The sequence below is a fragment of the Apodemus sylvaticus genome, chromosome X (assembly GCF_947179515.1).
Source record: "Apodemus sylvaticus chromosome X, mApoSyl1.1, whole genome shotgun sequence".
Classification (NCBI taxonomy): domain Eukaryota; kingdom Metazoa; phylum Chordata; class Mammalia; order Rodentia; family Muridae; genus Apodemus; species Apodemus sylvaticus.
Window position 1 is genome coordinate 100,899,313 of NC_067495.1, and position 72,089 is coordinate 100,971,401.

Sequence of the window (72,089 nt, forward strand, 5' to 3'; positions counted from 1 at the left end):
AATCGTTGCTTTAAAAAGGTTTATATATCTAAATTTATATAAAAATTTGTCAAGATGGGTGTTTCATGTCAGAGCAAAACCCAGTATGCAATCAATTTTATTCTCCTTTTGAGGCAGATGAATGTATTTAATCAATATATTAAAAAATTGTGAAAATATATTCTGCGAATTAACACAGAATATACAAAAAATATATTCTGCCAAATAGCACGGACTATCCCCAGGGAGATGGGCAATGATTGGGAATAGTATACATATGGTAATGTACCAGTATCTGGTGTGATAGTTGGTTTTATTAGAACTAGAAACCACAGTCATCTGAAAGGAGAGAACCTCAATTGAGAAAATGCCTTCAGAAGAGGCATTGTAGGCACACAAGCCTTAATTAGTGATTGACAACTCCTTGTGGGTGAGGCCATCCTGAGCAGGTGGTTCTGGGTTCTATAAGAAAGTAGGCTGAGCAAACCATGAGGAGCAAAACTGTGAGCTGCACCCCACCATGGCCTCTGCATCAGCTTCTGCCTCCAGGTTATTGCCCTGTTTGAGTTTTTGTGCTGAATTCCTTTGATGATCAACATTGCTGTGGAAGTGTAAGCCAAATAAACCCTTTCCTCCCTAAGTTGCTTTGGTGGTGGTGTTTCATCACAGCAATAGAAACCCAAACTAGAACAGTATTAACACTTTAAGACCAATTTTCTTATATATGTAATGGAGTTTTCAGAAAAACACACACAAATGCAAACAGACCACAGACAGACAGACAGACAGACACACCAACAGAGGCAAACACACAGATCAGCTCATGTAATTATGCAAAGTGGCAAGTTTCAAAATTTGCAAGGTAGAGAAAGACTCAAGTAAGAGCCTATGTTGCAATTCATGGCCAATCTCCTCTCCTTAGATCAGGCTTTTTTTTTTTTTTTTCATTTTATTTCTTCTGCTGCTTTCAATTTCCTAGGCAAAACCTACAACAATACTTTATTCAAAGTCTCCTGGTAGAAAATCTTAAGCTTACCTTCACAGGAACACGTAGAAGAATGTTTGGCCAAACATCTATAATATTGTGGTCTAGCCAAGCTGACAGCAAAGTCAGCCTCATGGGTTCTAGAACTTCTGCTTAATGCAAGTCTTTAATGGTAAAGCTTCGAAGAGCTTCTTTGAGAAAGTATAGCGAGCAAAGTACCTCTATTTGAAATTTCTAAATTGAGATATAAATACAGGAGACATCTTGGAAAGGGAGTAATGTAATTCTTTTGAAACTTGTAGGAGTTCCCAACTAGACTGAATTGAGTCTCAGAGTAAGCTCAGACAGACTTTAGAATTCTGTACATAATTAGGACTGGAAAAAAACTAAGAGGAGTTAAAGATGGACTAACTACATTTTAGTCCATTTATGACATGAAGATGGGCCTTTGGGAGTCAGAAATGAATGGCAACAATGTCAAACTTCAGCTGTCCATTTGAAAAGTGGTTGACTTAGGACGTTTACTCCTGATTATTCACTTGGGGAGATCTTAAATGACCGTGAAACTCACCTGTGTTTCCAGTTTACCTGAAGAGAGAAGGCTTTCTACCTTGAATGGAGATGTTACTATAGGCTTGGGTCCCAGACTGAATAAAAAAAGAAGAAAGTGAGCACCAACAGTCATAATTTTTAGTTTCCTGGGAACACAATGTCATCAGTTCCTTCCCATTAGTGCCAGGATGGCTTCCCTGCCAGAATTAGCTGTGTCCTCTAGAATTAGAAGCTAAAAATAAACCTGTCTGTCTAAAAGTTGCTTCATACCAGGTTTTTTTTTTTTTTTGTATCAGTAGTTGAGAAAAGTAATTAATACCAAGGACTGTAAAGAACGGAGGATGAGTACCTGCTCCCTGGAAGAGTTTCAAGCTAAGGAGCTGAGACATTGTAAAGAGCTCCAATACTAGTCTCTATAAGGCAGTGGTTCTCAACTAGCTGTGGGTTGCAACCCCCTTGGGGGTGCAGTGATCATTTCACCGAGGTTGTATATCAGATACCCTGCATATCAAATATTTGTATTACAATTCATAACAGGAGCAAAATTACAGTCGTGAAGTAGCAATGAAAGTAATGTGATGGTTGGGGGATCACCACAACATGAACTGTATTAAAGGGTTGCAGCATTAGGAAGGTCGAGAGCCCCTGCCATCATGGGTGAAGTTTCCAGTATCTCAGACCCATTCGGGAACTCGAGGCATAGCTAGCACTGCTTGCTGCTTACTGCTTGTTGCTTGCTGCTGCTGCTGCTGCTTGTTTGCTGCTGTTAGAACCTGAGGATTAAAACTGTGGCCAAATGTTAGAGTTCCTGTGGTTAAAGCCCAGAGCAATAAACCTCCAACCTTCTTGCCTAGAGCCATAAATCTCTTCCTGCTAAAATCTAGGACAACAGGCCCCTGGATGCCCTTGCTTGGAGCTGTAAGTAATTAGGCCTTGTGTTCTCAAAGGCCTGGAACTGCCAACACTAGAAGAGCTTGTCCTCGCCTACTCACGATTTCTATGGGAGTTGAGCAGAAGGACTCCAGCCAGCTGACTTCTAATTCCATTGTTTCTGGTTCTCTCCATTTTTCTCACAGTCTTCTCTATTCTAAGCAACGAAGACTGTCTTGCTCAGAGCCCTTTGCCAGCTCTGTTAGATCATTTCAATGGGAGACTTAATCATTATGAGACTGGGAGTTGGCAGAAGGAGGGAAGCTATTATTTCTGATTTACTTCAATCCATCTTGTCCTGTCTGTCTGTCTATCTGTCTGTGTGCCCCCTCCGTTCCTCTCTCCTTTCAGTGACTTTCAGAACTGTGTCAGCAGGGTCCAGGAAGAGTTGGCTGCTTTGACGGAGTGTGATTTCCTCAGTAGGAACATGATTTCCTGTGTTCCTACTCCTGAGAAAGGCACGAGCTGGGGTGGGAAGTCATAAATGCTCTGGCAGCCTAGGCATCTGCATACTCCTGACTCAGAAGGCAATGGAAGGTCATGTTCGCATTCTTACAACTTTAGGGTACTTCTTTGCTTTGGCACTGTGGATAGTAATATCTGTATTTCTTCATACATGAGTGTAAATACATGTATCTTCAAATAGATTAACAATAAGGGGAATGCATTAGTTTTAGGGTATTAGGGTATAACCTTTACAGCTCCCTTTTTTTGTTTTTTTGTTTTTTTTTATTCGATATATTTTTTATTTATATTTCTAATTATTTCCCCTTTTCTGGCCCCCCCACTCCCCGAAAGTCCTATAAGCCCTCTTCCCTTCTTCTTTTCTCCCATCAGCTCCCTTTTAAGCACAGTCTAAGTTTGGGGTCTACTCTGTTTAATCCCATTCTTTTCTATTTACTGTTATTTGTACTGCATTCTCATTGGTCAGTCCCTTCTTTGCTATACAGCATTGCTTTGTGGGTTCTTCCTTTGTGTCCTTGTCCTTACTTTAAGATCTCCAAGAGGAACCCATTCAAATGTCAATGTTTCAGCAGGAAAAGATGAGATAATTTAACGATGAGATCATTAAGTAGTGAATACTTACAAAAAAAATAAAAAACAAACAAACAAAAACACCACTTCAGGAGAGAAGAAAGAATTAAAGACAAGCCAAAGATGTAAGGATTTCACCAAATTGTAGGGTGAATGAAAAAATGAAACTGAACATGACTGGTCCCAGGTTTGGGCACCAGATGAATGAGAAGAACAAATAAAAGGGAAAGAACATGGCTGACCCTAAGTATGGTGGAAGAGAAAATTCATTGTGGATACAAGGGAGAGTAAAGTCAGAGGCAGGGACAATGGGAGGGTACAGAGTCAACACGACCCAAAGCCATAGGAAGAGAGAGGGGAACCAGGTACAGCAACCAGGAAGCTCAAAAGACAATAGATAAAAAGGCCCAATATCCAAAATGGTTGGATTGTATAGGGAAGGGCAACTGGGGAAGGGAAACCCAGAGATTGGGCTAGAGAAGTTTATGGTAGGGGGCAGGGAAAGCCAGCCAAGAGGAACCTGTAACCAATAGGAACTGAGGGGTACTGGGAGAACCTGGAAGTTGGCATCTGCTTTGATATGTTAAATAGGCATCTCAGCCATTTGTCCCAAGCTGGAAACCTAACACACTCCCCAGTGAGCTACTTTTTTATTTTCCTTTCCTCCCATCTGTGCTATGCCTTCATTCTCTTCTTGTACAGAACTAAGTAACTCAATTTCCCTTTTATATGTCATTTAAGCATGACTTCATATATGGTAGTATTAGTTTTCTTACACTGCCCTTGCAGAAGCTTCCTTGAAATTCATGCATGATTGATTTTTACATGGACAACAGTGCTGATTTAATTGCTCTATCAATTCTAACAAGTAGGTATTAGAATGAACCATATATTAAAGAAGATGAAACATAAGTCTGTAAAACTCATGGAGAATAAGATGCCACAACTAGGGTTAATAGTGGAATGTTGTGACTAGCAGATCACGTGTCATACATGAAGGACAGCACTAGATAAATATCTAAATTGAAGGCCTTGCGAATAGGGTCTTGTATATCCTCGCCAGAAAATAATGGCTACATATATTCAAATTAAATAAAGAAAATAAGTAATATAGAATGCCTGGCTCTCATGTTATGAGTGCTCTAGGGAATATGACATGGCTCCTTGCTTTAGAATCCCCAAGATGAGCAAACATGGGATGCTATGATATACTTTTTCTGTTTGGCACTATCTGTGACCTCAGAGTATGGCAAGAGCTCTATGACCTTTGTTTGCCAATTACCAATGCACTATGATGTTGTACTTGTTAGCTTTTCAATGAGGTTAATCATATTGAAAATAAAATCTGTATTATCTAGTAGTACCCCAGAGCAGTCTAACTCATAGGAGTATAATTACCCACTAGCAGGGTATGAGTTTTAATATCAATGTAGAAAAACAACCCTACCAAACATGACAAATTCCAACTTGCATCCCAATGAGCCATGTGTTGGAGAATGTCTTGGGAATTCATCTGTCTTCTTATGTATATTTGACCAAGATTCAATGGCCTCCTTTAGCTCTGGAAGTGATACATTAACCAAGTGGATTCTCTTGGTTACTTTCCTTGGTTTCTAAGAGCTCAGATGTCAACTTTTCCTTGTTCTTGAACTTAAAGTGGCTTCACATTTAGTCAATGTGCATTCTGATGGTCCTATTCTTTGTTTAGAGCCAGTGATGGCTATTTGGCCTGTAATTTAGGGTTTGTTATAACACCTGGTGCAATTTTGAGCTAGATAAATTTACCCCTAGCAGTGCCATAATTTATTATTTCAGCAGCCTTGGAACACACACATGTATGCACAAATTGCAAAGAGTAATCCAGAGAAGAAGATGTATTGAAATATTGAAATAGAATGACTAGAAATTTGGTGACTAGGAATACTTACATTAAAAGGTAGATTTCTGTAGTAATTAAGAAATCACCCTTTCAAAAAGTCTGAAACATAGTGTTCTTGGCAGCTGTGAATAAAGAAAGTTGGGCAGTACGGTACATACTGGCTATCAGATAAAAACAGTGCAGTCAAGTAGCAAATGTTAAGTCTTGAGATAAAAAGGTTTCATCCACAAGAATGCTTTGTAATGGGAACACCTAAGAAGAAAGGATCAAACTAACTTGATAGACATTAGAGGCGAGCCAGAGTAGGGGAAGCTATTTCAGAGATGCAGAATACAAAGCCTGCCCATTCCTTAGTTTAGCTACAGTTTTCTTTTGATTTCTTTCCCTAAGAAACATTTTAAGTCAGTTAGATTGAACATTTAAAAATCACACACACACACACACACACACACACACACACATATATAGATAGATAGAGAGATAGATAGATAGATAACCACACACATGCACGTATAGGTGTGTGTGTGTGTGTTGTACTTACTCATTTTATGATTATTTCATGTTGTCCCTCGGTGTTCAACACCTAGAACAAATTGTTGAGAGAAATTACCAAGTAAATCAATCCTCTTTGCTGTGAGACACCAGATAGGACACAGTCTGACAAAGGATCCATACCCAGAATATATTAAGACCTCCTACACATGAACCAATAGAAGCATTTGCAAATAAACCAGTAACTAACTTTTTAAAAAGTAAAAACAAGTGGCCAATAAACAAAGCAAGCACACTCCTTCCTCTCTCATTTGTAAGCAGAGAACTGCGGATTCAAACATAGAGATGCCATTTTACACTCATTGGCTTGGCAACAATTTTAAAGTTTGACATTAGCAAGTATTGGGGATGTGGAATGTGAGGGAACTCTAACATAACACATGGAATTGTGAATTAGTACAACCTCTTTGAAAGCCCATCAATCCATGGCCAACAATAGTGCTAGTTTCCATGTCCTGAATCCAACAATTCCACGCCTGAGTATCTACCCCGAAATCTGCTTTCATACCAAGGAATGGGATTTATTCTTCCTTTAAAGATCTCATAGTGTCCCATTTATTTTTTCCTTTTATTGAAAAATACATTTTTCTTATATCCTGATTGTGGTTACCTCTCCCTCTATTCCTCCCAGTTCCTCCGCACCCTCCCTCCCATCTGGATCCACTCCTTTTCTGTCTCTCAATAAAAAAGCAAACAGGCTCCCAAGAGATTTAATATAATATAATAATATAAAACAAAAAACAATATGTCAGAATAAGACAAGACAAACAAGCAGAAAAAAAAAAAGAGACCAAGAAAAGGCGTAAGATGCAATTGTAGACCTAAAAACCCACAGATGTAGCCTTTCTAGGCTATACATCTATAATCCCAGCAGTTTTGACCCTGAATTTAGAGGATTTCTGTGACTTCCAAACTAGTTTGTGCTTCATACCATGTTCCAGGGATGCTTTGGTTCCACTGAAAGACATATATAGCTATAGATATGGCTACAGCAAATTATTTTGACTTCAGGTATTGTTTTAAACATTGTTAACTCTTAAGGTCCATATTATATCTGCACATATTTTATTAATGAATGAACTAAGGCATGCTAGAATTAATTAAATCATTTAAAATTGAATAGTGACTAAGTGGCAGAACTGACAAATGTAATCTTCTCATATGCTTCGCTAACAACATAAAAAAAAAAAAAAGTAATAACCTGATGGATACTCTCCTAGCTACCTGAAAATTTCTATTTAAATGTTTTCTTACATTAAAATTTACTAATGTGATAAAAACGAAGTTTTGGTTCTGAATTTTGATGAGCTAATAATTGCATAATCTGAGGGTCTTATATCGCGATATTTAGTGACATTGGCCATATAATATTCTTTCTATAGATTTTTATGTAATTGTTTGAATTTCAGACAACTTCAAGAGGGAGATATTTTGGATCTCTGTGACTCTTGAGAACTATAGTAAAAAGAAAATGGGGAGAGGGAAGTTTTAAGATAAAAATGTGTACACCAACGTCAGCATAAAGATATCAAGAATAACATGTAAAACATCCCACAATGACTGGTCAGAACTACAAGATTAGTGTTCCTTTCATTTGGCTCTCCCTTAGTCTCAAGTAACTAATTTTTCTTCCATTTATCTTGAATTTAACAATGGACTCTTATGCAATAGTCTGGGAAAATCTGAATCTCAGAAACTTTGTTTATCCTGTTTTATTTTGATTCTAAGTCTCTTTTATGCCCTCTCCCCCCAGGATTCCAGCCCTTGTCATACAGATTGTGACAGGTACCCCAAAACCATGTAGGTAGGTAGGTAAAATAGATAGGCACAGATTGAGATTGAATTATTTAAATGATTAAGTATGTGAGAAATGAGAATTGACTGACTTATTGGATATAAGACATAAACATATGACTGTCTTATTGGATATATGCCTAGGCATGGCCCTTTATTAAGTATCTAGACAATAATTGTTGTAATTAAACATCAGAATTTTGATGGATTTTGCTAACAAATTTCTAAGGAGGATTTAAATCTTCCCACAAGGAACCACCAATCAAAGAACATACACAGGCTGGATCGAAGGATGCCCCACTCATATGTAGCAGATGTGCAGCTTGGTCTTCATGTGGGTCCTGAACAACTGGAGCAGAGGCTATTCAAAAAGCTGTTGCTGTCTGTGGGATATGTTCTTCTAGCTGGGCTGCCTTGTCTGGATTCAGTGGGAGAAGATGCGCCTACCTCCAAGATTCTTGATGTGTCAGGGTGGAGGGATACCCAGGGATCCACCTACTCTCTCAGAGGAGGAGATGGAAGGTATAGGGGAAGGATTTTGAGAGTGGGTGACCAGGAAGGGGACAGTGTGAGGGGTGTAAAGTGAATAAGTAAAAAAATAATAAATTTAAAAGAGCAAACAGAAAAAATGGAAGAGGGAAGTTTTAAGATAAAAACGTGTACACCAACGTCAGCATAAAGATATCAAGAATAACATGTAAAACATCCCACAATGACTGGTCAGAACTACAAGATTAGTGTTCCTTTCTTTTGGCTCTCCCTTAGTCTCAAGTAACTAATTTTTCTTCCATTTATCTTGACTTTAACAATGGACTCCTATGCAATAGTCTGGGAAAAATATGAATCTCAGAAATTTTGTTTATTCTATTTTATTTCGATTCTAAGGCTCTTATATGTCTTTTTTCCCACGATGTCAGTCCTTGTCATGCAGATTGTGACAGGTACCCCAAAATCATGTAGGTAGGTAGACAAATTAGACATGTACAGATTGAATTAAGTGATTAAGTATGTGAGAAACAATAATTGACTGAATTATTGGATATAAGATATAAACATAGGACTGTCTTATTGGATATACGCCTAGGCATGGCCTTTTATTAAGTATCTAGACAATAATTGTCATAATCAAACATCAGAAATTTTTATGGATTCTGATAACAAATCTCTAAGAAATTTTTAAATCTTTCCATAGGATATAGTCACAAGTATAATTAACAATCATAGTATTCCCTTGAAATGAAATCTTATATATATGTTTGTAAATTTTAGTGTACCTTTCTGTGTACATGAATAAGAACACATTTTATCTATCCTAACAAATACAGCTGGCCACTGAAACATATGTATGCCAATAATTCTTTAGCTATACAAAATTAATCTAGGATAAATTGATTTTCTTTCTGATTTGACATTTTTCACAACATATAAAAAGATAGGAGAATTTTAATTCACTGTACCTAATTATAAAATATAGAACACAAGAAGTATGGGTAAGTATATTATTTATCTTTCTTTTCATAAGGAGAGAGATTTTTATATTAATTTCTAGCCATCTGGAAACTGGCAAAGATATTTTGGATGTAAGATACACCTTGATAGTTTTATGATTCTAAATTTTGGGTCAGATCAGAAGGAAGAGAATAAGAGAAACTATTAAAGGAAAGTGACTACTCAAATAATTGGAACACAGACACCATAGAGAACAGAATCGTTTTCTATGGCCATATCACCCTGAATGTGCCTGATCCTAGAAGGTAAGCAGTGTTGGTCCTGATTCATAATCTGACAGGAGAAAGAACAGTTTCATCCATGGACTGTAGTGACAACATGATATTAGGGCAGAATGAAGCACCAAAACAAAAATTTAACTTTTTGTGAAATGAATCTATTTGCATGAGTAAGCACTAAAGGATATAAATTAAATTTGGTACATTTAAAATTTAAACACATGTAGGATGTTAAATATTTCATCCATTAAGATGAGAGAAAAGAAAAATAAATATGACCTCATTATGAGAATAATTGTATATTCTAAGATTATTTTCACTTTAATTTTACCCCCCCCCCTTATTTCATTATTTTTAAATATATTTTACATTAACTCATCATATGCATTAAAGCATAGAGACACATATAAACATGTACATGTTTAAATATAATTTTCAATTAACTTATTTTTATGTGGGTGAGTGTTTTGCCTGCATGTATGTCTGTGCATCATGTGCATGCCTGGAAGCCAGAAGAGAGTATCAGATCTCCTGTGATTGGAGTCACAGATGGTTGTGAGGCACCCTGAGGGTGCTGGGAACTGAACCTGAACCCTCTAAAAGAAGAACAATTGCTCTTAAATACCATGCACTCTCTCTCTGGCCCCTAAACATAAATATTAAGCTATTATTATTCATTTAATATAGTAAAAGACAATGCATATACAATATTGATTTATCATTTCAACTTGAGTTCCTAAAAAGGAATGCTGTTAATAAGGATGTAGGTATGATTATTTCTATGCAACTTGATATACTAGATGCTGTGTTTATGGGTTTTAACACTCTTGGGAATTTTCAAAATACAAAAATTTTCACCTTATATCAAGGCTTTAAATGTAATTGAAGAACTCACATCTTAAATTTAGTCTGGTATTAAAAATAGAACCAGCAATAAATATGAATAATTTGGGTTTTATAGTATTGCATTACAAGTGGAATAATTTTATACCTACATACCCTATTGTATTATTTAAAGTTTTTAAGAAACAAATCTTTGTAAAGTCTTGGCATATTATGGTTCAATATATCCTTACCTTAAATACTTAATGGGAAATTTTAGCCTTTCTGAACAGTGAACTCAGTAAATAGGAAATGTAGATTATTCTTTTTGTACTGATGGCACCAAACCTTGCATATACAGGGGAAGACAGATGCGAAGACTTACTTAAACTTGCATAAATTGACGTTTATGAAACAAGTAAAATTAAAAGAAAATAAACTCCTGTTTACATCATATGCTCTCTATGTGATGTTATGTACTCTCCGAAAAAGCAAGAGCTTTAGTGGAGGCCATTTCTTCTCTGTAATGTTCACACGTCCTTTGGCTTCTAAAATCTTTAACCCGTTTCCGTTTACCTCTCTGCTATTTAGCCTTTGGCAATGACGTCAAATGGCTTCAAAAATAGTAGTCACAACTTCCGTGACTCCTGTCCTCACATTCCTGTCCTCAGCATTGTATGAACCTAATACTTTTTTCCTTACCAACATTCATATTTTCAGTATTATCTGTATTTATGTTTAGTTTTTTTTTTAAAAAAAACATGTCTAATTTAAAAGAAAAAAATTGTTTCAACAACAGCTTTAAAACAAGGCAACTGTTCAGAAAAGAACCCTTATGTTCTAAATAGTAATGTCTGTCAAGGTCTTGTGCTTTTCCAAAAAAGTTTATCAGGTCTCTGCTCGTCCTTGATACGCATTAGGAGAACGACTTTGACACTTTTCCTGATTCCCATGAACAAAAAGTATTTCTTAAATTTCATTATGTTTCAATTTATTTGGGGGTCCAGAGAAGAGATGCCACGTTACGCACATGAAGGTCAGAGAATACCTTGCAGGAATCAGTTCTCTGTTTTCAAAATATACCTACTGTAGCATAATGTATATTTGAAATGTACTGTCAGTGGATCTTAAGCATCTCACCATACACAAAACTTCAATTTATGGTTGGCAAGATAACTGATAAAGGTGCTTGCTTAAAAAAAATAAATCTGAGAATTGAAATAGATTTCTTTGTGACAGAGAGCATCTATGGAAAATTCATAGCTAGCATTATACACACTATGAAGCTGAAACTACAGATTACAAATCAGACAGGAACTAACAAAGCAATCCAGTGGGTAGATGTGCTCCTCGCTGAAGCCTGTGGGTCTGAGTTCAATCTCTAAATCCTGTATATAGTAGAAGGAGAAAACTAACTCTCTAAGATTGTCCTCTGAATTCCACATGTGAGCCATGGCCCATGGAAAGAACACTCTTCACACACACACACACACACACACACACACACACCACAGCAAATACTAAATATTAAAAAATAATAGAAACTATACAGGACTATGTATGGGGTCAGATGACAACTGACATCAGTTCTCTACCTCTGCTTTTAAGTGGCTTCTAGCATTGAAAATTTTCTCTTAATGAGATGTAAAATAGAGCTTGGGATTACTTTTATCTGATGATTTACATTGCAAAACATTATCTCTAACTATTTTTGTTTGCTCTTTTGAAAGTCTTTTACTGTTTTGCCATCATGAATCTCTCTAGTGAAGTGATTGAGTCCAAAATATACACCACCATGCTTCAGGGAGCCTTATTATAGTTTATATTTTTATTGAAAATGGAGGTGGGGATAGGAGAAGGGGGTTTCTGGGAGAGGGAGAAACCGGGTAAGGGGATAACACTTGAAATGTAAATAAAATAAAATAAAATAATACATTTTTCATACAACATATTCTGATCACGGTTTCCTCTCTCCCAAGTCCTCCCAGATCCTACCTACCTCCCACCCACCCAACTCCAGGCCCTTTGTCTCTCAGTCCGTTTAGAGAGAAAAAAAGGCCTTCACCTTTACTGACTAGTTTATTGTTGATGCATGTATTTCTAATTTCAGTATAATCAGACATGGATGGATTTTCTTTAGAAATTACCTAATTAGGTGATGCGGTCAAGTCACCTGTAAGCACACTGGCGAGACTGGGGGAGGGAGACAGTGAACGTAAGATCGGACTATACAGCATAGAGAATCTCAAACTCATACAAAAGAAAAAAATGAGAGATGGAGAAAGGGAGGGAGGGAGAAAGTGGAGGGAGGGAGAAGGAGAAGAGAAGCAAGTACAAAAGATGACCAGCAAAGCAACAACAGCAGCAGCTACAAAAAACAAGGAACAGGCAACTTCCCTCCCCTCCGCCCCACGCCCACCCCGTGAAGACTGTTTTAACTACATCGTCTTTATATGGCTGCCTCTTTATCTTTTCTTTTCCTTCAGAAGTCACTCATCTTATGTGTCTGAATGGAAATCGAACGTATGTTCGGAGGCCCACATAGTACAAAGTTCTTTAAAAGAAAACTTGTCTTCTCTTGAGCTGGGCATTGGTTTTGCACTTTTTTTCCCAGAGCACCCGAGCCCTTCTGTTCTCCACCCCTCCCTCACAGAAGGGGGCGGAGCGTCCCGGGCGGAGGGGAAGGCGGGAACGCCCGAGGTGGGCGGGGCGAAGCTGCTCTTATAAGGGCTCCCGAGGCTCGGGCCCGCCACTCGCTCGCGGCTTGCCTGAGGGACACTGCAGCTTCGTGAGGGGGAGACTGCCTGAAGGAGAGGCTCTCCGCTGGCGGCGGCGGCGGCGGCGGCGGCGGCAGAGGCAGCGGCGGCTGCTGCGGTGCCGGGCGCCAGAGGCTGCGTCTTCAGGCCTGCCTGGGAAGTAGGTGTTTTTGGAGAATTGTAGGAGATTTCGGTGAGAAAGGTGAGAAAAGTCGGGGCGCGGGGTGAAAGTAAGGAAAAGGGGTGTCGCTTTGTGCCGGTCGCCTCTATGAGAGAAATGATAACTGAGCTTTGTATTCCAGATTGTTCTTTTAAAAGTCCAATGGGAGAGAGCTGGCGATCATGTTACACCTGAGGAAAAAAAAATCATTCTTCACGAGGTCGCAAACACTAACTTTTGAATGGATCCTTTGGTAATTTAGTCAAAGAGCCATGGTGGCTGTGGTAAATGTTTAGAAAAAAATCTTCGCGAATTGATCTCTCTTATTTTGAAAGAAAAGTTTTGATGTCGTAAATGAAAATTTAAAGTCTTTGGGATGCTGGCTTACTTTCTGTGCGTTGTGTTTGCCACAGATACTAATGTTTCGGTGAATTTTGATCAAAAGTATACAGTAAAGTATAATTTGCAGATTCAAGTACCTCAGGGAGCTGAAATGGGGTTATTTTTGTCAAAGAATAGATACTCAGTGTTTTAAAAGATATCACATTTTTTAATAATATGTAAAAGATGATCTCTTTCTACATCTCTGCTTACCTACCAAGAGGATGAGTCCTGAATGGTATAAAAATATAAAAGGTAAGAGTGAGAGGCTGGCATGGGGGTGGTAAAAGCCTGGATTCCCAGGGCTCGGGAGGAGGGGTGGGGGCTGGATGATCAGGAGTTAAAAAGCCAGCTTCCAATACTTAGGCGAGGCTACACTAGGCCTTGTCTCCAAACCAAACCCTGAGAGATCATAAAAGCAATAAACATTCATTACAACAAACAGAATAAACGGTACATCTAATAATAAAGGATGCCTCCTCTTAAAGAACATTGAAGGGAGTGCCCGATGTGTTTCCTTGTTTTCACTGAGCATGTAGTACCTAGATTGGCCTAAATTAACTGAAGAGAGAATTTAAAACCAGAAGGGGAAAAGCTACTTGTGAACTATCTATGAGGATTGAATAAATGTAATTTGAACAAGTGCATTGAAGTGTACATGTGACGAAATAATACAATCAAAAGTAGTAAACAACTCAGGCAGAACATGCTGAAGATGCAAGGTTTTGTTATAGACTTTTCGGACTTTTGCACTCAGATATCAAGAATGGAGGTGAAAGGGAATAATTCATTTTGTTTCAGGTGCTTGAGCAGATGCCCACATACATTCCATTGTCTTAAGCTACAGCTGGATTTTCCTGTGGATCTGAGAAGGCTGGTTACCCAATTCCCTGTGCTTGCTTAAAATTCAGCTACTTATGCTATAGTCCAGACTGGTTCAAAGAGGAATATATATGTATTCTTGAGACAGTATTTAGAAAATGTTCAAACACATGTTAAGCAGTATGTAGGAGGCTCTCATTGAATACTATTTAGTTGTAAAAATAATAAAGTATGGCCAGATGGCTCAGTGGGTAAATACACTTGCCTTGCAAGGCTGGTGACCTGAGTCTCCAGAATCCATGTAAAGACAGAAAGAGAGAACTGACTCTACAGAATTCCCCCGGCCTTCGCATGCATACCAAGCCACCCCACATGACCACCACACTCACACACACTCAATAATAAAGGTGAAATAACTCTAAATGCAATGATAAGAAAATAGGTTTAAGGTTCACTCTAAACTTAAGTAACTTCCAGAAAATTCTGCATAATGTAATCTCAAATCATTTACAAAAAGAGAATTGTATATTAATAGAAGGAGTATAAGAGAAAATGAATATACAAATAGTAACTTAAAAATGGTAATGTAAGTAGAGTTAGAGAGAAAAAAGTATTTCAACTTATGTATTACATATCTTCAGTTTAAAAAGAGCATATTTGAGTGGCTTTCATTAGGAGAAAAAATTAAATCTAGAGATATGGGAGTCTAAAATAGTTCACAAATGATAATGTGGAAATTATTGATATAGAAATACCAACTATATTATTGAGGAGTAAACAGTCTTAATTTCAAAACATTCAAATATAAGTATACAAATATATAGTAATATGATGAGCAAACTGCCATATTTTGATCACTATTGTTATACAAATCCAAAACTGTATAGAAAATAATAAGCATTAGATAGATTGTAGTCCAAACTCTAGAATGAGAAGTTTGTGGCCCTGTTTCTATACATAACACCAAGAGACAGGCGGAGACTGAGACAGAAAGATGGGGAGATGTAGATGGAGACAGAGACAGAGACAGAAAGATGGAGAGAGAGGCGGTGGGTGGGGGGGAGGAGGCGGAGGGAAATGTTTAAGTTGAGAATGATAATTCTGGAAACTTGGGAGAACCAATAGTTGCTCCCACTGTTCCTCACCCTATTGTCTGGCACTTAAAAGGTCTCCTAAATGTTTTCTAGGCAATCATATTTATAATGTGGACAAACAAATAATAAATTCTATTTTGTCTGAGCAGACTATGAACATTTGCATAGGATGTGATTGGAAATATCTGTTGTATATAATTTGAAAACTCCATACAAGGAGAGTGAGTCCTGTGAGGATTTACGAAGTACCCCAAATGATAACAAAACCCTAGGTAGATTGATAGAATGCAGCTGAAAGAGCAAGCAAGGAAACTGTTGCTTCCCTTCTTTTATGTCTCTGCCTCTTAATTTCCTGATTATTTTAGCATCAAACAAATACAGAGTTGTTCTAAACACCATTGCAACATATATGAATAAGAAGGAAAATCAGCATATCATGAGACTCCTAGGGATGCAATTTCACTGCATTCCTGTGCCTCATGACAGCCTGAGTTTGGGTAGGTGGTTTCCCTGCATTTTTTCATTTTATTGATTTTATTTTGTCTTCCTTTTGCCTAGTCCTTCCTGTGATACCACTTGTGACCAGAAAAGCAGTGCAGCAATACAAGTACCCAGAAGGGTGAAGGCTCTGCTGGGCAAACAGCTGAAGTGTGAACCAAAACAGCTGGGCCATAGTGTCAGACAGACTGCGACAGAGGGTATGATTCTTCTAGTTTACTTCTTACATTTAAAGACATTTTGAGATTGCAAAGGTTCAGTTATTTTGGATATTTAGTATTTTAAATTTAAAACTGCCTTTGTTTCAGAGCTGGTTTCGGGTGAAAATTTGGGCTAGTTTATTTGGCTCCCTCTATTGAAGCCAGGAGAAGTGGAATGAAGCGTCATAGTTTTGAGAAAGCCCCTCCTGTTTTAAAGAGAAGTCATGGTAGTGGCCATCCAAAGCTGGTCTGTAAACCGGAATAGCGAGTCCCTGAGAAGTGCTGTAGGTTGTTATCACCACATACCTGACAGCACAGTTACTAGGGTTTCTTAAGATCTGCTTAAAGGCCCCAAGGCTTTCTCCTTAGAAGGAAATCTGTGTGCTTTCCTGCGTAGTGTTCATAGTGGCTTAAGGCACTCACTTCTTTTCTGGCAACCATCACAAATCTCTGACTCCAATGTTTGTGCTGTGTTGTCGAAGTTGAGTCCTCTGTCTTTTGTCCAGGAGATTTTCTTCAATTATCTTGGGTAAACTGGGCAGCAGTAGCAGCTCAGAAATCATTAAAACCTAGCATTCCCCAGCATAAGGAAGAGAAGCCCCAAAGGCTCCAGTTATCCTGGAACACAAATAATGTCCCTGACAGTGCCAAAGACCCTCCTACTCAAGTCCCTTTCTTCTTTTACAACAGAAGAGAAAAGAGAAAGATAAGGTATCCGGTTTCTGTTATCTTAGTCGTTCTGTGGTCTTGTCCATCCTGCCTCCTTCTGATTCTGTCTGCTTTCTGACCTGCACCCTATCTCCACTCTCATTGTTCACCCACCTTTCTACCTGCCCAAGGAAGCCTTTTATCTAGTCCCCTTTCTTCGGGGGTTATGTTTTAATCTAACCCAGTTCTCACTCATTGAAAATATTTTCTCCAAGCTACCTTGTGAATTTTCTGGGTAATGAAAAACAGGCTAATAAAACAAGGCTTCTTAGAAAACACTACAGGGGTCTGCAATTTTTTATTATCACATCATGAAATTGTGGTTACTGTTTGATATTGAACAACCTATGTTTAACATTAGAGGTCCACGTGACTCATTCATCTTTGTTGAACAGGCTGTCTGGGATGTGGAGGTGACAACCTAAATTTGTGTGGGGGGAAAAAAGGTAATAAAGGTTTCAAAGCCACAACTATCTGACTTCCTATTTGAAAAATATTACTGTAACACCCCTGACATTGGAGTCTACCAACAGAGACTGCCACCTCACCAACAAACCCTGGTTACCCTTTTCAGAGTGGGTACAGAATCATTTTGACATTGCCTGACCATTCGGCTTAGGGTCTCTGGAAGAATGATGGCTTCTTTCTGTAGAGTGCCCAGTGCAAACAGTTTTTTTCTTCTTCCCATTTATTACAGGAAGAGCTTTGCTAACAGTCCAGCTGTTTCTCTATTCTTGGTTGTTAAAATGAGCAGGAGATTATTTGTGTTACCTGTTCCCTCTGTTAGCTACTGGGATATTTTAACATCTTAGAATGTTTGGTTTTAAACTTAGCATAACAGTATCTTAAGGGATGTAAACCTCCGAATTGTTATTTCCAGGCAGTGTGTGTAAGATATAACTCCCTCTAGGAACTACCATGTTGGAGTTAAAGCTCAGGAAGAAGGGATGGCTAATCATTAATAAAGTAGAGCGGAGTGAGTCTTTCCCTGCATAAGTTTACTGCATTCAGAGTCATTACAGGAACAGGCAGATCTGAAAGGGAACTGACCACCAAGCTTCAGCAGCAAAGAAAGATGTGCCATAATGACTGAGTGCTTAGGGGAATGTTGTAACCCTATGCCAGTTATGGTCAGCACAAAGGCATAGTTCACCAAAATATGCTAAGACGGAGAGTGGAGCCAATACTAAGGATGCCAGCAGCACCAGGGCTGTGATGTTGAACCTCACTCAGTTTCCAATTACATTCGTTGATTTCCCCATAATCTGAGGGTAAACAACATCACCTTGCATCCTAGTAAACAGGCTGTGGACCATGATGGAGAAAGAGGACACATAGTATACACAGACAGACTTGCTTTGGCTTTTTTTTTTTTCTTGTCCCTTCCCTGGGTTTATAGCAGGACTGACTTTCTATTTCCTTGTATGTACTCTTACCAATTGTTGATTTTATAATTTCTTTGCTGCTTTTCAGTCAAACTGAGCTTTAAAAAGTGAAGGTTTAGTCTTAGTTACATTTACATCTCTTGGATGATTAAAGTAAGTGGGTATCTTTCCTATGGTGCTGTTTTTATTTTGAGGGTTTGGGATTTAAGGAGCTCCACTGAATAAATTGTTAGAAAATGGAGTTGCACAAGGGAGCCAAAGTGTAAGCTTTAGCACAATGGTAAATTGCAGAACACAGATAATTGTAAAAGTCAAGTGGGCCTTAGAACAAAGCACTAAATTTAAGTAAATTCTGCCAAATTTTGAGGCTTTTAGCAGTCCACAGACAGAGATATTTAGAGCTGCTCTGTATGAACCTGCTTACAAGGAAGCAGAGCGTTCATTCCCTCAGAGTTCCCTAGCCTATTCATGTCCTTTGGGTCTTTCCCATTTAGTTTGGTCCTGCTATTTATTTCTAATTAACTTGTAAGAGCTACTTTAGGCTGCCTTGACATTTGATTTTTATTTTTATTTTTTGGTGGGTTTTGTTAGTTTTTGAGGTAGGTGCTCACTCTCTAGTCCATTTCTGCTCTGTAGCCCAAGCTCCCTTCAACTACCCCCAAGCTTCCTGCCTCAGTTTCCCCAGTGCTTGGATTATAGGTATAAGGCACCACACTCACCTTTAGAACAGTTGTACCAAGTTTGTCAAGTTTTGCCATTTTGGCTTAGTGTTTTTGCTATAAGGTTTCCCTCCCTAATTTTACTATATTCACATACACATTTCTTTAAAGAATTTAATTAGTGTTTCATATTTAGAAATGACTAAAATGTGTGAAAGTTTTAGAAGGATGAATAAGACTTGATTTTATACACACACACACACACACACACAGAGTCATACACACTACACATACTCATACACACACACTAATAAATACCATACACACTCACACACCACACACGCACACTCATAAACACTACACACATTCACACACACACAAACAACATCACATACACACACACACACACCACACACCACAGCAAGTGGTAGGGGAAGCATATAATCTCAGGACCAGGAAAATTAATCTTTCAAAGACTTGATTTTCCCACCAAATAAGATGTTATTAATTCACTTCAATCACAAAGGAGGGCATGGCAAATATTTTTAATACATTTTGAGCAACTGGACCTTAATTTAGTTTGCAGAAATAAAATGGCAGAGTAGACAAAACATATATGTGTTGCAAAAGCTATTCTTATCTAGGTCTTTAATGTGTGTTACAGACATTGCTGCATTTTTTTCAGGGAGGGGATTATCCACCCTGGTGCTTTAAATGCAAAGTAAAGGACACATGTTGCCTTTCTGCTTTCCAGTTTAAAAAAAAAAAGAAGAAGAAGCAGCACGTTTCTGGATTTTTTTTTTCCCCCAGACTGAAACAAGTCTGAGTTTGAGCTAGTGGCTTTCGCCCCTCCCCAGGGGCTCTTCCCTGCAGCCCCCAGCACGAGAAGGGGAGGAGCTTATGCCTGCTGGTGGGAAGCGCGCAGCAGCGCTTGTCCTGGGGGAGGGGCTGCACTTCTCCAGGCGGCGGCAGCAGACTAGGAGCTGGGAGGTAATGGCTGTCTTAAAGCCCGTTATTTTCTGGCAATTTCTTCGCGCTTTGGTGGAAAGGTGGAAAAAGAAAATAGAGATTATTGCCTGGGAGAGGTGGGAATGCAATAATGTTTTGATAGATTTGTCGTAACTCGGGTGGAATTAATCTTCTGGAATTTGGGGTTTTCGGATAATTTTGAAAGTCCGTAGTGTGGAGAGAGGTGATCAGATTGCAGCTTCTAAAATGAGACTTCAGTGAGGCATGCCGTTCATGTTCATTTTCTTACGTGGCATTCCATGTTTTTGTCTCCGGTACAGTTTTTTGTTTTTTAAATCGGATTTTGTTTTAAATATTTGCATTCTGCCAAAAATAATAACTGGCAGAAAATGCAAACATAAAATGAATGACATAGAAAGGTACTTGGGCTTGGAAGGAGATTAAGATACGCTGTTGAGTGATATCACTTGTAAAAAAAAAAATGCGCGTTTTCCTGACTGGGGGCGGGGGCGGGAAACTAGACTCCTTGTGTCTCCCACTGTTTGGGTGTAGTTGGTAGTGGCAGAAGTGAGGCATAACCTTTTCTTTTAATTTTAACTGCTTTCAGCATTTTCAGAATTGCTTTAATCCCTGATAATTTTTATAATTAGAAAAGCAAAACGATGCTGAGACAGCAGACTATTTTATTTCAAACATACTCGAACGCTCACACACACATATACACACACACACACATACATAAATCCACACAGAGATACACGCTCTCATAACCCTTTCCTTTGGCTGAGAGGGGATTTTTTTTTTCTGGACCCAGTCAAGCAAGGAGCCAAGTTGTGTAGACTACAGCCCTGCGTGTATCCTGCTTATGAGGGCGCCTCTCAGGCCACAGGTAGAGCAGTGCTCCATAAGAACCATTATTTTCTTTTTTCTGTGCTATCTCAGTTTAAAAGTGAGATAGGGCACTTGGTTTAATTCTCTATGCAGTTTTAAAAGTAGTATGCAGCACGATACTTCAATCCTATGGAATGTTCCATAGCTGCCAAATTTAAAAGTATGAAGCTGTTGTGATTTGAAAAGCTGTCTGCAAAGTAGAAGTTGGTGGAAAAGAGTAAGTTTAGAATGGCCTCAGTGTTTTAAGTTATTTAAGGAGAAAAACTATGATTAACGAAGTGTGTGTCACCAAATCAGGAAAAAAAGGGTATTGATCTTCTAGTGGAATTTGTATGTGATGGTGTAGAAGCAGTCTTACCATCTCTGTCTTAAAGTAACCTGTTGTTTTGTTTTGTTTTGTTTTGTTTGTTTTGTTTTGTTTGAGACAGGCTCTCTTTAGACCAGCCTCCCCTGGAACTATGTAGTTCTAGGCTGGCTTTGTGACAATCCTCATGCCTCAGCCTATTGAATGATGAGAATGTAGGCATGAACAAACATGCTGGATTTAAAATAATCTTTAATTTGCACTTAGTAATTTTCTAATAACATTGGAAAAAATCTTGGACTAGCATGCTTCAAAGTTGGTGGATGGGGGATAGAATTTGAAACAATGCATTATAATGAACCAAACTGGCTGCCAGGTATGGTGTCTTATATCTATAATCCAAGCATTCAAGAGCCTAAGGTAGGAGGATTGCTTTGAGTTTTAAAGTTAGCTTGAAACTGCAACGTGATTTGCAGACCAGGTTGGGTTGCAGAACAGCCCCTTGATTCAAAGAACCAAAACAAAAAAAAAAGCTGGATTGTAATAGTATGGATTCCTTTGTATGTGTATGAATATATAAAGTATACAGGCAATTATTAGTAGAGTTAATAGTTCCAAAATTATACTTTTTGTAGCTTCCCCATATTTGAAATTTATCTATAGTAAAGATTTTTGTATGTAGAGACATTTGGATTCCACCTTTTGTGCAATGCATAACAAAGCTGTGATTTTCAGCCTGGTATATTCTAGAAGCCTGAGAAAGCTGCTGGCTGGCAAGATGTAGTTCCCACCCTTCTCCAAGGACATGGTAGTGACAGTTCTGCTTCTGGACACAAGATGGCGCTTGCCAGATAGCATAATTCTTCCTCAGACAAGTGTTTTTATGAAGTGAGCAAACAAAACAGTGAAACACATTTTGTATTATTAAAGTGTAAGGCAGCATGTAGTATATAATGGGAATTCATTTGAAAAACTCTTTGTGCATAAGGAAGACAAAGCCCCATCCAATACTGATGTGAGGACTCTAAATGTTTTAAATGGAGGTCGTATGGTCTGGTTCATAGTAGACAGAAAGCTCTGTTATTTCTGTTCTCTTCTGTCTCTGCCTGGTAATTTTATGCTAGAAAAATGGCATGCATACAAGAGTTTTGATAGGGAATTTTTTTTTTTTACCCAGTTTGACTCTCTGTTCCTTTTTGGTCCTACCTCAGTTAATATCGCATTTGTGAGTGATGTGGGCAGTGTACCTGTGATGCATCTGAGCACTAGAAAGCCTATGCAATGGCAGAAGTGCCCAGCAGAATCATGGCTCTGTTGGGAAAGCAGCTGGAGGGAGAAACAAGACAGCTGGATCACAGAGCCAAAGCACCCCAGGTCACGTGACAGAGAAGAGCCTTCCATTTCATAAAACAGTTTATGTGAAAAACATGAAGTTGAAGATGTGGAGTAGGGTTTCTTTTGTTTCTGGTTCAGTAGCCATGGCATAGCAAATTAAAACTCACACATTGTAAAGCTGGGAAAGAAATAAGTATAGGCAGCTCTCCGCGACCAATGATTTGATTTTTGTTTCTTCAACTTTATTATGGTTCAGAAAACACTGGCCCTCAGTAGAAGTTATGCTTTGAATCTGTGTCTTTTCCTAGACTTGTACTACGTAGCATCACTCAAGTTTCTCATCACTGTAGGATAGCAGCAGTGAGCTGTTTCAACATGCTGTTTCCCTTTTGGCACAGTCTCAGTTAATATCACATTTGCAAGTGATGTAGGCAGTGTCCTGTGATCCATTATGAGTCCCCAAAACGTCAGTGCAAATGCAGACGTGTCCGGGAACTCAGCGGGAGTGAGAATGAAGACAACTTGCAGTCATGTGGTCAGACAGGAGACAAAGCTGTTTGAGGCGGTGCATTGATGCCAGTGCCTGTTTGGTTTGTTTGCTCCTTCATTTATTTTGTGTGTATGGGGTTTGTCTGTATTACACCCATGTGTAATACCCCCGAAGACAAAGGAAGGTGATTATCCCCTGGCACAGGAGTTAGAAATGTTTGTCAACCACCATGTAGCTGCTGGGATTCAAGCCCAGAACCTCTGAAAAAACAGCCAGTGCTTTTAACCATTGCTCCAGCCCCCTGTGGTTTGTTTTTTTGAGATAAGGTCTCACCCTATAGTCCAGGCCAGCCTGATGCTGGCTATGTAGACTAGAGGCCTAGGATTTACAGCCCTCTGCCTATCTCTGCTTCCTTAGTGCTGGAATTATATGGAACCAGGGCCATCTCTACTAGTGATTCTGGAGTGAGAGAGGAGACTGTGTGTGTGTGTGTATGTGTGTGTGTGTGTGTGTCCTAGTTTGTCCACAGGACAACTCAAATATGGTTTAACTGTGATATTTTCAAGGTCTAATGAGTTCCTTTGAATATGAATTTAAGTTGAAGAAAATGTATGTTAAAACTCTACAATGACATTAGAAAAATGTTCACAATGATAGCTACTTTTGGAAGTCTGTTGTGTCCAAGCCAACCATATGACTCACAAGAAAACCTTGGAAAGCATCCTGACAATAAGCAGCTATGTCAGTCATTCCAAACCTCTGACTGCCATCCTCTTAATGATAGGTTACTATGTTATCTAGGCCAGCGGAGGAGACCCAGACCCTGAATTCTATCTGGCTGATATGGGTAGATAAAGAGCTCTGGCAATTTACCCAAGTTAAAAGAGCAATCCCTAGACTAAACTGTGAAAGCTGCAAGACTTCCAAAGTAACCATGGAAATGGTATCCTGATGGACTCCCTGCTCCCCTTGCCTGCCTCCCATTTGTCAGCACACACACACTCACTCCCTTCATACAGTGGCTGCAAGAAGGCCTAGGTCCTAGGACATTAGAAAAGTACTTCCTAGCCACAGTCTCAGGTCTTCACCTAGTGCCTGGAATCTTTTTTCTTTTCTTTTCTTTTCTTTTTCTTTCTTTCTTTTTTTTCTGAGACAGGGTTTCTCTGTGTAGCCCTGGCTGTCCTGGAACTCACTCTGTAGACCAGGCCAGCCTCGAACTCAGAAATCCGCCTGCCTCTGCCTCCCAAGTGCTGGGATTAAAGGTGTGCGCCTGGCTTTTTCTTTATTTTTTTAAAGATTCATTTGTGTGTGTGTGTGTGTGTGTGTGTGTGTGTGTGTGTGTGTCCATGGAAGCCGAAACAGGGTTGTATTTCCTAGAGCAAGTGTTCTAGGCAGTTGTGAGCCTCCTGATATTGTGCTGGGAACTGAACTCAGGTTAGCTCAAAGAGCTGCAGGCATTATAAAGTGCTGAGACATTCCTCCACCCTCCCCAACTCCTTTTTTAAAAAGTAAAGCTATCTTCTAGTTTCATACATTCAAATTATTAACTCAAGCTTTTTTATTGGATTGTGTATATGTTCATGGGGTTAGTACATGCTTGTGTGTGTAGTTATATACTCCTCACATTTTTGAGGTAAGATATCTTACTGAGCCTGAGTTCTCTTGACTTGGCTAGACTGGCTAAATCCAGGGATTGCCTGTCTACCGTCCCAGAATTGAGATTGCAGGCACAAGCTCAGGTCTCCACATATGGCAAGCACATTACTGACTGACATAGTTCTCTGGCCCTTTATTTAAGCTCACTGTAAGTTTTTCGAAGCACCTAGATAGATACAACTGCTTCTTTGGTTAAGCTAGGTAGTCATATATAAATCACTGTGACCTAAAGACTTTTATCGATGATTGAAAGCTCACTAAATGATTTCTTGCCTAAATCTAGATATACTAATGAGTCATGTCTATATTTAGATCATCTGTGCTTCATACTGAATTTATACTTTTTTAGCACCTTCTTCCTGGTCATTGTCTGCCTGGTGTTGCTCACTTAGGCTGCTGCTGATGTCCAAAAGGTATTGATGTAGAATATGTTTTGATATTAGGTGGTACAAGTTGCCCATTCAGTCTGCTAATATAGCTAGAACTGGGTTCCAAGACACATGGTTTAAACATATCAGAGGTCCTTGCCATAACACCTGCCTGAGAAAATTGGTATTAAATTATTTGATCTACCATCTCTCTTATGGCCTCACCAAAAAATACTTAAATCAGGGTGTTAAGAATAAGTTTGGTCTTTCCTGTAGATGTCGCAGAGAATGGCAGGTGTTATGAGGAACACCTTTCTTTTTCTTCAAGTTACCAGTAGTGGATTCTAGACAGGTCTTTCTGTCTGTTCCTTCAGTGAAGAATAGCACAGCCTAATAGTTTGGGCATATAGTAGAGCTTTGTTTGTGTATGTGTTATAACGATGTGTTGTGAGGCCCTGGTCTCCTTTTCTTGGATTTTATCCTTCAATAGGTTTCTCATTACACAATCCATACAGCCTTCACTCTCAGAGATCCTCTCTGTTGGCATTCTATAGATTTCCATAGTTATGGTGGTGTGCAGAACTGCCTGGGTGTTATTCTCTTTTTTTAAAGCTTTTGTGTCATGCTACATACATTGACCTAAGATTATGGAGGGTTTTTTTTCTCCATGGCAATGATATACTACATTGGAATACTCTGTTTTAAAGGTCCCTAAATAGTTTGAATGTCCATTGAAGGTCTAAGGATTATTTTAACAGTGTCTTTAACAGTGTCCATGGACCTCACAATGATCTTTGAGAATATTTTAACTAGAAAATTCCTGTTCATATTATGAACCTAATGCACAAAATAGTGTTAATTATTCTGTAGCTAAGCTATCTCTTCTGTGTTTAGAAGCTGCTTTGCGGTGGGAACACATGGGTAACCAGCTCTCCCATCTTGAGTTGGAGAATCTGACTACTCTGTTTCCCCATCGTTCTTTCTTATCTCTTCCCTTTCCTTATAGCTATATATTTGACTGGCATGGGAAGACCTTCAGGATGATTAAAGCTGTGCCAAAGAGAATAAATTTCATAAGCTATAGGATATTAGCCTTTCAAGTTTTTTGACATTTGTCTTTTGCTAATTCAATGGAAGAGCTAGGCAGCAAAGACATGAACTCTTACAAGAAGAGTTACATAATCATATCAAAAGCTACCTGTCTTGGAAGCCTCCCAAATGCTTTAAAAATTAATACAGTAATAAATTATTATAGGGAATTAAAATAATCTAATAGGCAACAGGCTTTGTTCTGTATTTAAAAGGATATTTTAATCCTTATATTTGGTACACACAACCTTCTTTGGTAGTCAATTAATTCAAAGAAAAAAACAGTGTTTTTCCAGTTCTATCAGAGTAAAATATAATTGTTTTTATGGGTTATATTCTAGTTGGTTACTCTCTTTTTTTGAAGACTCATATTTATTGAAGCATAATTTGCATAGAGTTAAATCCACTCTTTTTTAAAACTGTACATATTGATGAGCTTTAACAAACTTAGTCACAAAACAATACAATTGGGTAATGGAATGTTTTATTAATTCCAAAATATGACATTCAGACCTCATTGTATTCTATATACTGTCTCTATCCCACTTCCTGACAATCAGCAAGTTTATTTCTGTTTCTATGGATTTTCTTTTCCTGGGGTGTCATGTACATGGAATCATAAAGTAATCTTTTGAATCTAGCAATTTCATTATATTGATCAACAGATAAATATTCTACTTACACATGCAAAACTATTGCATGTATAAGTAGTTTATTCCTTAATACAGCTGAGAAGTGTTGTATGATATGGATATTCTATGATTTGCTAACAATTCATCAAGAGATGTACAGGTTTTAATGATTATGATTGAAGTAGTTAAAGAATTCAAAGCAGACCCTTGCCGGGGCGGGAGGGGGGTGTTCTTCTCTTGAGTAAATACCTCAGAGTGGAATTATTGGCTTTGAAGGATTAAGAATGCTTAACTACATTAACAACTTTTGGGCTGTTTCTAAAGTTGTGTTTGATATTTTTGCAATATGTAAGTAGCTTTACATCATTTTCTGAAATCTCTCCTGTCAATGTTTTTTTCTCTTTGATACCAGCTGTTATTATAAAAGTGTTAACGATGCCTCATTATCTTTTCCTTGTATATATTTACTAATGGTGATGAACATATTTTCATGTCTTTAACTGCAAACTGTGTATCTATTTTAATTGAGATGTTAGTCTTACTAAATTCAAAGAACATTTTATATATCCTGGATACGAGCTCTAAAAGAGGTATATGTTTTGCACATATTTTCTTCAACTCTGAATTTTTTTCATTTTAGTTTGGATTTTTTTCAAGCTGAATTTTGCTATTTGTTTTTATTGTTTGTGATTATTTTTTTCCTGGCTAATAAACCTTTGGCTCATCCAAGATCTCAAAGACATTCTCCCAATATTTTATAGATTTGGCTTTATAGAAATTTGATTTTATAGAACTGGATCATGATGTGTTTTGAATGGTTTTTGTTGATAGTCTTAGCTAAGGGGTCATGATAAAAATTTTGCTTAAAATGTTCCAGTACCATTTATTGAAAAGAACTTTTCAAAAATCAGTAGACAATATTTACTAGTTTATTTGTGATCTGTTGACCTATATATGTCAACCTTACATCAATTATATATAATCCTGATTACCATAGTCTTGAAATCAGATAATGTGAGTCTTCTACCTTTTCTATTTCCTTTTCAGTGTCATTCTGGTTCCTCTACTTCTCCAAACATATTTTAGAGTTATTCTTTCAACTTCCACAAAAAAGCCTGCTGGAATTTTTATTAAGTTACAGTGACAATAGATATGTATGGAGAGTTTTACACCCTAAAATTAGTGTTTCTGTCAATTCACATAGTATATATCCTTGGTTATTTATACACTTAATTATTTGCATCAGTATATTAAAGTTTCCAACACACTTGTTCTTACACTTAGGTTTTTTTTTTCTTTTTTTTTTTTTTGAGATGGAGTCTCTCCTTGACCTAAAACTTGCCAAGTGGGTAAGCGTGGCTAGCCAGCAGGCTCTGGGGAATCCATTTGTCTCTGCCATCCAAGTACTGGATTACAAACACAAACCACAACACCTGGCCTTTAAAATATGGGTCATAGGGTTCCAATTCAGATCTTAGTGCTTGCAAATGCAAATACTTCATGAACAAAACTGTCTCCCAGCCCTGCTTCTTGCATTTTTAAAATAAAATTATACATGGACTTTTAAATCTTAAGCTTTAAGTATTTGTTGTATAGATATAGTCAACTCTAGATTGGTTGATTCATTAAAGTTCTCTTTATAGTTCATTCATGTTAATCTGAAATGCAGTTTTACTTTTACCTTTCCAAGACATATACACTTAATTTGTTTTTCAGGTCTTACTCTATTCATCAGGGCCTCTAATTCAATGTTGATGAGAAACAGTAAAAGCAAATATTCTTACTGTTTTCCTGGTTTTAGCAGAAAGGCATTCCATGTATTACCACTAAGTATAATGTTAACTGTAGGGCTTTTGTAGATGTTGGTGATCTGATTGAGGACAATTGATTTGTTTTATAATCGGCTCGGTTTTTCTATCCTGAATATCTGGTGGGATGTTGGTAGATGCTCTGTCTGCCTCAGTTACTATGATTTTTCATAATTTTCAGTCCTCTAATGTGGTAAGTTAAATGGATGAATTTACAAAGGTTGAACAATCCTTATATTCCCAAATATGAATTTCATTTGATCATGATATATATTTTATCTATGTCATTGCTTTGAGCAATAGCATTTTATGAAGATTTCTACATCTATGTTTTTAAGAGATAGTAGTAGTCTATGGTTTTTCTGTACTTTTTATTCTGTTATTGGTATCAGGTAAGTAAATGTCTCTGTCATAAAAATATATTTGATGTCATTTCTTGTATTTTTATCACCTAATTCTGACTGGTTTGCATTATTGGGTTTTTAAGTAGAGGTTGGTGCACTACACGATTTTTTCTTCACAATTCTTTACCCTAAAATTTCATCAGTCCCTAAATACTTGTACTAACAGAAGGGAGATTGTCTATTTTCATGCCCTTCCTATTTTTCATCTATTTGTATTAAGTACTAGTTCCACGATGAGGCAGATGAGGCAGAAAGTATTGCCCAGAGTAGCCTCAATGTTTGGAGGCACCTTTGGACCTGAACCTTGAAAGTAGAGCTTTCTTAACAGTCTTTCCTTTACTCCATGGTGGGTAGCCTCTAATTTGAATCTCTGAGTGCCATATGGAAAGCAGCTATGCTCATCATACACCATAAGGCACACACATGCATACAAGCACACACAAAGACAGAGGAAAGAAAGAACCTCAAAGCCTGTCCCCATTGACACAATTCCTCCAACTCTTGTTGGAGGAACCAACCTCCAACACCTCCTAATCCTTCCCAAACAGCTCCACTTCTGGTTAACCACCTCCACAATCCAAAGACTGTATTGCATCACCTCCCACATGATTTTATTGTACTATCATTTTATAGCTACATCCTCTCTTCTGGAACATCAGCAACGTTAATCTTTTCACTATCCCTCTCCTGTTATTTTGAATGTATCATAAATACTAAATCCTATAGTGTTATGGAGTCCAGGTTCTGAGTGGCCCACTCCATTGTGAAGTATCTTTCCCTTGTGTGCAGACTCTACCTTGTTTGCAGTTAGCATAATTTGGCAAAGATGATGAATTGTAACTTACTACCATGATTATATGAGACTGTCTTAGCCAAATGTAAAAGTAGGAGACGATGGGAGAGGAGAAAAGAAGGAGGCAGGCTAGATACAGAATCAGGTACAATAATTTTCTTTTAAGTTTCTGTGACTCTCAGCATATAATGCTTTAAGATTTATAAAATTGCTCAGCTGTTCATCCCCCACACAGGTATGGAACATTTTTTATTTACAGTGAGGGATTTGCAATGTGCCTTAGTGATCAACTCTAGAGTCAGAGTACCTAGGTCCAAATGCCATGTGCCAAATACACTGTTATCATTCTTGTAAATATTTCTTAATCTCTCTAATGCCCCATTTACAAAATGAGAATGCCAAAAATGTTAACTGCTTTAGTCTATTTGTGCTATTATAACAGAGTACTTAAGACTAAGACATTTCTCCACAATGGGCAGATATTTAGCTCACAGTTCTGCAGGCTGAAACATCCAAGAACTGAGGGGCCAGATCTGCCAGGGGCATTATTATTATATCACAAGGTCACAAAGAGTAGTATATAGTGAAAGAGCAAACAAGAAAGTAAGAAGGGACAAAGTTCATTACCTTTTTACTGCAACCCATTTCCACAATGACTACACCACTCCTGCAATCTGGTATTAATAGGTTTGCTGGAGTTTAAATCAACTCATAAAGGTCTCTCATCTCTCAACACTTATGCACTGAGGATTTAAATTTCCAAAACATGAACTTTAAGGGATATATAGGACCTTGCTGACAAGACTGCCTGGCTTGTGGTAAGAAATCACTGGAATATATCCTTAATATTAATACTAGTAATGTTTATGTAGGATGAAATGAGTTATTATCTGGTTAATGATTAAGCTACCAGACATGTAAAAATTATAGGCATTATATATTATTTTATATAATCTACCTCATAATATCACCAGTATAATTTTAGCATTTATCGTTAGCAGTTATCATTCTTCTTATTCTTCTGAAAAACAGTAAAATTTCTAAAAAGTCCATGGAATTAGTATAAGAATGGCTAACTTGTGCATGCTATGGAAAATAGACAGGAAAGTATAGTTTCAAAGTATATTAACTGTATTTTATGTACACTTGGGCATTCAAATGAGTAGTTAAAATACTATAAAGTATAAAATCATACAATTCTCTTCACTTAAATAAAGTCATTTATAATACATCATCCCAGGAATCCTCTTTAGATTAAATAATAATAAATATTTTATAACAATTATTCATTTTTTTGGTTATTAGAAAATCAAGTATTTTTGTGCTGCTATTCTAAAGGCAGACTGGGAAATACCAGGATATAGCTAAGATATAAGTTGTTCCATAAGTTGATATCAGAATGTGGTAGTCCAATTAGGGGCTTACGATCGATCGTCCATTTTTAGTGACATACATCATTTTTCTAGTTCACTTCTTAATTCATAATAGTTTTCCAAACTATTTACTGTGGTCAATTTCTAGTGAACATGAAAAATAGTGAAAGTGAGGCATTGAGCCAAGGCTAGCAGTTTATCCAATTTTGGTGGTGTTGCCTTTAGAAGCTTCACAGATAGGCAGTTAAACAAATGAAAGAAAAAACTTTCCGGTGGCAGAGAGTGCTACACCAAACTTCATTTTCCTCCTGAATTACAAGGAGACTATATTGCCCAGGCTCTACTGTAGTTCGCACTCTACACATGAGTTCTGGTTAGAGGACAGAGGCCTGTGGTGGTATTTGCCAGAAATAGCCCTTAAAACTCTCCACAAGACTGTCCATCCTCCCTTTCTCTTAGATATCTAGCCAGAGAAAAATTATGTACCAAAGGATTGCCAGGCCCAAGAAGATGGTAAAGCCATAGGCTGGAAGAAGTGACTGCCTGAAACAGAGCACCCTCCCCTTTCTGGTGACTTGATGACCTCCTTTAAAAATTTTTGGAAAGTGAATGTGTGAGATTTGTGAATACCACAAACATTTTATAATTTATATATTAGCACCACCAACAAAAGTCTCAGCCTAGGGATGACTTTTATTGGTCTATTAATATTTATTACATAAATGTGATTAAAAAACAACAACAACATACATTTAGTGCCAGGCAGTGGTGGTGCACGCCTTTAATCCCAGCACTTGGGAGACAGAGGCAGGTGGATTTCTGAGTTCGAGGCCAGCCTGGTCTACACAGAGAAATCCTGTCTCAAAAACAAAACAAAACAAAAACAATCAACAACAAAAAACATATATTTAAAACATATACCCTATAAATAATGTCATATAATGTGTTATACTGAGGCAAACTACCTTATCTCTCAAGTTATCAATTTTAATTTAAGTATAATTATACTCAAACTGGCTTTCTAATTTAAAATTACTGTAGAGATATTTTGAAGAACAAAGGACATGTAAATTAAAAACAAATTCTTCCTGCATTGAATTTCCCAAGTATGAAACACAACAGCAAGTACTAGAAAAAGCAACTTCCTGTTATAGTCTAGGATATGCAGAAATGGCTAGCATCATTCCAAAGAAATGATTTTTTTACCTTCTAGTTAGAAATAAACATGTATATGAAGCAATCTCTGAAGTTTTCCTGAAGAATGTAAGAAAAGAACTGAGTCGAAGTAGAGATGTACAATGTTTTGGACACAGAAAGCAAAAAAGTCTTATTGAAAATAATGTAAAGTTGTTGTGCAATACTAATCAATATATTTCTCATTCTACTTTAAAAGGTGTTGATCAGCATGGACTTCCATGCACCTATAAATATATTTGTTTTACAAGTGTTTTTTTTTTTTAATTTTTTAGAAATTTTGCATCTGTCTTCATCTAGGAAATTGGTATATGGTTTTCTTCTTTTGTTGTGTTCTTATCCTATGTGGAGTGTGAGCGGTGTGGGTATATTTGTGTGTGCTTGGAAAGAGGAAAGGGGTTAGAGTGGGCAGTGGGAACAAGGTAGGGCAATGGGGGAATAAATAGGAGCAAAACACATGATATGTGCATAAAACGTTCAGAATGGAGCCCATCATTTAGCAATGAAGACATATTAGTAAAAAGAAAAGAATCACTATAGGCATAGGATGGCAAAGAAGGTTAGGTAAAATATGTAAGCAATGTTTAAACTGGGGTTTTCTTACTGAGATAGTGTTTTGCAATCTCTTCAAGAAATCATCCACCCCCAGGGTTTGAATGGGAATTACACAAACCCTGGGTGCTATTAACTGTGAAGTTCTTTAAAGGGGAACATTTCCATGCCTCAACACTAAAGCGGGTTTTTCTTGGCAATTGTCTCTCCTGTAATTCAGGGAGTGGCCTTAAGCTCTGCGTCACCGCGGGGGCGGAGCCTTCTCTGAGCAGTGCCTGTGAGTTGTGTCCTGCCAGCCTTGGGGGAGGAGCTGCATTTTACCAGGCTGCAGCTGACAAGAAGCTTCAAGGTAATGTCTGACTTAAATTTATTTTCTAGTGACTTCTCGGAGCTCTGGGATAAAAATGAGGAAAGAGGAAGGATGATCTCGGGGTGGAAGGAAAGATTTGTGAGTTTTAGAGAACTGCTAGAATTTTGAGGACATTAATCCTCTGGAACTTTTGCATCTTGTAAGGTTTTTTAAGTCCACAGAGGGGAAAGGGTGATCAGATTACAGCCTCTAAATTAAGGCTTCAGGGCAGCATGGCCGTTCATGCTAATTTCCTAACTTGGCAGACCTACTTGATATTAAGAGGTGTTCTGTGATTCTATGAAGTTTCAAACATTTATTCATTTACACAGAAATAAAACTGACAGGAGTATTTAACAACAGTGTATTCATACATCTGCTAATTGGAATACACTGAAAAGTGTGACCATGTTACATACACATAAGTACAGGAAGGGGTTCAAATGTGCAGTTGAGCGAAGACATGGGCACATAATATATGCATGTATATGTGTGTGGTTGGAAAAATGTGACAGAAACTTTTAGCATTCAGCATTTTGGAGTAGTCAACCTGCAGTTTTTAATGTTTAACCCATTACAATATCATAAGAATTCCTTGCCTTGTGATTATTTGTATAACCATGAAAGAAATGAAGCTCAAACAGCTACCCATTTTCTTTAAACACAAACATTCAAAAACACATATATATGCTTCCACAACCATACTTAATTTTTTCCAGTAGTGGAAATTTTTCCTACATCTGGTCAAATAAGTAGTGTGGTTGCTGTTATGATTATAAATCTGTTTGTGTCCTCCTTGCAAGTCATTATTTCAGGTCAAAAATCATTTTCTGCATTATTTAAGTGTACAGATAAAAATATTTGGTTTATCCCTGTAAACCATTTAAAGAAAATATGGTATGATACATGCATGCTCTATGGTATTATGTATCTGGTAAATACAAAACATTGGCCTCCACATGAAGTAATTTGAAAGTTTATGAGAAAAAGGGTACATGGTAAAGAGAGCAAATTATTGGATAATAATTACATATACTATCTCAATATATGCATGTTACTATATAATGTATGCAACTAAATCTGAAAAATATATCTCTAACAAAAATACACATGATCTATTTAGTTAGAGAATCAGAGATGGCTTTACCAGTCTATATTTTTAAAGTAGTAATTCATTTTTATTGTTTCTTACATCTTCAGGGAAACATACAGATAAAATATTACACACTTGGGATAAGCCTCATTTAATAAGTTATGCAAATTCATGAGGAAAACACTTATTTATATAAAATTATGTTCAAATCATACTCTAGAATGGGGGTTCATGAACCTGGTTTGAAATGAGCATTCATCCTTCTATCTGTGTAAGCAAAATTCTAGACAGAGAATAATAATGGTAGACATTTGTTTTAAGTTGTACTTAACTTTTAGATGTATAATGTATTTTGTATCATTTTAATTTAATAAGCTTCTGGATCAACAGAAATAGGGTGATGTTTCACCACAATACTGTGGTGAAAACATCACCCTATTTCTACCCTGTACTAGAATGTACTTTATTTAATATTCTTAAATCTTTTTTTGGTACTGGGAATCAAACCCAGGTTCTTAAATGTGCCAGGCAAACACTCTTAACACTGAGTCACATTCCTAGATCTAGGTGCTTATATTTAGCATAAAGAATTCTCAAAACCCAAAACAACTCCTGAATTGTTTCTAGTGCAGTTTCTATCCCCCCATAAAAAAGGATCTTGTGTTTAGGCCCTGCCTATACATCACCATCAGGCTGCAATTCCAATACTGGTCACAAGATGGCAAAAGCACCAGAAAGCCCAAATTCCCTTCAGGGAACCATTTTTATGACGCAGGCAAACCAAACAGGGATACTGTTTTTTTAATTAATAAGACTATGAGACACAGTGTGCCATATAAGTCATTCCATTGAAAACAAGTACATGTTTAAATAAGGAAACCATATGATGATTAATGGGGAGATTCTATAGAAAATCTATATTGTGATTCATAGGAGACACAAGCTAATTTGTTACCTTCCTTCCCTCATGCCTCACTTCCCACTTCTCAAGAGTGAAATTCATTTCAGTATGAATGGTAAAGAATATTTCATCTTGAAAGAACACAGGAGAAAACAAATATGACATCTACATTAATGACTATGTCTCATCTCCTCCCTGTGTTGCACAAAGGCATGCCCATTAGTTTGGGTAGACAGGGTTTGTTTGTTTGTTTGTTTGTTTGTTTGTTTGTTTGTTTTAACATTTCTTCCCTTTACTGATTGGATTTCCTGTCTTCCTTTTGTACAGTCTCGGTTAATAGCAGAGGTGCATGTGATTGGATTTTAGCCCAGAAAGGCAGTATAACTTACGTGCCCTAGGGTGAAAAGCCTGCTTGCAAGTCAGCTGGCGTGAGGATCGAGATAGTTGGCTATCACACTGCAAGACTAACCACCAGTCCACCCTACAGAGGGTAAGTAAGTCTCTTCCCATTTCAGGAAATGCTTTACATTTGAAAACATGCAGAGGTCTTAAAGAATACTTGATTTGGCTTCCTGCTTTGCATGTGTAGCATTTGAATTTCAAAGCAACTTTTGTATTAACATAATTCAGTTAAGAGTTTGAGGTAAAGCCATATGCTCAACTTGCGAATTGCCTTTTAGTGTTATGGAAACATTAGAAGCATTTGAGAACTTAGTAGAATTACATTTTGTTTAGCTTGTTCTGTAACTTCTGAATAAGACTTTGAGAATGGAACTGAACATTCAGTGAGACACCCTCCCCCACATGATCCTCATGGATCCTACATTTGAAGATTCATTCCCACAGGTGAAATACCAGGAATATGAGAGTGTCAAAGTATCTAATGACATAAATTCCCTAGTATACAACTACAGTACTTTTACTGGTGCATATTCATCAGCAACAATATAAGAGTTTTTTACTTAGGATTATTGTGTAAGTTTATTTCCTGATATTATTACCCCCTATCCATTAAGCCCTCTATCCAGAAAGGTCTCTCATTGAACACAGTTCTTTTCAGTTTGCTTCCATTTGCTTGACTTGTACTTCAACAAGATACTTTTATTTGTTAATAGTGTTCTCCCTATTTCAGTATCTTCCAGAGTTCTCTTATTCAAACAACATGTTCAAGAATCCTGGGGACATATTCGTGGAAGAAAACATTGCACATAAGTCATAAACTCTTTGTGGTTCCAAATCAAAAAGAAACTTTAGTAAGACTGGTGTTTTGTTAGGACTTGTATTTGCAGCCACAAGGCTAGCCAATCTCTTTGTCTGTAATACTAACTACTTGGCACACTAATCTAAATCATAATGGATGGTGAATATGTCCTGTGTAATTGGAAAGACCAGTTATGGCCAGCAAAAGTTTTAGATAGGTCTGAAAGTCCATCAGACAGTAAGAGGAAAAAGGCATTGTCCCTAGAAGTTGAAATACTTTCACTGGAAGAGAAAATTACCTTGGAAAGCAAAGACACAGAAGTCCTAACCAAATCTGCTGTTGAAGCCATTATGTCCTCTCTAGCAGTGCAGTCAGAGGTCGACGTCGCACCTAGAGAGGAGACAGCCTATGAAAGATCACTGAAAATGGCACTGGAAATCGTGAAAGAAAGAACAAATCAGAGCCAAGTAAACATGTCAGAAGAACTTACCACTACAGCATCTGAAAATGTACCAGAAGGTCAGCTGCCTGATTCACCTCCTCCTAAAAAGTTCCGGAAACTTGAAAGCAACCTCCAGGAAGACTCAGCTTCCATGTTACTATGCTCAGAGAGTGATGATTCCATGTCTGATGATAAGCTGCAGGTGCACGCAACCAGTGAGAGCATGCTAAATGAAATGGAAACAAAGTCATCAGAAAACTTAAGCTGTTGCCAAACATATCCTTCATTTTCAGATGATGATGATAAAAAAGAAGAAAAGAAAAAGATTGACATCTCAGCAATCATGTCTGTGAATTTATCACTCAAAGAAGAAAGTGATTATATTAAAGAAGAAAAGTTCGTCCCCTCATCAGAAGATCTCGCTGTGCCCAAAGAGGAGTCACAAGACATCCTCCCAGAAGCCCAGGCTGTTTCTGCTGAATGCTCTACTGTCTCAGAGAATAACATGGAAGATCCTGGAGAAGGCCCATCAAATCAGAATCCAGGCTCCTATGCCAGCCAAAATCAGTCTTCTGTGGAATCAGATGTAGGTGCTGAGACATCCACTGCAGGGTGCTCAGGGGACTATCAGGTTTCCCTTCCTTCCCGTGATACAGTCAACAGTGATCTACTAGTTCAGAGACTGGATTTAGAAGATCTTGAGGAAGAAGCCCGAGCTTCTGGCAAGCTTTTGTCTCTAAATCCTGCCTGTGCAGCTGCATTAGAAAATGATGATGAAGATGACGATGAAGACCTTCCACGTTTCATTCTCCGTTATGAGACACGTGCATTTGAAACCGGAATGATAGTGTGGTTTAAATACCAGAAATACCCATTTTGGCCAGCAGTGATCAAAAGCATTAGGCGGAAAGAGAGGAAAGCGAGTGTGCTTTTGGTTGAGGCAGACATGAATCCTCAAAAGAAAGGTGTTAGAGTATCTTTGAGAAGGCTGAAAAAATATGACTGTAAAGAGAAACAGGCACTAGTGGAGAAAGCCAGGGAGGAGTACCGGGACAGCATCGATTGGTGCGTGTCACTGATTTGTGACTACCGAGTTAGGCTAGGTTGTGGCTCTTTTTCTGGCTCGTTCTTTGAGTATTACGCTGCTGACATCAGTTATCCAGTCAGGAAAATCATCAAACAAGATACCTTCAGAAATATATTTCCAAAGCTATACAATGATGACGTCGGGGAGCAGTTGCCTGTGGCATCCCAAGCCAAGAGAGCATCTTTCCAGAAAATTCTCCCTGACCGGATGAAGCCTGCTCGGGACCGAGCTAACAAGAACCTGGTAGATTTCATTGTCAATGCAAAAGGAACAGAGGACCACCTCCTGGGCATTTTAAAGGGCACAAAAAAATCCAAGTGGCTGAAATCATTTCTGAATGCAAAGAGTTTCACACCCTGTATTGAAACCTACTTTGAAGATGAAGATCAACTGGATGAGGTAGTGAAATATCTACAAGAAATTTATAAGCAAATTGACCAGAAGATGCTGACTCTGATCAAAGATGACAAAATTAAGTTTGTCTTGGAAGTTCTTCTACCAGAAGCAATTATTTGCTCGATTTCTGCTGTTGATGGCTTAGATTATGAGGCGGCTGAGGCAAAGTATTTAAAGGGACCATCCCTCGGCTGTAGGGAGAGAGAATTATATGATTCCAAAATCCTATTTGAAAAGAGACGGAGGTCATCACCAAATGCAGGCCATTAAATATGCCAAGAGTTAAAACCAACATGGAAGCTAGATGAAGCTTTGGAAAAGTAATCTTCTAAAAGTTCCAACCCCTAAATATTTGCTGAAAATGAAGGGAGGGTCTTTGAATTCTAAGTTCTTTTATTTTTGAAGATCTTTGTGATCTGCCGATGCTAATACATCCACCTTTATTTTCTTGTGCTTCTTCAGATTCAGCTTCATCAGTATATTTTTAGCAGTTTGACTTTCTAATATATTTTGGAATGCATAATTCTTAGGCAACTTTAGGAGAAACCATTATTTTGTTTTATGATATTTTTGCATCTTTGCTGTATAGGTAAATACATTATGCACATTCAGTTCAAGAAAACTGCACTGGTGTTAGATTTTAAGCAAGAGAATTAGAAAAGATGTCTAAAACAAATATCAGTTATATATTTTTTGGTCAATTTTTTTTATAAGGTACTGACTTTTCTCTTACGATAGCCAATTTATTTTTCCTGCCATGCCTATTTATTTTTGGGAAAGATATCTCTAAATCATAGAACCAAAGAAGATTAAAATTTGCCATATATATAAAACCAACCACAATTGCTTTTGCAAGAAAACAATCTAAAATTAAAAAGTAAATGGGTTATCCACATGTAATCTATCTGTGTGTATGTGTATAACATCTCAGCATGCAGAAAATGATTGTTCATTCTACACTTCTCTGAAATTCCAGTTTGAGGAGTGTCTGTCTTTCAATGCTGAATAACTTCCTAAAACAAAAGCTTCTGGCTATCTTCATTATTGTGAGTAGATCTTAATATAGCAATTTGAGTACACATAGAAGACAGTTAAAATCAGCGTGTCAACAGTCTAGCCACTCTAAAGTCCAGAGTTGCTGCTTCAAATCCATTTAAGTTTAATATAAACTAAGAAAAGCACTGTGTTTAAGTCCTTTCTCCAAATATAAAGTCATTTGTCTCCAACCAAGCAAGCTTTAGCATCTAGAACGGTTCCAATTGGTTCCAATACCATAAATGCCAACTGGTAAATCATTCCAACCTACTAGATGGACCAGAAACTGGAAAATTGGAAAAACGTTAAAGTAAAAGTCCTTTACTTGCTACATGTGGCTGTTATTCTGTATATGGTTATGATGTATACAAAATTAGTCGTTCTTGTTACTTGAAACAAGATTTTTTTATAAGACTAAATCTTAGGAAAGCTAGTATATTAAAAAAACCTTGATGTGAAAAGATGTACTAAGGGCTTAACACAAACCTATCTCCATTTTTACCTCAAAGAGTGAGACAGCTTTCACTCTTGGGCTCTTTTACGTTCATCTCACACAGCTCTGTTTATGTACAATTTGCAGAATTTTGGTATTTGATTTGTAAGAAAACTATCCTTCGATTTAGATGTTCATTTCACTTTAGTTATGTAGAAACACTGTGGTGTTTGTGTAAATTAATATATGTATAAGCATATATATCTACATGTGCACCCACAATTCGTTTAAAAGTTGTAACTGATGTCATCATTTAACTCTTGTTATAAGTTGTCATTCTAAATAAATGCCCACTTTCGTGATTGATTTTGTATTATTTTAAAAGAAAGCCTTTCCGATCGTTTATGCTTTATATCTAACAAAACTGTTTTTGGACCCTGCGTGAGATTTCCCAGCATTCCTTTTATATGCATAATCTGACAACCCCCATAATTTCCATATAGCTTTGAAGAGTATATTATGACATACCATCTATGATTTGGGGAAATGCATTATATTTACACTATAATACTGTGATCCTCAGGTTCCAACATACTGCCCCTTCAGTATTCCTAGGAAGCTATTTCTGTATCCTAATCTAAACCTAAATCTGTATTCTACCCTTCTTGTAGTTGTGTTTAGAGACAGGGTTTCTCTTTGCAGCCTTGGCTGTCCTGGAACTCACTCTGTAGACCAGAGAGATCTGCCTGCCTCTGCCTTTCAAGTGCTGGGATTAAAGATGTGCGCCACCATCACCCAAAGACTCTCATACTTTTATCTCTTAGTATTAGGCTTATAGGTTACCTGTATTTGAAAATGAGAGCCTCAGATTTCCTCATATTAACTAATGGCTGGGTACTCTGTTTGATATAAAGACTGGGGCACCTTATCCCTTTAGAGCATTCATTTATCTTTTGCCATATGCTATTCTGAGATATCTCTGCACTTTGAATAGGTTATCAAATGGTATTTGGTGTGTAGAAAACAATGAACATAGCTTCTTCACAGACTTAACAGCTCTTATGGCTGTTATGTTAAGGTCCCAAACTGGGTCCTTAGCATAAGATTTTAATCTGAGGGAAAAGCCTGTTTTGCCATCTGCCCTAGCCATTGCATAAATATGACCCTCATCTCCAGGTAAAAGACTGCTCAATTTCAAAACCAGATTTTACTTAGGGGTCTGCCAAAATGCATGGGGATCATATACAGTATTCAAAGGGATATACATCTGTGTATCTGTATCCAAACAAGGAAAGAATGGAATGCTGAGACATGGAATTCCATAAAGATGGAAATGATAAACTTTCTGAGACATGATTTCACATAGCCCACACTGACTTGGAACTCAAAATTATCTGAGGCTCACTATAACTTTTGATCCTACTGTTCTTCCTGCCTTTGGGAGTGCTGTGAATACATGTATGCACCATCTTGCCCAGCAAACATGAGAACCTTAAATACCTAAAATCATCTGAACCTTCAGCTGGACAACAGCAGTAATTTCAAACTGCTGAAAGTAGATGTTTAAGTATCTGGGAATTTAGCCACAAGTCAGAGAAATAGTCTCCTTTAAGCCAAATAAGAATATGTATGGTTAAATATATACAATGCAAAGTTAAAATCCAAAGCCAGTGAATTGGTAATCCTAAATTGATGTGAGCTTTTGTAAAAGTAAATGTTAGCAAAGATAATGCTCATATAAAAAAATCAATGTAAAAAAAAAAATCAATGTGTAGACCTAACCACATTTTAGCTGTTTGTGTGATTCATCTGCCCCTCATTTGCGGTATAATACATACTCAGTGTAATGACTATCAGCTCAATGTTCCTCTTCTACTGGGAGAAGGAACTAGGTTTCCTTCCCACACCCTTCACTTTACAGAAGCCCCTTTAATGAAAATTAAGTTGCATTTCTTATTAAATGAGTACCTCTCCATTTTCCTTTTATTTAATACACTTGTTTGGAGAGGGTGACAGAATCAGCCAGTACAAAAGGACATTAAGTAATACATTATCCACATTTATGATGTCGATTTTCAGGAATAATGTAGATGAAATAAATACACTTGTTTGAGAAGGCTCTCTGAAGCTTGAGAAAGGAACCCCAGTGATGAGGCAATCAATTGAAGTGACAAACATGGTGAAAAAAAATTCTTAAAGTTAGTTCTTTGAGAATACTGGGTCTAATGAAAAAACAAGACAGTTCAACCAAGATGTTTTCATGAATTTTAAAAATGTGATACATAAATCATTCAACAATGTAGATATACTCTTGAAAACACGTTCATCATTTCGAAAATGACAGTGCGGGCTCACAGAGACTTAGATGCAGTAGCTCTGCTACATACTAAGGTTGCATGATATATCCTATAGCTCTCAGGTCATAAATTCTACAGCATGCTACTTTCCTGAATACAGTGAGAAACCATAACACAATGGCAAGTATTCATGTACCTGGACATAGAAAAGATAGAGCAAAGCCACAACATGAATGGTTAAATAAATGGTGTGTCTGTAAATAATACCAAGAATGAAGCTTCTAGGACTACAAATTGCCCTGCATGAGGGAATGAGTCAGTGGTGATGGAATGTGAAGGCCTCAAATATTATAATGTACTTCTGTAATATTTTTATATACACTGTGTGCTTAAGCTAGATGACATTGATATAACCTGTTTTCTTATCTTAAAAATAATTAATGCTAATATAAGTTTAATCTTAAATTTCAATTCTTTAAATTGAATTTTTAAATTAACTCTAAAATTTTGTGACCTTTGTAATAATATCTAACTATCTCTAATCACTTAGTACCCTTACCAACAATTATTCACTGCTGACTGTCATTTATAATATTGGCACTAAATCAAAATACAGAGTAGAGTGATTATAAGAGCTGGAGGTAGTGGATATATGCTGTGAAAAACTATTTGCCAGTTATGATAGCACTATTGCACACATGACCTCTCAGTGGTTGTGGCTGCATACACAAGCCCTGCATAAGATCAAACCAGTCATCCTAGCTGTGCCTAAAGTTCCATTCAGGCTGAGAAGCTATTGAGATTGATGGCTTCTTGGGGAGAAACAATCAGTTTTCTTCAGGGATACTGCTCCTGAGAGCCTATTCATGCCCTTGTAAGTGGTTCTGCATCGACGTCCATACAAGCAGTAGTAAGTGAAGTCAGTGTATTAAAAATAAGAATGCATGAAATTCAGAGGGAAAGTGGTGAGGAGGATGGGGGAGGGAAAGGGGGTAAAATTTGATCAATACACATTGCATGCTTGTATGAAACTCTGGAACAGTAGTGTACAAGGCTGGGGAGATAGCTCAATGTGTAACAGCACTTGCTACTATTGTAGAAGACCTGAGTTTGGTCCTAGCATCCACATCAGGAGGCTCTCAACTGGCTGCAATACCATGTCCAGGGTGTGTGATACCTCTGTCCTGCTCAAGCACTTGTCCTCATGGTGACATACCCAGAAGCACATACACAGCCCTACATATAATTAAAAGTAATAAAGATAAGTTTAAATTAAATAAAATTTAAAGAAACACATAAACATCCTTATCACACTGCTCATCCCAATGTTCTGAGATCATCTTGGAAGAGGAGAATAGACTGTAAGAGACAGAGGTAACAAGTGACTATATGAAAACAGTGTTTTCCAGACACATAAGAGATGTTACACACACACACACACACATACACACACACACAAAGTACTACGGTAGCATGCACAACACCTTCATAAGCTCATATCACACAAATATCCCATTATAGAATTTGAGTTGGTATGCATGAATCTTCACCTCTAGTTAAGGAACTATTGGAATCTAATCATTGCCAGGAAGAGGAAAATCAGGTTTTGGTTGATTTACTTTGTTTTATTTTGTTTTGAGGGTTTGATTTCTGATAGGCCAATCACACTCCAGGGCCAGCCTTGTACCCAAGAATATTTGAGCTGCACAAATTGGACTTGAGGAGATAACAAACAAAAAACAAAGTAACCTCCCCCTCAAAATAGGAAGTTGGGTGAGTAGGGAGGTTATGGGGAAGTCGGAGAGGAGTTGGAAATGGCTATGACTAAAATACATTGCATGAAATTCTGAAAGCTATTTAAAACCAGAAATAAAACACAGTTTTTAAAGGTAACACTTTAAATCTCACAATTACTCACATAATGATAAACAATTCAAAGACTCAATAGTAATAAATCACAAATTAATACAAAAGATCTGCAAGTTTCAGGATACCAAATAGCTCTTAGTGTAGAATACCCAAAGAATTCTAATATCCTCTGTAAAAACATCAAAGCTAAAAGGTCCCACCAAAATTCAATATAATACTACAACCAAGTTCTACCACTAATAACCCCAATTAATCCTAAAATACTAATAAATCAGTTCTCAAGAAAAGTCTACAAAACATGAGGCAAAACTGATGATAAAGATTATCTAGTACAGAACATACTAGAATTCCTACATGGAATTAAACTGTAAATGGGGAAATGAAAAATCAATGTCTTTCAAGAATAAAAAGTATGTGTTTTACCACAGCAAGTGTGTTAACTAAGAAGTTGGTATGAGAAGTAGGCTTTTGCTATTGCTATGTCAGTCCTGACCATGTTATTTGGAGGAATTTGGGCCCTCTGGAGTGGAAATGGGGTTACCCCTACTATAAAATAACTGAGAGCCTAAGCTTCCTGCCTCTAATTCTATACCTCTTAAATTGACCTTATCTAGGGAATCCAAATAAATATGTACCCACAGATTCTCACAGTTTGTCTCCCCATGTTAAGTCAGAATGCTGTTTCCTATATCTTAGACTATCTTATAATCTATCCCTATGAAATAAGGGGGTATATTAGTCACACTTATAGTCTCAGTCTTTCTTCTTGTAGTCATTTCTGTCCAATAGCTATCTAATCTGAACACAATGAAGTATATTTCTCTCCACTAATCCCATAGTTAGTGTGAATTCTTGTAGCTGAAATGACATTTAAATGAACCAGAAGCCAACCATGATACCCTTTGTTACTAATGGACAAATGTTGTCCCTCTATGTCCCTATTGTTATGATTCTTATACCACTCACGAGCCTATTTGAAAACAATCTAATCAAATGAAGAGCGCTTGTTCATTTGCTCTCAGAAATGAAAAAAAAAAAAGAGTGAGAAATGACCTCCATGGGAGTCAGAGAAGCTAAAAGCTTCATCAGCAGCATCTAAAAGCTGAAATTATGCTTAAGCTATGACCTGATTCTTCTATATGAAGCACACGAGTTGTTTTTAAGTACTATGTAAGTATTAATAAATTATAATGTAATCCTGTGTATAATATGTACTGCAGCCTTAACTTATTAGTAATGAACTAGTAATCCAGGTGTGGTGTTGCAAACCTATAACCCTAGCATTTCAGAGACAGGCAGGACGATGACAAATTCCAGTCTGCCTGTATTACAGAGTAAGTTCTAAGCTAGCTGCATAGTAAAAACACTAGCATTATATACATGTTAAACACATGTTTACCTGGACATTAAAATTTGTCCCTGGAGCGGGAGAGATGGCTCAGTGGTTAAGAGCACTTGCTGCTTTTTCAGAGGACCCAAGTTCAGTTGCCAACATCCATTTTTGGCAGCTCACAACCATCTGTAACTTCAGCTTCGTTATATAATGTAATCTTTTGGTCTCCACAGGTACCTAAACATATATGACATACATTCACATGACTAAAAAATAAAATGACGTTTTACTTCTCATCCATCTAAGCATATACATAAACCTTTGTAAAGTGCATAATTTTCTAATTTTTAATCACATTGGATCCTTTTCTATGTGAATATTAACCAGTCATTTTTGTTAATCAATAAGGCATAAATATTGATTGTACATGGTACATTAAATCAAAATAACTCTTGCCAGCAAGCTTATCATCTCAAATGGGGATGCTCACAATCTATCAACCAGTGGGAAATCGGAAACTTTTTTAAGGGTTTCTATACTGAAATAATAAGTGGAACTTTTCAAAACTATCCAGTTAAAATGCATAAAATGTTCCCCCTAAATGGAAACAACCAATCATCTCATGATCACACACTGGTGTCATGCATTTGCTGTTTTAGTTTTATATATATAAAGGATTATGGGATTCAGGACAGCAATCAAACCTTTGACATAGTCTATTACCTCAGAGCTGAACTTGAAATGAAAATTCCATATAAACCTTAAAATGCTAACTCATCCATATTTAATGGACAATACAACTTTACAGTCCACACTTACACATGGACACCTCATACACATACAAACGTAACACATGCTGGTTAATTTTTTTCAGCTAAACACACAGGAAGAGGGAATCCCAATTGAAGGCATTGCCTCCACCAGACTGGTCTCTAGGCAAGTCTCTATAATTAATTAATTTGGAAAGGCCCATCCCAATATGGGCAGTGCCACTCCTAGGCAAGTATTCCCAGTGTATATAAGAAAGCAGACTTAGCAAGCCATGGAAACAAACCTCAGAGGCAGCATTTCCCCAAAGGTTCCTACCACTGATCCAACATGGATGCCTGCCCTGACTTTCCTCAGTAATGAACTGTGACAAGGAAATATAAACCAAGTAAACCCTTTCCTCCCCAAGTCTTTTGGTCATGATGTTTACTCACAGGAACACATAAACTCACGAGCTACATATTACTATTACACATGTAGAATTAATCTTGTAACCCCCTCAGACCTATTCCCTCAAATCTCTAAATTCATTAATACATTCTTATATTAACATCATATAAAGATCTATGTTGACAAATGTCTCAAGAAACTGTCAGAACACTGCTCAAGAATGGAGTCATGGAAGGGGAATTGTGAGTGCTTATGAGAAAACTCCAAGAGATCAATAAAATAGTGACCTCAGTAAACACAGGTTTGTTCTTCAAATGTGTTTTCATACTCCTCTCCTGTGTAGTAGATAGACGTGAATTTAACTCAACTGTTGTTATTCGTATGTCTCTACAGAAAAACAAGTTTTGTCATGTGGAGTTTATCCTTTGGATTGAACATCTTACTCATGTGATTCTTCATTAACCCTCAGAGTATAAAATGCCTGATACACTGAATAAATTTGGCTATTGCATGAGACTTCAGTCTACCTCATTTTCAGGGCCCTACTCTCCCAACATGCTGCCAACAAGAGCAGTAAACAAGGAATATATATTCATTAATTGATGAGAATCCTATAACTACCCCATTTAATTGTGATATTAATAAGAAGCAAGTTTTAACCCAGTTCTTATAAGCATTTTATAATTATTTTCATAAGCATTTATAATCAGTTATATCATTTGTTTTGTTTTGTTTTGTTTTTGATTTTGAGCAAGAGACTCTCTTATCTAGTTCTTACTGTCCTAGAACTCACCACGCTGTTCTCAAACTAACCTGTCTCTGTCAGCTGAATACTGGGATTAAAGGTGTGCACCACCACAACTGGCTTATAAAGTATTTTAACTTTATCTAGATAATGAATATAGATAAATATATAAAGCAAAGCATGAAAATAGCCACATGCATTTTTTCTAGCTCCATAAACATATAGGTTTGTTCTTGTCCTTTTAAATTAGTTTCTAGTGAGATTACATATGGAAGCAGTCATATTCCAGTGAAAATTCTCTCTAGTCCAGTGGTTTTCAATGTTCCTAATGCTGAAACTCTTTAATACAGTTCCTCATGTTGTGGTGACCCCAAACCATAAAGTTATTTCATTAATGCAATTTTGCTACTGTTATATATTATAATATCTGATATACAGAATATCTAATATGCAACCCCCAAAAGTATTAAGAACAACAGGTTAAGAATCACTGCTCTAGACCATATTGTTTAAAAGGAACAGGTATGGAGCTCATAGTAGTTTGCTCAATGACATCCCCACAGACCAAAGTAGTGTTAAGAAATAAGCAGGAAAGACTGATACTACTATGATTACCATTGGTAAAATTTGTGCAACCACCAGGGCCATTGTAATTAGCCCAAAAGAATAAAAAAAAACTGGCAAAAGCAATGTTTTATTAAGTTTGACTAAAGTTTAAAAAAACTACTTATAAAGTAAAAATAAATTAATGCAATTTCAATATGCCTGAGTATGCAATGGCCAAAATACAAACTGTGCTTTCGTCAAAACACACACAGTATATACATCTTCTCTCTTTTGATTTTTCTGGTTTAAATGTTTATTTCTTTTTTTAACCTTTAATTTTTGATAAGATATGAGGCCCAATCAAACATTAGCCTTGGTCTACACAGAGTTAGGATCATCACTTCCTCTTCTACCTCCACTTGTCTCAAGGAAGTCCCCAGGCCGTCATAAGCAAGGACCCGCTTAGGCAGCAATGCAGTGACTTGGGAACTATCCCCTGAAGCACTCATCTGACACCATTCAGCACTTAACTTTTTTAGTAAATACAAGGAATATACTGTAAAATAATGCTGGCAAATATTACCTGTGTACAATAGAACATTGTTCAACCTTAAAAAGAAGACACCCCTGTCACATGCCAAAAAGGTATGATGGATTTCAAGACGAAGTAAAACAGAGTAGGATTCTACCCATATATGTGCTTTCTAAAGGAGTCATCTTCACAGGTGAAGAGTAGCATGAAGGTGAGGTGGGGAATGGGACATATGGTTGTTTCTTTTATTTGTTTCTTGCATTTTATGTTTTGATTTTCCGTTGGGCTTGGAGGGGGGCAGGGACAGTCACCACCCATGTGTCACAGCATGTATGTGGAGGTCAGAAGACAACGTGCTGGATTTGAGTTACCCCCACCCACTATGTGGAACCTGCCAATGCAACTGAGTTCACCAGGCCTGAGGCAAGTACCTTTTACGGGCTGAGCCAAGCCATTTTTATAAATAGGTACAGAATTACACTTTAGCCAGATTAAAATTTTCTGGAGATGTGTTTCACAGCATGGATGTACTTCACAATAATGAACTCTACATTTGAAAATGGTTAAGGTAGTCATTTTGTGGAGGCTTTTTAAAAGTAAAACATAATTAATAGATATGCAGCATCTGTATATTACCACCAAGGATGTCCATAAGGAAAAAAGCTGCTACATCATGGCAGACACATTTTTACTTACTTGTTTACTGTCCCTTAATTCCCAGGTTAGAGCTGACCTTGAGATGTCAGTGCACATGCCTGATAATACTAGTAGAATGCCACTGAAGTTGCTATTCTTTATGAGAGAGACGTAAGGTTGGACATTTCATTCTCTGCTCTTTTTTTCTTATTTTCTTTCTTCCTCCTCCTCCTCCTCCCCCTCCTCCTCCCCCCCCCTCTCCTCCTCCTCCTCCTCCTCCTCCTCTTCCTCCTCCTCCTCCTCCTCCTCCTCCTCCTCCTCCTCCTCCTCCTCCTCCTCCTCCTCCTCCTCCTCCTCCTCCTCCTCCTTCTTCTTCTTCTAGGACAGGGTTTCTCTGTGTAGCCCTGGCTGTCCTGGAACTCATTCTGTAGACCAGGCTGACCTCAAACTCAGAAATCCGCCTGCCTCTGCCTCTGCCTCTGCCTCTGCCTGCCAAGTGCTATGGATTTGCTTTTGATTCCCTCCCTTAGAGCTTTAGGATTCAATAGGCCCCCTAGTGACATTTCCCGGCAGCATTAAACACATAAACAACTTACTGATTAGTGAAAAAAAAAAGTAATGGATGTAGACGAAGAGATAGTTAAGGGCTATGAGCCCCTGTTGCACTTGTAGAGGACCCAGGACCCAGGATTTGGTTTCTAGCAGACACAATGGCTTACAACCATGTGTAACTTGTTCCAGGGCTTCTGGTGCCCTCCTGTGGCTTTTGCAGGTACTACACACATGTGGTACATAGACATATGTAAATGCAAAACACCAATACACATAAAAAATCATTATAAAATATCCCAACAGACTTAAATACCAGACCCCATCCCCAAGGAGATGGGGCAAAGAAAAAGACAGAGGAAGAGAATAAGCAAGTGAAGACTGAAAAAAGTAACGTGCTTTCACTGCTTTTACCTGAGACCCTAGAAGATGCCCCTTTACATCTCTCTGTCTCCGTCTCCGTCTCCGTGTGTCTCTCTCAATCTCTCTCTCTCTCTCTCTCTCTCTCTCTCTCTCTCTCTCTCTCTCTCTCTCTCTCACACACACACACACACTCACAGTCACACTAACAGTCACACAAAGGTCAGACTCAAGTCATTCCTTCTGCTTGATCATACGGCTGCAGGTATTCAAGTAGCAAAACTTAAGGTCGAGTTCTCGAGAACTTGAATAAATGGAGGAGTACAGCTTAGAGCCAGTGGACAATGACTATGAGAAGAATCCTTACCCTGCTTTTCCTTTTCCTTTTCTTTTATATCTAGTCATTGACTTTAAACAGTTTTAAAGATTGTCATACCACAAACCTCCCTTAAAAGGCCTGTAGAAAAAAACTTCACTGACATTATCACATAATGCATTACCCTTTTTCAAAATAAACAATAAAAAGTCAATAAACAATCAAACACAATTCACAACAGCAACAATTCACTACAATAAGATGATAGCATGCATATATCTCCCATTCATCCTATGGATGAAACAACATCCAATTTCCCTGGGAAGGGAAAGAAAAGAGCTGAACTTCCTACATTAGCTTCAGTGGTCGTTGTTTTGTTTTGTTTTGTTTTGTTATTTTAATGAGTATGAGAAACAAAAACCAATGGAATGAAAACAAGAACACACAATAGGTTACTAGCAAGGAACACAGGGTAAAACTGGTTACAGAGTTAGGATAGAGGAAGGAAGTGGGAGATAACATGGAACTCAAAAGCAGATACCAAGGTTTAAAATCTCATGTCCACCATGTCAACTGCAATTAATAATAGTGTTTTCAGTATCGTTTGTGAAATGTATAGACTATCACTAATTGTCCTTACTACAGTGAAGAAAAATAGGTTATTAAATGAGATGATGTGTATTAATTTGTCTCACTAGAGTAATCATTTTAATGCACATATATAGAGATGCTTCACTGAGAGTGATGGAATTATTGTCCTGTTAAAACTGGTGGAACCTGGGAATATTGTAATTCAGATGTACATTTCATGTCGCTTATTTACTACACATTGTAGCTTAGCAACACAAGCCCCTGTAGCACACCGGCTCTACCTGATATGTACCTGCTACTTTCCAGCACTGAAAGGATGGTGCCTTATAATACTATCCTAGAAGCTAAAAATTCAAAATGTAAAGTATAATTTTTATGAGTATATATTATTCATGCACTGTCCAAAAAACCCACCAAAACCAGTTGTAAGGCAGGAGACATATGCATCCTATCATCTCTTTAAGAATATATAATAGGTTTTTTGTGGGGTTTTTTTTTTTTTTGAGACAGGGTTTCTCTGTGTAGCCCTGGCTGTCCTGGAGCTCACTCTGTAGACCAGGCTGGCCTGGAACTCAGAAATCCGCCTGCCTCTGACCCCCAGAGTGCTGGGCGGCATGCAGTAAGGACACATGCTCCATCATGTTCATAGAAGCCTTATTTATAATAGCCAGAAGCTGGAAAGAACCCAGATGTCCCTCAATGGAGGAAAGGATACAGAAAATGTGCTATATTTACACAATGGAGTACTACTCAGCAATTAGAAACAATGAATTCATGAAAGTCCTAGGCAAATGGTTGGAACTGGAAAATATCATCCTAAATGAGGTAACACAATCACAAAAGATTACACATGGAATGCAGTCATTGATAAGTGGATATTAGACCAGAAGCTCTGAATACCGAAGACACAACTCACATATCAAATCATTCCCAGGAAGAAGGAAGGAGAGGTCCCTGGTCCTGGACAGGCTTGATCCAGCATTGTAGGGGAGTACTATGACAGAGAAAAAGGAGGGGGTTGATTGGAGAACGGGCAGAGGGATGAGGGCTTATGGGACTTATGGGGAGGAGGGGAACTGGGAAAGGGGAAATCATTTCAAATGTAAACAAAGAATGTAGAAAATTTAAAAAAGAATATATAATAGGGTGCTGGAGAGATGGCTCAGTGGTTCAGAGCACTGACTGCTCTTCTGAAGGTTCTGAATTCAAATCCCAGCAACCACATGGTGACTCACAACCATCTGTAATGAGATCTGATCAATTAATAAATTTTTGACTATGTATATAGATTAAAATGTGTTTTTAAAAATAGTAAGATTTATCTTTTTTAAAATTGCTGTTTTTATAAATAGTATTTATCAAAACGAAAATTCTTCATTATACATGTAATGAGGCCATTGTCACAGCAATCCTAAAGCCAGAAAAAATTACAAATGAAATGAAAATGATATACCAGTCCTTTATAAATGTGAAAATTCTCAAGATACATAGAAACTGTACAAGATTATGTTTGGATATGTAATGTTTTCCAAAAGTCCATATATTAAAACTTAGGCCCTATCTTGGAATGGCTTGAAAGTAGTGGAAAGCTAGGAATAGTGTACATATAGAAGGTACTTAGGACATTGGACACATGCCTTTGAAGGCTGTAATAGGACCTAGCTCTTCCTCTTCCTCTGCTTTTTATGTCCTTGTAATTAAGGGAACAGTTTTGGTCCACCATACCGTTCCTACTGTGAGGTGCCAATGCATGAAAAAATATAAACTGCAAGTCAAAACAGCAGACTCTTTGTAACTTAGTTCTCAATACCAAGACCAGCTGGATTTATCCTAGGAAGTCAAGTTATTTCAACTAAATAAATAAAATAATTAATTAAAAAGGAATTTTAAAAGAGCAATGCAATATAACCATTAACGGACTAGAAGGAAAAACAAAAAACACAGGGTAGGAAAAAAACAATCTAATGATTTCCAACACCCTTTAGAGATTAAAATCAAATGCAGCACAATTCAGTAATATACACAAATAGAAATAATCAAAAGAGTTCTGGTAAGGGTTAGTATCTAAAACATAAAGAGAGATAAAGGAACTTGGTCAGAGTACCTGTATATGCATTTCTCAAAAAAAAAAAATAAAGATACAGAAATTGCCAACTGGCATACACACACACACACACACACACACACATACACACACACACACACACAGAGAGAGAGAGAGAGAGAGAGAGAGAGAGAGAGAGAGAGAGAGAGAGACATAAACTCAACAGCATGGTTTATCATCATTAAGTCAATGAGAACTTAAAACAAGCATTTAGCAACATATAGCATAGGTTAGTTACAAACCAAAAGACAAGAGGTGATATGAGTATGAAGGAAAGAAAACCTTTAGCATGTCCACTTTGAAAATGTTTATAAGGATCCTAAATAACTGAAAACAGATTACCATATGAGCTAGCAAACCTATGTCTGGGTGAATGGCCAAGGAAAATAAAATCACTATCTCAAGGAGATAGATATCTACATGCTTATATTCACTGAATTATACCAAACAATAAACTTCAGTGTATCTCAAAGGAGATGCTCAGATGTTTAGAGCCCTGGTTGCTCTTGTAGAGGAACCAGATTTGATTTCCAGTAACCACGTAATGGTTTACAACCACCCATAGCTCTAGTTCCAGGGGATCTGATGCCCTCCTCTGGCTTCTGCAGGAACCAGACACGGGGGGGGGGGGGGGGTGCACATGAAGCACATACCTACATGCAAGCAAAACTTGCATTCAAAATAAAATAATCATTCTAAAAATATTTTGTTTTAAAGAAAGGAGTTTCTCAAAAGATGAGTAGATAGTGAAAATATGATGTGGTGTGTGTAAGAGAGAGAATGTGTGTGAGAGAGAGAATGAATGTGTGTGTAAGAGAGTGTGGAGGAGAAAGAAGAGTGAGAGTGTGTGTGAGAGAGAGAATGAATGTGTGTGTAAGAGAGTGTGGGGGAGAAAGAAGAGTGAGAGTGTGTGTGAGAGAGAGAATGAATGTGTGTGTAAGAGAGTGTGGGGGAGAAAGAAGAGTGAGAGTATGTGAGAGAGAGAATGAATGTGTGTGTAAGAGAGTGTGGGGGAGAAAGAAGAGTGAGAGTGTGTGAGAGAGAATGAATGTGTGTGTAAGAGAGTGTGGGGGGAGAAAGAAGAGTGAGAGTGTGTGAGAGAGAATGAATGTGTGTGTAAGAGAGTGTGGGGGAGAAAGAAGAGTGAGAGTGTGTGAGAGAATGAATGTGTGTGTAAGAGAGTGTGGGGGAGAAAGAAGAGTGAGAGTGTGTGAGAGAGAGAATGAATGTGTGTGTAAGAGAGTGTGGGGGAGAAAGAAGAGTGAGAGTGTGTGTGAGAGAGAATGAATGTGTGTGTAAGAGAGTGTGGGGGAGAAAGAAGAGTGAGAGTGTGTGTGAGAGAGAATGAATGAGTGTGTAAGACAGTGTGGGGGAGAAAGAAGAGTGAGAGTGTGTGTGAGAGAGAATGAATGTGTGTGTAAGAGAGTGTGGGGGAGAAAGAAGAGTGAGAGTGTGTGAGAGAGAGAATGAATGTGTGTGTAAGAGAGTGTGGGGGAGAAAGAAGAGTGAGAGTGTGTGAGAGAGAATGAATGTGTGTGTAAGAGAGTGTGGGGGAGAAAGAAGAGTGAGAGTGTGTGAGAGAGAATGAATGTGTGTGTAAGAGAGTGTGGGGGAGAAAGAAGAGAGAGAGAATGAATGTGTGTGTCTGAGAGAGAATGAATGTATGTGTCTGAGAGAGAATGAATGTATGTGAGAGACTGAGTGTGTGTATGGTTTGTGTGTGAGAGAACGAATGTGTGTATAAGAGAGAATAAATGTGTTTGTGAGAGTGAGTGTGTGTATGGTGTATGTGTGAGAGAGAATGAATGTGTGTGAGAGAGATAGTGAATGTGTGTGTGTAAGAGAAAGTGAGTGTGAGAGAGTGAGTATGTATGGTGTGTATGTGAGAAAGTTTTGTGTTTGAGAGAAAGTGAGTGTGTGTGAGAGAGTAAATATGTGTGTCTGAGTGAGAGAGTGTGAGTGAGAGTGTGTATGAGAGAGAGTGAGTGAGTGTGGGTGAAAGAAAGTGTGTGAGAGTGTGTGAGAGAGTGTGTGAGAGAATGAGTGCATGTGAGTGAACGTGAGTGTGTGAGTGAGTGTGTAAGAGAGAAAGTGAGAGTATTGTGTGTATGTAAGAGAATGTGTGGAAGAGAGTGTGTGTGAGAGCCCATGTGTGTGAAAGAGCATGTGAGAGAAAGTGTTTGTATGTGTGGGAGTGTGTGGGAGTGGGATAGCAACAGACAGACAGACAGAGAGAGAGAGAGAGGGGGGGAGGGAGGGAAGGAGGGAGGGGGAGAGAGAGAGGGAGAGAGAGAGGAAGGGAGAGAGGGAGAGAGAGAGGAAGGGAGAGAGGGAGAGAGGGAGGGAGAGAGAGAGAGAGAGAGAAGGAGAGAGGGAGAGAGGGAGAGGGGAAGAGAGATAGAGAGTTTGCGTATCCTTATGGCCATCAGCCATAACAAAAAAAATTGATACTATTCATTCTTTTTAAAAGGGAGAAAATCTTTTAAAATAACAGATGAATCTGTTGGCTTGGCCGTCACACTATGTAAAAAAAGTGAAGTGTGGCAAAACAAATACTGCAATATATGCAGTGAGGAGTTTTGTTTAAGGTTGAACCTGTAGCAAAAGAGAATGGTGGTTGTGAGGGCTGAAGGCAAGGCATGCAGATGTAATTTCTTTCTCACATGTCACGACTTTTCAGATATACAGGATATATGCATACAGCAGATTGGCTGATAATGTGGTAACAACAGTTATATAATGTATTATATGCCTTAAAACCATTAACTGCTCAGATCTTAATGTTATCAACACACAGATTAGTGAATATTAGATGCCATAAATAGGTGAATATTCATTTAATCATGCATATGTATATAGTGAAATATGTACAATTTCTACTTCTTCACTGGATCTTAATGAATCTGACACAAAAAGATTAAAAGAGCAAAGTTGGTTGGAGTGATGCAATGTAACAAAGACTCCACCTGTTATTACTGCCTGGGAAATGAAGGAAGGAGAAGCTAAATAAGAATTCAGGAAATGACAGGAAACTGATTTTCCATCTAGTCTACAGAAGAGAACGAAATACTGTAACACCTTTATTTAGTACAGTAAGACACATATCATACTTTTGAGATATAGAACTGTAATGTGATTAATTCATTTTGCCTTAAAAAAGCAATATGAGAGTTGAAAATAATTTCCTCATTGTGATAAGGAATCTAAGGAAAACCTGTAAGTAACAGCATATCATATAGAGTGATGAAAGACTGAAAGATTTCTAAGATCAGAAATCAGCCAGGAGTGGGCAAGATAACTCACTTGGTTAAAACCCTTGCTGTAAAGCCTTATGAATCGAATTCTTTGCCCATATTCCACTGCAGAAAGAGATAAAAGAATTGGGAAAGTTATATGCTGACCTCTACATGCACACCACAGATCACGCATGCCTCCCATACACATAATAACAATAAACAAAATAATTTGCCTGCCTTCACTGACTCTACAAATTATTTTATTGGAATATTTATCCAAATTAGCCAAAGAAAATAAGGTTATACATTGATAAATAGGCCTTCTTAACTAATCCACAGATGTTTGCATAATATGGCTCCATAATGGATCCATGGAAATGAAATTTTTTCCCTCTAGCACTCAAGATTCCACATTCCATCTTTAGTAATAGTGAAGCTGAAGTTGTGTTCATGCACCCTTCTGTATTAGATGCTATATGTTACTCTGCCAAAATTCCCGAAAAAAGCAATGGAAGGTCTACTTTTGCTCTTAGTTCTATCTTGGCAGAGAGGTTAAGGCAATGGGAGCTTGAGGCAGCTAGTCACACTGAGTCTGCAGTGAGGAAGAAAAGAGATGAATTCTGATGCTCACCCCTCACTGTCCTTTTAAGTCATTCTGGACTCCACACCCTGAAAATGGTGGTGCCCATAGTAAGGGTGGCTCTTCAGACATCAGTTCACTTATACAGATGATTGCTCTCACAGGCATATCCAGAGGTTTGTTTCTTAACTGATTCTCAGTCTATCCAAGGTGACTAGATAACCATCACGTCCTCTTTCATCAAATACCTTACAGTTGTTACTATAGGCTTTGCAAACACCTTCTATTGTGATCTGAGATAATAGCTTGACTCTGGACAACTATCTTAAAATCTGTAAATTTATTTTCAAAAACATGCCCAGTAAACATCTATTAAATAAATTAAATGAATGAATATTATCTAAACCAAATCTCTTAAGTTCTGCTCTTTACTTGCCTGTGAGAAAGACAGGCTTTTGAGAAAGGTGTCCCTCGACATCTACGATTTCTGAGCCGCTGAAATCACTATACCAACTCCAGTAAAATGTGATCCAGAATGTAGCATCTAAGTTAAATCAGTGGAATCCAAGAATTTGGACCACTTTGGCAACATTAGAGAAAGCAAGTAAACATGATGTGTGCTTTTAGGGTTTTAATTAACTTTGGAACAAGAGCAAAATTGGGTTTTGCTAATGTCCTTGGAATTGATTCCTTCATTTGGAATTTATAAAGGGGACAGAGATGTCACCCATATTTGGGACATCTCCATATTGCTGTCATTTCATGTGATCTAATATTGTTAGAATCTCTGGCACATGCTACTGAACAACATACGATAAACTTTGTATGATAAAAACAAAACTTGGAGCAAACACATGGTGCAATATTCTATCTAGAGAGCACGAGGCTACGTTTGTGAATGGACGTCTAGCTCACATGTATCCAAGCAACCTAGCTTAGGAGAGAGCACAGAGACCAAACAGTTCACTCAACTCATGAGTCTACTGACAGAAATAAAAAACACTCAAAAAGCAAGGTAAAAGTTCAAATATGCAGAAAGAAAGCTATCTCCAATAAGATCCAGTGACAGAATCTAACTGTACTTTTGCTTTCTTATCAGGTTAATTCGCGGGTAAGTAAGTCACATATGTTCAAAGAGCAAAGGTCTGGAGGAGTATTGGAATGGAAAGTATGAGACAGATGCAGATACGCACACTCAACCAATGGTATAAACCCAGGGACCCCTGTGGTTGAATTAGGGAAAAGCTGGAAGAAGCTGAGGAGGAGGGTGACTCTGTAGGAGGACCAGCAGTCTCGATTAACCTGGACCCCTGAGATCTCTCAGACACTGGACCACCAACCAGGCAGCACACACCAGCTGATATGAGGCCCTGGACACATACAGCAGAGGCCTCAGTGAGAGAAGACACACCTAACCCTTGAGAGACTTGAGGCCCCAGGGAGTAGGGAGGCCTGGCAGTGGTGAGGACATCGTCTTAGAGAGGTGGGGGGAGGAATGGGATGACGAACTGTCTGAAGGTGGACTGGGAGGGGGATAATGACTGGGCTATAAAAATGATTATAATAATAATAATAATAATAATAATAATAATAATAATAAATCAACTACTTTCCCAACACCTTGTTTGTGGAAGAATAGTCTGACTTGAGAGTAATACTCTTGATTTTATCTCTCTGTAGCCTTCCCTTTCCTCTGGAGAATGATTGGCAGGCCTTATTAACTCTGGTTTTTCTAGGCCATAAATTAATGTAGACCTATCCTGTGCTGGAATTTGGTGAAGGCATTGATTTTCCAGCAAACTCAAGAGGCTGTTTTAGTAAATCTGTCTAGTTTTGGCAGAGTAAAGTATTTTAAAGGGTTTTGGTTCTAGATTACCAGGGATAAAACTGATCTCACTGTCATTCACATCTTATTTTTCAATTAGTTCTGAAGAAATATATATAAAACAAATCTTTTACATTAATCTCACAAAGACAAAACAGTTAAAACTAAATATAAATATAAACATATTCTATGAGAAATTTAAGAAATAATTTTGTGGGTTATTCCATTTCTGACACTTTGGAAAATAATTCAAATTTTGAAAATTAAAAATTACTTCTAACAGGTCATGGTGGGGGACATAACCATGCTGAGGAACTCAGGAAGCTGAAACAGGAGGATGGTGAGTTTGAGATCAGCCTGGGCTGCATAGCAGAATTGTGTCTCAAACAAACACACAATAACCCCAAGACTGCACTGTCACTTCTGTGTCATTTCCCTTGAGAGGCTGTTGTCAATTTTGTTCCTGGGTGAGCAATGTCAGGAAAACAGCTCTGGGGCTCAAGGGTTGGGGGCAACATTCCATTAGTAAAGAACCTGCCATGAACCTGCCACACAAGCATGAGGACCTGAGTTTGATCCCCAGGCTGCATGGAAAATTCCTGTGTGCTGAATACCTGTGATCCCAGGACTGAGGAAACACAGACAGGTGGACTTGGAGGCAAGTTATCTGCCAAAAGCCATGAATTTCAGGTTCAATGAGAGAATCAGTCTCAAAAATAAAGGTGGTAAAAAAAAAAAAAAAAAAAAAAGACAACCTAACTCTACCTCTGGTTTCCAAAAGTATTAATCTCCACCCCACCCCACCCCACCACACATGGTCACATATACACATAAAAGTAAATAATGAATGATTTCACTCATATGTATAATAGAACAATAATGGAATGCATAGAAGAAAAGAGGAGAAAGCAGCTTCCGGGTGTTGGTCACAATAAAGTGGTATCTCTGCCTCTTTTATCTGCTCTTGGGACCATTTTCCCCTTACTGGGATGTCTCATCCAGTTTTAGTATTAGAATTTGTTCCAGTCTTATTAAATTTTGTTATACCCGGTTCAGTTGATATCATTGAGAGGACTGCTCTTTCCTGAACAGGTAAACAGGAGGAGCAGTGGATCTGGGGGGTGAAAACAGGTGCAGGGAGGGACTGGGAGGAGATGATAGAGGAGAAACTGTGATCAAGATCTTTGAGAAAATTAATAATAGGAATAATAGGAATAGTAATAAAACAACAGTAATCACAATAAAAAAGATAATCAAATATCGAAAGACCAAAAAAGTTGAACATGAATTCATAGGAGGATAGGTAGTACACAAGAAACAGGCAACTGACAATTATAATTGGCTCTGAAATTTTATTTTTGTACTTAAAAATTGATAGTAGTTGTTTGTGCAATTCTGTGAGTAGATTAAAAATTACAGCATTGAATACTTCAAAGGGATGAAATACATATTAATAAACCCCATTTGACAGTGATTACTTTCAGATGCATTTATATGCCATTTTTAAATAAACCTGCTAATACATTATAAGGAAGCTGTCTTCGTGGTTCCATTGCTGCGATAAAACACCATGGCCAAAAGCAACCTGAAGAGGAAAGGATTTTATTTCATATTGAACTTTGTAGTCCATCATCTAAGGAAGCCTGGGCAGCAAGTCGAGACAGAACCCCAGAAGCAGAAACTGATGCACAGCATGTAGGAATGCTGCTTAATAGATTGCTCTCCTGGCTTGCTCAGTAGCTTTCCTGTAGGATCCAGGAAACGCCTGCCCAGGGCTGATACAACCCACAATAATCCCTAAATAAGAAACTGCACAACGGGCTTGCCCATGGGCCACAGAAGCACTTCCAGTTATTTTTAGCACCCTCCTACTTTGCATCGCTATTCCTGCAATAAAACCCATGGCCAAAAGCAACTTGGGGAAGAAAGGATTTGTTTGGCTTACACTCCTATATCACTGTCTACCATGTGGGGAAACAAAACAGGAACCCAAGGCAGGAACCTGGAGAGAGAAACTGCTACAGAGACGAGGATGAGTGCTGCTACCTATATGACTATCCATGGCTTGCTCAGCTTGCTTTCTCTCTATTTTTACACACAAAAAAATTCATTATGTAGCCCTGGCTGACCTAGAACTAACTATGTAGACCAGGCTGGCCTTGAACTTGCAAGGCATCCCCTTTCCACTGCCTCTTGAGTGAGATTAATGCCTGGCCATCTTGCTTTATTTTTTAACTTTATCTGCATTTATTTCATGCTGAATTTATTCCCATGCCAGTTTGTATTTCTTGTTTCTTCTGGGATATCTTGTTGTTCTGTGCAACCTCCTCTTTGGGCTTTGAAACAATCTGTTCCTTCTCAGTGAAGATCATCTCAATGTGGCAGGGGGAACTCATGTGTGGGTTAATCCAGCCATGGGCTCTGTAGGTTCATCAGCGCATCTCGGGTGCCTTGTTCACCTGGATGTGTTCAACGACTAGAGAATCCACGTCTAAACCCTTAACTTCAGCATCATTCTCTGCATTTTTTTAAGCATGTGCAGCAAAATTTCAGCACTTTGGCCACTGTCTCTATGTCCAGCGCCACTGGGCACACCGACCGACTCCACCATTACACCGCCGGAATGGCACACACTGCTTCTTTAAAGTGACATCATCCTTCAGGTACTTCGTGGCTTTGCAGATACACATACCCTTGATGGCTTGGGCAGTTTCCCAGGTGTTCTTAAAGTGAACATGATGGTTTGAACCTCTTGATTTGCATGATTTTTGTGGGGTTCTCTGGGTCAAAAGAGTACCGTTCCATCTTCACCTCTGGCTGCTTACAAGAAGAGCACATCTTGCTTTCTTATATAAACTAGGACCACCCTCTCAGGATGGCACTGCCCATAGTTTGGAGCACCATTACACATCAAGCATAGATCAAGAAAATGCCTCCCAAAACACACAGACTCATAGACCAATCTGATGGAAGCGGTTTATCAATTATGCTTCCCTCTTCCCAACTGACTAAAAAGTTGACAAAACTAACAAGCACAAAGATACAGTATGCAAAATAATGTTTTAAAATCCTCTTTTAAAATTAGAATTTTAAATGGTTATTTGCAGAGAATTACATGAAATATAATTATTTAGCTCATCTGGATGGAGAGTCCAGCTGACAAAATTCATAAATGAACTATGTGCTACAGTAAATGGGAGGGTATTTATTTTCATACAAATGATAATGTGGTGTGGCAAGATTTGAAGATTGGCATGAACTGTGGTTGTTTCCTGACTAATGAATAATATTTTATATATCTTTACTTATCACAATTTCTGGCATCTTGTGGCAGCCGTGGTTATTTGCTTCCAGATATGAACAGAAATTCAGTTCTAGTGCAGCACAGGTGATTTGTGGGCTATGTGTATGCTTGTAAGGTTCTGGGAAATATGAAATAAGAACATTTTTCCAACTCTGCCGCTGACTGTGAAAGTTGAGCAAAATTCATAGAGGACTGAGATGTAAATTATGGGCAAATTGAGAAATTTTATAACTTATACCCGGTGTATGATTTCAAAATAGCTTTTCTGTACCTTGGTTTCTCATTCTTTTAACACTGTCCCTTGAGGGAGACAGATGTGATCTTGACAATGTGAATCTATTTCTTCTGTTATAACCCATGCTTTTATCAGATCTAGAAAAATCTAGAAAAATTGGCCACAGAGATGGCCTACAACTTATTTCTAGGTGTTGTATACTTTTAGGGTCAACATTTAATTTCATAATGCTTTTTAAATAAAATTTTGTGTGTGACAAAGTATAGCAAAAAAAAAGAGAGAGAGAGAGAGAGAGAAATGTCTGTGCTTTCTCAGAATTTTGGGCATCCCTTTCTTGTTGAGCCACAACCTGAGGGCTTTCCATTTCAAACTCTAAACATGTAACCACTTTGTCCCCTTTATCTTTTAAGTGTCCTGTGAAAGCCCCACATTTTATAATTTCATTATTGTCACATCAGGTTATTGTATTATCGACTATTACTGAAAATTATCTCAATAACTACTCATTCTGTCTAAGCTGCTATTGTAAATAATACTAGAGAACAGAAATTGAAGAATAGAACAGAGAGTAAAACTCACTGTGGTGGTTTGTCTATGCTTGGTTCAGGGAGTGGCACTATTAGAAGGCGGGGCCCTCAGCCAAGCTTACTATCACCAGCAAGCATCACAACATCACAACAGATGGAGAAACAAAGACATCCCATACCAAATCCAAATTTAAGCAGTTTCTACCTACAAACCAAGCCCTACAAATGGCACTATAAGGAAAACTTCAACCTGAACTGGTTAATCACACTCAAGAAAATACAAGGAGTAAGTAATCTCAGACCACCAAATCAAAAGAGGGAGTAAAACCCAATTACAACAACAAAATAACAGGAATCAATAAAAATTGCTTATTGATATCTCTCACCATCAGTGGTCTCAATTCCACCAATAAAAATATACAGATTAGCACAATGAATGTAAAAATAATATCTAGGATAGACATTACCTCAGGCTAAAAGGGCAGAAAAGATATTGCAAGCTAAGAACCTAAGGAACAAACTGATATAGCCATTTTAATATCTGACAAAATAGACTTCAGAACAAAACTAATCCCAAGAGATAGGGAAGGATACTATGTACTCATCAAATCCACCAAGAAGATGTTGCAATTCTAAACATCTATGTATGAAATACAAGTGCACCCAAGTTCATAAAAAGCAACACTACCACAGTTTCAATCACATATTGATCCTCAAACAATGATAGTAGGAGACTTCAATAATCCACTCACTCGAATAGACAGGTCCTCCAGACAACAACTAAACATAGAAATGCTGGAGTTAAATCGTATAATCAACTAAATGAAGTTAACAGAAAATTCCAACCAAATACAAAAGAATATATCTTCATCTCAGCAGCTCGTGGAACTTTCTATAAAACTGGCCTCATACCTGTACACAAAGGAAGTCTCAACAGATACAAGAAAACAGAAATAACACCCTGGCTCTTGTCTAATGACAACAGATTAAGAATGGATATCAACGATAATAAAAAACAACAGAAAACTTACAAATTCACAGAACTGAACAACTCACTAATGAATGAAAATGGATCAAGAGAGAAATTAAGAAATATAATCCTTCCTAGAACTAAGTGAAACACATTTATGGGACACAAAGAAGGTGGTTCTAAGAAGCAAGTTCATAGCACAAAGTAAAGAAATTGGGGAGATATTTTATGAGTAACAATGGCACACCTGAAAACTCTAGAAAAAGAAGAAATAATTCCATGAAAGAAGTAGATGACACAAAAATTATCAAACTCAGGTTTGAAATCAATAAAACAAACAAAATATAAAAGAATCAATGAAAAAAAGAGTTGGTATTTGAGAACATCACTAAGTGGCACACCCTTGTCCAAATTAACCAAAAAACAAAGGGGGGGGAGATATAAATTAACAAAATTAAAAATGAAAAGCTGTGGGGCATAACAACAGACATCAGAAAGGAAATCCAGGACATGCTTTAAAACCTATACTCCACCAAATTGGAAAATCTAAAAGAAATGAGTAATTTTCTTGTCATGTACTAGTTACCAAATTTAAATCAAGACTAAATAAGCAATTTCAACAGACCTATAACCCCTGTGAACTAGAGCACTCATTTAAAAGGCACCCATACTAAAACAGCCCAAGGCCAGATAGTCTTAGCTCAGAATTCTACCAGACTTTTAAGGAAGAGTTCGTGTCAATACTCCTCAAATTACTCCACTAAATAGAAACAGAAGGAACATTAATCAGTTTGTTTTACAAGTTCACATTTACCTTGATACCTAAACTACACAAAGACCCAAAAATTAAAGTATTACAGACCAATTTCCCCTACTAACACAGATGCCAAAATTCTTGTATATAGCATCTGTAGTGAGTAAGAAGAGGGAAATCAGGATGGGTAAGTGTAACAAGGACAACATCTTAAAGCCCAAATATGATAAAGGCATTTATTTATAAAATGCCTCCATGAAGTCCAATATTTTGAATGCAAACTGAAAAATAAATATAAAAGGATAAAAATGTTTTAGCAATAAAAATATTTGTTCTTGCTTGGCAGTGGTGGTGAACACCTTTAATCCCAGCTCTTGGATAACAAAGGCAGGCAGATTTCTGAGTTTGAGGCCAGCCTGGTCTACAGAGTGAGTTCCACAATAGCCAGGGCTACACAGAGAAACTGTGTCTCAAAAAAAATGTTTGTTCTTAATTCAAAGTACACATAACATTATTTTTAACTATGGTAAGTATTTGGTACAATAGACCTCAGGATTTATCTTGTAACTGAAACTTTGACCTACATCTCTTCATTTTCCCCAACATGATCTATGGTAACAGCTTTTATAGTCTGTTTCTGTGTGATTAAATACTTTTGGCCCCTACATATATTTCAGAACACATATTTGTTTTTGTTGTGTTTCTTGGGTCTCACTTAAGATAATGAATGTCATGCAAGTTCCTTCTGACTGTCATAAGTCAATAGTTCCTTCTTCCTAAGACTGTATCCTACCCCCTCTGTTTCCTTTAGCCATGCATCTGATTTTTATAAAGAGGCCAGAAATACACACTAGAAATAAAAAGATAGCATCTTCAACAAATGGTGCTGGTCAAACTGGATGGTTGCATGTAGAATAATGCAAATAGTGAGAAAGGGGAAATGAGAAAGTATGTCTAAAACTAAGGGCCATTTGGGGGTGTATGGAAACTTAATACAGAAAAAGATTCCAAATATATATATATTATCAATATATTGATAATATAATTATTATCAAAATATTGATAATTATTATCAATATATATTGATGATGATCTATATAGAATCACAAAAATAACAGGGGAGATGGAGTGTTCCTCTTTCTCCACATCCTTGCCAACCCCTGCTGTCTCCTATACAAACCATTCTTTTGCCCAGGCTCCATGCCCAGCAGTAGACAGCCGACACAGAATGAACTCAGAATACATTTTGTTATTGTTGTTATCCTACAGGTTTTTTGCTTAAATAGTATGGTTCCAAAGTTTTTGTTTTTAATAGTATTTCTGTGTTTGCCAATGTGAATGTCTCTGTGTCTATATGTGTATACACATACAGATTTATTTCTGATCATTTTTCTTGTTTTGTTTTGTCCTATTCAGGTTTGTCTATTTTTATTTTCTCTTATTTTCTTCTTTTGTTTTTTAGATGCCAAGGAAGTATATGGATTTTGGTGGGTGGGAAGCTGGGGACAGTCTTATAGGACTTCAGGGAGAAGGAACTACAATCAGAATATAGTATATGAAAAAATCTATTTTTTAAAAAATTAGTATTTTGTTTGTAATATGTTGTGGTTCTAGGATACCTATTTAGCTATATCCATTATACCACTTCATATCTCTAAACAGATACTGAAAATATTTAAATGTCTATATGAATACAATTATTTATATAAAATATAATAATAAGTAAAAGATAATTTTCATTATCAACATCCATGGTTCCATGATATTTCGTAGTTTCTCATAACAGAGAGAGAGAGAGAGAGAGAGAGAGAGAGAGAGAGAGAGAGAGAGAGAGAGAGAGAGCATGTTTAGACAATTCATGAATTGTCTCAGAATTAAGAGGGAGAGTGCCAAGACTTGATGTAGACAATCCAGAAACCTAGGAAATCTGTTGGTATAAATGAAGTCCGTGTCCCAAAGCCTGAAATCCTGAAGAAACAATGGTGTAGCATTCCTATTAGAGCCCAAGTCTGAAGGCAAGACCAGTGTCCCAGCTTACATACAATGAGGCCAAGAGTTTGCTATTATTTAGTATCTTGTACTATTTAGTTCTTTAATAAATTGAAAGATGACCACCTGTGTAAGGGAACAGATTCTGCTTTACACAAGTTTCCTTATCATATTAGAAATAGAAGTCTGATTTCCTGAGGTATGGGGAAATGGCTCAGAGATTCACAGCACTGGCTGCCCTTCCAGAGGACCCAGGTGCAATCTGAAGCACTGAGATAGAATATCCAAATTAACAATATCAGGAATGAAAGGGAGAAAATAACAACAGATACCAAGGAATTCTAGAGAATTGTGAAGACATACTTTGAAAACCTGTACTCCACAAAACGGAAAGAGAAGGAACATTGTCCAATTCATTTTGAGGCCACAGTTATGCTGACACCCAAACCATGTAACTCAACAGACCATTTTCCCTATGAACACATATGTAAAACTACTCAATAAAATACTTGAAAACCAAATCCATAACACTCATCCACCATGAACAAGTGGGCTTCATCCTAGAGATGCAGGGATGGTTCCGAATACAATGATCAGTAAGTGTAATCCAGTATGTAAACAATCTGAAAAAAAATCTTAGATGTAGAAAATGCCTTTGACAAAATCCAGCATTCATTCATTCACTATGAAAGTCCTGGAGAGATTATGGATACAATGGACATACCTAAACATAATAAAAGCAATTAATATCAAGCATATAGCCAACATCAAATTAAATACAGAGCAAAATCAGAACAAGTCCGTGAAAATCAGGACAAAAAAAAATCTTTTTAAAAGCTGTCCATGCCCTCCATATCAAACTATTCAATGTAGTCATTGAAGTCTTAAGTGGCACAATAATACAACTGAAGCAGATCTACCTAAGCTTCTCTGCACATTCAGTAAGGCTGCAGGATTAAATACAGAATCTGTTTCTTTCTAAGATGATAAAATTCAGCCTCATCCAAATTCATGTTCTAACCAGGACTATCCTACATATGGAATATCCACCTCCCCACATATTTCCCCAAAATTCTGTATGTAAAATTTAAAAACTAAAATCAGTTATTTCATAGACTACACATTTGATCTCACTTTTAGAGACCTTCTGATTTTACACAACTACCTAAATTTCTCTACACACTCTGTATCAAACCAACTGAATATCAAATACACACATTGGTTACAAAAATGTATCATAAACATCACATAGAGCTGGAAACTGAATAGCTAAAATAATTTATTTAATTCAGTTAATAAATATTTAACTGAATAGCTAAAATAATTATTAAGCCAGAATATTACAAGTGGCTTCTATATTATAATGCAAGTACTTGGCTATATTCAGGAAACAGTGTATATATACAGCCTCAGTTTTCCAAATACTGTGCCATTTGGAATGAATAATCTAGGGACATAGCTTCTAATTTGTGTGGAGGCTAATAGTTATCAAATTCATTATAAAAGTTATTTTCTGCCAATTGGACTTTGTTGCTAGGGATAATCTTCTGAAAGGTTCATTGCCTGGATGTTTTTTCTTTCAGGCACACATAAAGCTTCCACTGGGTATAAAGTCTAGTAGAATATAGCTCCCAAATTTGTATTCCATTATTGTATTACTCTCAACAGAATGACTAAAATAATTATGTTCACAACTGTAAAAAAAAATCAGTCAATTTAATGTTTTAAATAACAAATTTCAAACTACCTCCTCATTTCTTGAGGATTTGAAATAGTGAAGGCAGGGGAGAAAAAGGAAAACAACCTCTGGTGTTAGGAATCTGACATGGCCCACATAGAGATGATCAAATTTCCTTTTCTGATTTATAAGTCTCTCATAATTAATGATGTTATGTATGTGTATATCAAAAACAATTTGAATATAAAAAAGAATATTGAGAAAAGGAAGCAGGGAAAGAGAGCAGGAAGAAGGAAAGAAGAGAATGAAAAGGAAATTCAGAAGGAAAGAGACAGGGACATAGAGAGGACAACACCCCCTGACTTTCTTCAGTTTCTTCCCTTTCAGAAACTCCGAAGTACTGAATTATGTCTACCAGAAAGCTGTGGGCAGCGGCTCACTATCATTATCCTTTCTCAGAGGTCAAGATCTATAGCCTGAGATTTGGGAGGCTCAGCACTACACATGATGCTCCACACTGCACAGAAATAAGAGTTGACTTTGCTTTACCTGCTCTGAGCCTCTCTAGGAGGTCCTGTCATGGTATGGTGGAGCATCTTTTGGGTATATAGGTGGGTGCTGGGAACAGAACGCAAGTCCTCTGTAAGGGCAGTCTGTGCTCTTATCTGCTGAGCCTTCTCACCAGCCTCTCTCTGTCTTTATTAGCACAAGATTTTTTTTTCTAGAATCCATTTCTCTATTCATCTACTTTGTTATTTTAAAACCCTCAATTTCTACATTTTACATTTCAGTGCACTTTTACAGATTTTAACGTATTACTACCTCTATGTAATTCTATTAGTTTTGACATTTTTATTTGACCTACATTTTTAGCTATATGTGATTTCTCAATGAATAGCTGCAGTGATCAATGTAAAATGTACCTTTTAAAAATCTTAATTTTATTTTATTTCTGTGATTATAATTGCTTCAGTTCTCCTTTGCCTTTCTGCCCTTCAAGCCTTCAGCTATGTTCCTCTTTTCTCTCTTTCTTTAAAATCCCTGCCCTTTTATCCAGGGATTATTGATACACACACATGCACATGTGTGTGTGTGTGTGCATGCATGTGTATGTATGTATGAATGCATGCATGTATGTATGTATACGCAGACATATTCCTGTACTGGCTAGTCTTATGTCAACTTGACATACCAACTAGAGTTATCTGGAAGGAGAGAACCTCAACTGAGAAAATGCCTCCATAAGATCTAGCTCTAATACATTAATTGATTCTTAATTAATGATCAGTGGAGGGAGAGCCCAGCTCATTGTGGGTGGTACCATCCCTGGGCAGGTGGTTCTGGATTCTATAAGAAAGCAGGCCAGGCAAGCCATAGGAGTAAGCCAGTAAGCAACTCTCTTGGCCTCTGCATCAGCTCCTGCCTCTAGGTTCCTGCCATGTTTGGGTTCCTGTCAGGACTTCCTTTGATGATGAACAGTGATGGAGAAGTATAAGTCTCCCAACTTGCTTTTTGGTCATGGTGTTTCTTCACAGCAACAGAAACCCTAAGTCAATTACTAAATATAGTTTGTTTGGTCCTTATAATGTAACTTGTATGTATGTTGTCAGGGATGACCATTTGGTACACAGCACATGGAATTAGGAAGGCAAAACACTGGGGGATATGAGAGGAATTTGGAGAGAATAGAATGTGGAGTAGATTTGATCAAAATCCATTATATGAATGTATTAAATTCTCAATGAAAAGTATTCTTCAGAAATTCTCTTTAACATTTTATCAATAATGGTTTGACAATCATTTGTAAGATATATTCTCAACATATATATATATATATAGCTCTTTATTGCTTTTCAAAGCAATATTATTTATGTGTGTGAGTCAGATAGAAATGTATTCTTCTAGTTAAATTTTGTAATTATGATTGTAATAGTTTAATTGGCTCTCTTCAACATCATCTGGCTATCCTTTATTGTAACTTATTTCCTATCAAAATAATTTTATCTATTTTGTATATGAGATCTTCTTTTGTAGATACAGATATGTCCCAAAGTCTTAAGAGAAAAAAATAGTGTATTTATTAATTGTTGTGTGCATAAAATAAAAACTTTTCCTCTTAGATACATAATGTAATTTTTCATCTGGTTAGTTTACCTGTATATATTAACATACTTAGGTCCATTTAAGTTTTTCACTTGACTTATATTTCATTTTATTTTAGACTCCCTATTATTTATTCTACTCTTTCAGATGGCATTTTCTTTGCATGTTGCCTTCACTTATTAGTTATTAAAGGAATATGATAAAAAAAACCTCATGATAAAAATTTGAGCACAGCATAGAGATCTTAATAGATGATGAAACAATCCTACAGCCAGCTCATATACCTGCAATTTTGTCATGATAAAGGATATTTGTCATCAAAGATGCATCATTAGATTCTGGACTCCAGGCCTCATTTCTTAGTCATTTAAAGTCACAGGGGCTTCATGAACTCTCCAGTCTTCCAGGTATGAAAGAATGGATGAAAGAGAATGATAAAAGACTTTTTTGCCTATTGAATAGATGAAAGAGAATAATAAAAGTGTGTTGGCCTGTAGAATTGTTGATTGATTGTGAGTTTTATAGAGAAGACAGTTTAAAGTGCCTGTTAAAATTGAAAAGATTTTCTATGAAATATTAAAAAAAAAAAAACCTGTAAGTGAAACAACAAAGAATACGAACAGTGGGGATTCACCGAGAATAATGCAGCTCCTAAGTGGCAAAGCTGGGACTTGAGCCTGCACACATAGTCCTAGCTATCTCTCTGATTAATATGCACAGCTATGGATGACCCCCAATGACAGACAAAATATAAGCTAACCCAACTAAAAACTGCATTTCTGACATACCACATTTTTTGGCTTCTTTTATTGATAATTTCATATATGAATACAATAGATTTTCATAATAGCCATTCCTCATTCCTCCTGAACTCATTCCGTGCCCCCTTACTCTGCTCTCAAATCCCAAATTCCTTGTCCTCTTCCTAAGTTACACACAGGCACACATACACATGCACACATATTATGCAATATATTAATTCTATATTATATATTAAATATTATACAGTACATATTATATATTATGTATTAATTATATCCTGAACTAGGTCCAATTAGTGCCACCCATATGTATTTTAGTATAGGCATCATTTGGGCATGGCAACATATGAGGAGTCATTTCTCTGAAGAAAATTGAATCTTCGTCCCTCAGCAGCCATGGACTGCTCTTCAAAATAAGGGTGGACCCCTTGTTTGCCCTTCCCCAGTTCATACTGGACTGCTTACTGGTATATTCTTATGCAGATAAATATACCATTGGGAGTTCCATGGGTGGCCACCCTCCTTGCCATATCCAAAAGACATTATTTCACAGCAGTCCTCCCAGGCTTCTAATCATTCTTTCCCCTGCTGTCAACACATTCCCTGATCCTTGAGTGCAAGGATTAACACATTTTAATGTGAGCCTATCTTATCTAATGTCTTTTGTGTAGTTGAAAATGGAAAATTCAACTGACTACTCTGTAATTTTAGTTACTAAATCCAACACTACTACCAATAACTATCTCATAAAATACAAAGGATGCAGTGTGTGTCTTGATTTTCTTCCCCATTTTATCCTCAAGGGAAAGAACTATCAAAGCAGTTTTTTTTTTTCAGTGAGTAAAAGTGCTTGCCTTGCACATAACAGCACCTAATTTCCAACCTCAGAACCTTTATGAAAAAGCCAAGCATGGTAGCCTGTATTTGTACTGCGGAAGCAGAGCCAGGTGGGTTTCTTGGGCTGACTGGCCAGTCAACCTAGCTTGTTTGGTAAAATCCCTACCAATGAGATCCTGTCTTAAAAAACAAGGTGAATGATCCCTGAGAAAATAAATGACCTTTGAGGTTGACCACTAGCCACTACATGTATATATTTACACACACGTGTGCATGCGCGCACACACACACAATGCCCCCCCCCACAATATCCCTTGGTATGATGAAAGTGTACTTAGAAACCTGCCTGTCACACACACCCTATGGATTTAAGAATATTTGAGGTAGGTTATTGCTGCTTTTGTACTTCTTAAGAAGAGTATCTTTTATTTGTTTCTAAGAAATAAAGCTATATTATAACTTGAATAGCCATGCACCACTAGAAACAATGAATGTTTGCCTAGTGCACAGTAAGTTTCTGTAGCTATCATAAGCATATCTA

The 72,089-nt window shown here is 37.5% G+C and overlaps 1 protein-coding gene across 1 annotated transcript; it reads left to right on the forward strand.

Annotated features, from left to right (window-relative positions):
- Positions 1-13,065: 13,065 nt before the first annotated feature.
- Positions 13,066-38,895, forward strand: Pwwp3b (PWWP domain containing 3B). Its single transcript, XM_052171730.1, has 5 exons — positions 13,066-13,213; positions 16,027-16,166; positions 32,997-33,125; positions 35,447-35,609; positions 36,252-38,895. Exon 5 carries the CDS (start codon positions 36,473-36,475, stop codon positions 38,513-38,515), a length of 2,043 nt encoding a protein of 680 aa, XP_052027690.1. The 5' UTR covers positions 13,066-13,213; positions 16,027-16,166; positions 32,997-33,125; positions 35,447-35,609; positions 36,252-36,472; the 3' UTR covers positions 38,516-38,895.
- Positions 38,896-72,089: the final 33,194 nt, after the last annotated feature.

Bases quoted from the DNA above. Each gene is read 5' to 3' on its own strand.
- Pwwp3b (XM_052171730.1), top strand. From the start codon at position 36,473: ATGGATGGTGAATATGTCCTGTGTAATTGGAAAGACCAGTTATGGCCA.